This window comes from Perissodus microlepis, chromosome 7, assembly GCF_051167445.1.
Source record: "Perissodus microlepis isolate ML-2025 ecotype Zambia chromosome 7, ASM5116744v1, whole genome shotgun sequence".
Classification (NCBI taxonomy): Eukaryota; Metazoa; Chordata; class Actinopteri; order Cichliformes; family Cichlidae; genus Perissodus; species Perissodus microlepis.
In genome coordinates, this window is record NC_140467.1 from 13,126,717 (window position 1) to 13,198,436 (window position 71,720).

A 71,720-nucleotide genomic window follows, 5' to 3' on the forward strand; every position below is an offset into this window, starting at 1 on the left:
TGGATTCAGCTTTGACAAACAAATATGATCGACTGTTTCTAGTAGAATTCCAAAGTTGTCATCTTGTACCCTCTCAGAGTACCCCGTCTGTATGCTTGCAGAGACCCCTACAGTAGGGAAACATGCAAAACGGTGTCCAAACCTTTGTATTTTAGCTTTATTTATGTCTTACACAGCATCCCAACTCTTTAGCTAACTTAATAACTTTAGCTAAAGTGAATAGTTAGTCTAATTCATTAGTGCAGCATTACTGGATCACCTCTGTTTGAAGTGATATAATATGATATACAACTATCACTGTGTTTAACTACCATAATAATTCTTAGGGTACTGAGGGCATGCTTAATTAGATTTTTTTTCTTAAAGCATACTGCTCCATTACTATGTTTGACAGGCTGAAGTTGTCGGGTCACCTCCTTAATCGACCATCTTTTATAGGTGTTTTGTGCCAGAAATGGAGTGTCCACTGAAGACTGAAGATACTGAATCTCTACGCCTTGCCATTGATCCCTCTTGTGCCTTCATCTAGACAAGAGACATCAACTTAACCACTCTCATATGCTCTGTACCTACATCACCTTCCCTGACAGTCGTAGCTAGCCTCATCTGAGGGTGAAATTATAAGAATGTGTTATTTTGCAAAGTGCTCTCTAGGGTTCCTAAATAAAATATGGCATTGAAGTCATTTCTTTTGAATTAATCCCTTCTTCTGAAATATAAGAACCTCTCCTGGTTTTAATGGCACTTTGGATTTCCTTACTTTCTGTTCCACTTCCAAACCCAAATAGATGCTGACAAGCTGACACAGTAACATGGAAGAGGGAAAGAAGTTGGAAAGGACTACTACAAATAAACCCAATGCCTAACAATGAAAAATGTAAAATAAGAACAATAATAATAATAAAGATAAAAGATGAAGTAACAAGTTTTTAGTTTTTAGTTTATTCCAAATGATCATCCAGATGTCTGTGACATGTGATGACAAACACCATAATGGAAGGCCTTAGTCATCACATGCTTAAACTCATCATATATTTTTGCATATGCTGAACAGGCAGTCAGACATGCTGTAACTGTGGGGTAGAAAACTGCATGAACACCATACGGCAGGGGTCTCAAACTCCAGTCCTCGAGGGCATGGAAAAGTTGCATGACACTGGCCCTTGAGGACTGGAGTTTGAGACCCCTGTCATATGGAATATGACAGGTGTGGTTGAACTGCATGAAGACTCTGAAGTTTCTCTTCTCTTCTGGCAGGACAGGAATGTGGCCTTGTCCTGTGAGCCACTGTAAGGATGTACTTAGAGTAGAACTGGACTGTCACTGGCCTCAGGCTCTTCACCCTTTTCAAAGACAAAGCAGTCATTTAGATAAAAGAATTAGATATTGTTTACCTGTAAATGCACAAAGTAAATTTTGAAATGTAATTATTGTCAAGAGTGAACAAGCACTGATAGTGTAATCTACAGCTGTGGCCAAACGTTTAGAGAATGAGAAGTGTTGTTTGCTTATTTACAAAGTTTGCTGTTTCAGTGATAGTTGTATATCATATTACATCACTTCAAACAGAGGTGATCCAGTAATGCTGCACTAATGAATTAGACTAACTATTCACTTTAGCTAAAGTTATTAAGTTAGCTAAAGAGTTGGGATGCTGTGTAAGACATAAATAAAGCTAAAATACAAAGGTTTGGACACCGTTTTGCATGTTTCTCTACTGTAGGGGTCTCTGCAAGCATACAGACGGGGTACTCTGAGAGGGTACAAGATGACAACTTTGGAATTCTACTAGAAACAGTCGATCATATTTGTTTGTCAAAGCTGAATCCAGGGCAAACTACGCTAAATTAGCGTTTTTAGCTAACAGCTACTATAAGCATAAAAGTTACCTTACGGCTATCATTTGTTAACATGACGCTTGTTCTTATACATGTAATACATTTATTACCAACCTGAGAGTTTATCCGCTGGTCATTCGACATGACGAATGACTTCTGAATTCTTAATTCAGCTCAAGATGCTGTAGATTCCCGTCAGTAACACTTTCGGTCCGCTAGTAAAACGTAGTTCTATTAATCTGCGCTTGAACCGGAACCGGATGTAAGTTCCAAAAAACTGAATTTTGGAACTGAAATTGAATTGTAGAACTGAAACTGAATGGTGAGAAGTGAAACTGAAATTATTCGAGAGCTGAATTTTTAAAGGATAAAATGCAGTTTCAAAGCAAATCAATTCATTTTCAAAATATAAAATTCAATTTCAATTTAGTGATGATCATTTTCAAACCATAAATTCAATTTCAAATTAGACTAATTCAAATTCAGTTTTCAAAAGCACTTATTCAAGTTACAATTCAGATTCAATCTGAGCAATTCAAATTCAAATTTAACTTATTCAAATTCAGTTTCTGATGGCACAGATTTCTGCCCATAGTAGGGACAAATATTTGTGAGTCCATTATGAGGTTACACCTACAGACACGGGCTGAGGAGGCAGTAGGAGTTTGTTTTCATCCTTTTCATCTTCCCTTCACAGCCCCCCCCCCCCCCCCCCCAGCAGAGTTTTTAATATCAAAGTGTGCAGTCTGACAGGGGTAAGTCTCAAACAAGGGCTCTTTTGTTGGGGGCTCCCTCCAACCGGCCAGGAACGACAAGAACTTGTCAACCCTTGTTCAGTACGAAAGGAAGATGAAGAGACGGGGGAAAAGGGGCCGAGACAGAATTGGCTCTTCTGCAACATACAAAAGAGATTATTTAGGTGTCTGGCAGTGGGTATGAAACTAAATAACTTAATTTCAGTTTATGAAGGCACAGACATACTGTAGATATGAAAACACTATTCATTTTTCAGATTCCCCATATATTCAATATCATCATATAACAGGGACAACAGTGTCTCTGTTTCTGTCTGTGGGAGAATGGGAAGACTGTTATGACTTTGCCAGAAAATAGAAACACGACCACAGCCAGGGGAAAAAATAACACACGTACAGTTTGCCTTTTATCTACACTCATTCCATTAAATACATACTGTTACAATGATAGTTGCACATATTAAACATGGCTAAAATGTAAGACAATGAGGTCAGTGGTTTTCTGCTCTTTAATCTTTGTGATGTCAGTGTGAGCTGGTATGCAAATATTATCATTTCATGTGCACAGTGTAGCACAAAAGCTAAATCTGACTGTTCAAATTATCTGTTTGCAAAGGACAGCTAATCAGAAGCAAGCTGAGCTAGAACAACTTATTTTCATATACAGGCTGAATGATAATAAGTATAATATAAGTAAAGGGTAAAATAATTAAGTAATAAGTCAATTAAAATTTTGAATCATGCAAAACTACTCTACTACAGTCCAATATAATCACAAAATATTAATCTTCACTGTATCCCTACAGATGTAATGTTGGCGTGATAAAGTCAGCCACTATCATCATAAATGTTAGGAATTCACTTGAAAACGTCACTGGAAAAAAGAAAACACGTCATGCCCTCATCTCTTGTGACAAACCAAAGTATTTGCCTGCTTACAATTGTACCGTTGATGTGAGATCTGAAATCAGAAAGATTGTCATGCTGATTGGAGACACAATATTCAGTTTGTTTCAGCAGTTTTAAATGGCAGAGATGAAAGGGCAAGCATTAGATCTGGAACTTTAAGAAAAATATCTGTGATGCATTTATGCATTTATGCATCACTGACCTGGAAAATGCCAGGTCAATGATGTCAGCACTGAATTGACTTTTTGTGAGGGACGTGTTCATGTAAGCAGCATGGTAGCTGTGACAGTAGAGACGTGCTGGATATTCTTGCTTTTCTTGCTTAAAGCACACTCCCCCCAAAAAAGACAAACAAAAAACCCCAGCATTTGCCCCGAAGAAAAAAGCTCCAGCATGCTAAACTTTGTTTGACATCAGTCTACAAAGAATGTCCTTATAAGCAGCATTTCAGGCTGCTAGAATGAAAATGTTCGTTTACAGCGAGCTGTAATGTACACATGGGGGAGAGGGAGAAAAGAGAACTCGTGGCTGGCAGCCAGCTCGGGCCCCAGATGTGCAGTTGTTTGGCCTTGTTCTGTGGTGTAATTGTGTAGTGAGGAGCCGGCTACCGGACACACACACACTGAGATCTGGGCAGCAGATGACTGCTCGCTGTTTCCAGTGCAGATAAGCTGTAGGGTATTTAGGGTTTAAAACGAAAACAATATGAAAGAGAAATCTTCAGTTAGTGACACAGAAAGAAGTAACACAGCAACAAGAGTTGGGGAAATTTGTGACAGTCAATACTGCAAATTTTGGCATCAATCCCATACCAAGTAACTACAGGGTCAGTACTGCCAATGCCAATACTGACATCCATAGTTTTAACCTACAAAGGTAGCTCATCTACGGGAGAGAAGTGTGTTTTGATTTACGAGATGAATCATCATCAATTTGCAAGATTTGGACCCATTTTAATGACAGCTAAATTACTGTGATTAGTTAAGACAGCAAAGCACTTGTGTTTCTGGAGACCTGGAAGGTAAATGTGTCTGTCTGTAAAGCACTTTGGGGTCAGCTTCTGTTGTTTAAACATAATATAGGCTTTTAAATAAAATAGACACAACAGTGAACACAAAAAGGTTCATACAAGAACAAACAAGAAAAATATGTAACACAATTCAGTGAGCTACATAATGACCTTTAAGTATATCAATCCTATTGCGTATATTAGTATTGATTTGATACCAGTACCAGCATTATTTGGTTAGCAATATTTCGATATGCCTCATCGGCATTTACATTTAAACATGCTTACATTACCTAATTGTAAAATATGTAGATACTAGTAGAATTTCCTCCAAAAATAACCAGCAACAAGCTTGTTATTCTCCTGGAGTGATAGCTTTAGCAAAAAGCTGGTGACTGCTGCTTCAGAGCTGCAGCATCAAGGTCATTCTCCTCTTCGATGGGCCTCAGTGTGGTGGAGCTTGCCGCGCTTATCTCGCAGGTGTTTGCTTAACATCTGAAGTAGAGCGCACAGACATTTATTATCACCCTGAAAAAACAATAGCTCAACAATGTAACAACTTTCCACTTTTTATGTGGGCACAGACACTGTAATATTATTGGATATGTTCCACCGTGCTGTAAGGAGTTGGGCGATGGGGAAATGCTCTAAAAATGTCAGGGGTTTAAAAAAATTTTGTTACAACAGACGGACCAGGGGAATGAGGAAATATTTCCCATTTGAAAACATAACCAAGTGAAAGTAAATCCAGCGACTTAAAAAAAAGTATGCACTACTTTGCAGAGCATATTTCCTGATATTGTGTTTGTATCAGTTTGTGTAGGTCTTAGCTATTCAGAGTGAAGGATTCTGAGTATGCAACCAACACAGACATGCTTGTCTGCAGTTTTTCCAAATAACCAACAGCGTGTAGACCTTTCACATTCTGTTCTCATCAAAAAGAAATTAATCTCTAATTGTGTAATACGTTTGTAGTCATTGTTATGCTTGTTCTTTTTCTGTATATCCACCCAACTCATTAAGAACGTATTATTATAAAAATCCTCACTGCATCAACTGTGATTGTGGCTGTATAGGTGATATATATATTACACTGAGCCAAAGCCTTTCTGCTTTATATATCTCCTCCTTCATTATTTTCAGGTTGGCGTTTCCCACCACACGGATCTGTGCTCTGGAAGAGTATGTCCTCCTCTTGCCTCAGTTTTCCATGGAGTCACTGAGCTGGCTGCCTGTTCCCACGCTGACTTATGAACAGAAAGTTGAAGCAGCAGAGGTAACATTCGTCTACCCTTCCACCAAAATGTTTGCTTTTGACCGTGCCGCGCACACGGAGAATGACATCTTACTATTTTGAGACGCTTAAGAGGGGAAAATACTCCACCCAGAAGTTATGCAATCTATAAACATTAAAAATGTTCCATATTTATTTCATGGGCTTTTCAAGAACAGCCAGCGCTCCTCAAAGTCCACGTGGGGAGTCTGTTAAAAAGTTTTGCTGGACGGGCACTGCGAATACGCAGCTCAGGAGGAGTGGAAGTGTTCTGTCATGGTTGGACATGGGCGTCTGGAGGTGATTAGAGACCATTTGTTTCTGTCAGGGAACAAGGCTCCAGCCTTCTCTGTGTGTGATTGATGAATTAATGGAAGTGAATTGGACAGGATAAAAGGGGACACACACATACACACACTCTCATCAGTTAAATACTTTGACACTGAGACTTAATGTGATTGCCTGTGTTGGAAACTTTTTTCTACGAAAGGCCAAATCAAGTTTAAGAAAATTCAGCTCGTTTTTCTGACTGTGTGTGTATGCGTGCTCCTCTCATGGACACAATTTTCCATTCCATGTATCCCAACTTCTCCTCCTTTCACTCTACATCCCTTGCTGTTTTCTTTTTCCTGCACACACATGCACACACACTCACGCACATGCATAATAAACATACTAGTTGAGGACCTGGCTAATGCTTGTTCCTTGTCTAAAGAGCAAAGATAAAGACAGAGAGGGAAGTGGCGAGTGGTGCAGTAGACCCCCCCCCCCCACCTCCACCACCACCACCTCCTCCTCCTCTCCCTCCTCCCCTCCTGTCCTCCCCAAGGGGATCGGATGTTCTCAGCCGTTATAAGCAAGCAAAGCTGGTGGCCGGCAGACCGTCTGGCTCCAGCGCAGCCCGGGCACACAGACAATGCCAGACCTTCTGTCATGAGGTTTGCTTTCACTGAGGTCAGCTAAACAAGCCTTAAGGCCCTAAACACAGCCATGTGCACACATACTCCTCCACCCTCAGAAACAAAGCGCATCTGAACACACTCAGACTTACTTTCCCCCCCTACCTTAGGCAAAACTGTCAGTCTCCTGTTTATGTTTTCTGTATCTGTGTTTGCAGTGTCACTCTGTCCTGCAGCTAGTTGACCTCACTCTCCTTCTCAAACTCAGAAGACGGGTAGCCAGCTGACCTACGCTCCGTGCCAACTTTAGCATACTTTGGATTCCATAACTCTTTAACAACAGCATGACTATACATTATTACTCTTGTGTAGTTAACACTGTGTCATCAGAAAGTTGGAATATTTACCAGTTAATCTGTGATGATGTGATGTGATGGTGTGATACTGTGCTGCAACTTTAACTAAACTTGTACACAGGAATGTATCTGTAATAATTCTCCACCGTGTATAGAATATTATATAAAATTATAGAAACTCATCTCTCTAAAATCCCTGTGCAAATTTCATCCTCTGTCTCCTGTTCTTAACCTCATGTGCCGAATGTGAGTTTATAAGGAACAGAGTGTATCTTGAAATATTTCTTTTTCTGGAAGATCAGTTAGGATGAATTTAAATAAAGTAACCAGATCTGTGTTTTAGGAATGTGTGTCTAATCATGTAAATTAAATAGCTGGCATTATGAAGGGCCTTTAAAAGACTGACGCAAATATATATTTAACCGCAACGAAATCATCTGTTTCCATTAGATAATCCTATTCAGAGCCACAAGTTGCTCAATGCACACTGAAATATTAAAATGTCAGCTACTAATCCTTTATGTTTTATCCTACTGTCATATTTCCTAACATAGTTACGTTCCTTTGTTTCCTTTACCTGTAACTGTTATTTTTAATTAGTTTTCTGCAGCTCTTTATTGACATTATACAGTGATTTCATTTTGAGCCACATATTTGAACCCAGGACTCCACAATTTTTATTGGATTTTATCGAACTGACACAATCTACATGCTTTAGACAACAATTTTAACATTCATGTTCTGAAATTCTTGGCTATTGTCTTCATTTTGCTGGAAAAAAAAAAGTTGTGTGTGTTTGTGGCATTTATGCAAGCTGAGTTTTTGTCAGTGCCAGTTAAAAGGGGACAAAAAGGCAAATCTGTTGCAGCTATTTTATGGCAGTCTTAGTCTCCTTTGTGAAGGGATAGACAGAGGTTAGAGGAGGCCCGGTGAGCGACTCTGGTCTCCTGCGTTGGGGATGCACCAACCTGTCTGCGCTCAGGAGAGTAACTTTTTGTGAGTGACTCATTCCAGCTGAGGCTTCCTTGGTAGCCTGCTGCTTTTGATTTCACAGTCTGTTCCGGCTCCTCTCTCCCAGCGAGAATCTCAAAACACCTCCTCCTACCCCTATTGCCACCCCTATACTATACACCTCTACTCACTCATCTCATGGGAAAACAGCAACAAGCACCACAACAGGTGTTTACACTTGCCTGTCTGTCTGCACAGGTTTCACGTTGATTTATGAGGGACAAGAAGAAAATAGGTGTGAAGGATTATATTGTGTTTAAGACACCGGCAAGACCTGCGTGTGTGGTGTCCCTCCCAAGAGACTGTAGGTCTGCAAATGTGGCGTCTCTGATAGACAGCTTTAACAACTATGAAGCATTTTTCACAGATGTATGAACACAGAGAGGCATTCATAAAAAGGAAGTGCAAATTAACACAGAGATATACTTTACCAGCATGTTTTGTTGATTTTTAATATCAAGATTCACACAAAAAAAGGGCTGCGTTTACTTGAGTGGTCTGGATTTGTCAAACTCATTTAGATTTTTTTGGGCTGCCCATCCCTTATCCTTCATTTTCCTCAAAGCAAAAACAGCTGGGGATAATACATGAAGCAACACAGGAGTCTAATAACGTCAATATTAGATACACAAAATACTGCATAGACTGGATGAAGTTAACTCAAAGGATTTGGCTCAGAAGGAAAAAAACACAAGCCTGCCATTTTAAATTGAGAAGCCTACAATGCCGCCTCTAGAGAAGCCAAATAACCGCTACATACTCAAACGTTTCCTTTCATCCTCCCTCCCCTTTGGCCTGCTCCCACTTTGCTTTTTGGTCCATCTTTCCCTCTTATATCTCCTACTCTTCTCCTCACCCCCTCACCCCCTTTTTTTTTTATCACTCCCTCTTTCTCTGAATGAGCTGCCCTCAGATTACTGGGGTTTGTGGAGGTCTATCAGAAACATGTGTGGAGGTTTGGAGGCGGCTGATGGGAAGTCCTTCGTCAAGCTGCTCACCCTCATTCCTCCCAAAGAGCCCGAGCCAGTGGGGAAGAAAAACTCTTAGTGAGTTCAAAGACAGAATCTTATTGGGTTTTTTTGCAGGATATTATTTTCCACTGAACGGATAAACAGGAAAAACTTCCCACCCTAAAGCACTCTCTGTAAAATGCAGGAGCCAGTTGGAAGACTGAAAGCATCACCCCCCACGCCCCACCCCATTACGGCGTTCAGCCACTACTCTTCAAGATTTTAGTCTTTGTGTGATTCTCCTGCCTTCTTGGGCTAAATGACGCATCCCGTATGTGTTTGGTTTATTATACAATGAGAAACATGACATTAATTCAATTTATTAAATTGTATATATTTATTTTAGATGATCAGGTATAATTGCAGATACATACAAATGCTTAAAATGAAATGCAACAACTTGAACTTGCCTCATCATATCAGTGTTTATATGTGACAAAGGTGAAGGCATGACATTATTACTTTAAATGTCCTGTTTGGACAGGCACTTTATCAGTAGCTGCATTGCCCCCTTGTGGACTCTCTTTTTATTGTTTAGAAGGCATTAGATTGTACTTTCAAAATAAAACATTTATAACGCTAAAACTTTGGAACAAGCAAACATACAGTGAAAGGCAAGAGTGCTCTGTGTGTGTACGGCCCTTGTGTGTCTTCTTTATACCTGTGTGGACTCAGAGGTAGCATGTAAAAGTCTCAGTGAAAATCCTACATAAAACACAGATGTGGTTTTAGCAAAGTGCATCAGAGTAAATGAAATATGATGTCTGTAATGACTAGAATCACATATTTTCGTATTAGATTGCTCATGGGTATGCATTAGTGTGCATAAGCAGTATTTTTATGTTGTCTTTAGTATAACAATTACCTCTACTGTTGAGGGAATTGGAAGAAAAGAACGTATTAGGCACCTTGAAATACTTACTAAAGTTGTACCTCAACAGGGTACTTAAGTAAATGGATTTTCTGTCACTTAAGAATGTTCTTGATGGGAGGGAAAAGTAGCTCTGTGGTGTAACAGGAGTACTGGAAGCTATTTGTCTCTTCGCTGTTTTCATAATCTTTCAACAAGTTTGCTGTTAAGGTATTTCAAATTGAACATGTATCTACAGTACTTGTATTCTGGCGTTTCCATGATAACTGATTGTGTGTGAACTTTGAGGCTCATTTACAACAAAGATCAAAGGTCTATGGCATCTACCATAGCTAAATCACTCTGCTGTGGTGTGTGTGTGTGTGTGTGTGTGTGTGTGTGTGTGTGTGTGTGTGTGTGTGTGTGTGTGTGTGTGTGTGTGTGTGTGTGTGTGTGTGTGTGTGTGTGCTAATGAAGAAGCTATCTCTGCAGAGAAATGCTGCTGAAACGGCCACCGACCTGAGTGTGAGCATGAGAACGGGTGAGAAAAAGACTGGAAAAATCCACGGCATTTAGGTAAAGCTATGTCATAAAGGCAACACTAATGAGCCGGAGGTTTTAAGAGGGAGGAAAGGAGGAGGGAAATGGTTTACATATGGATTTGAAAGAGCACAGGCATCACAGCTATGTTGTGTATTCAATGAAGCAAAGTAATCCTGGTGCACACATCTCTCCCCTGCTGCTCTACAGCTCCTCCTCCTCCTCTCAAACTCATGTCAGTTTTATCTAGCATGTTATTTACACAAACAACATTCATCTATTGGGTATTTTACAGTATGAAAATGCACTTTAAAAATGCCTACAAGAAGTAGAAAAGTAACACTATTCTTTCTATTTGATGTTTTATTGATATTTTCTCTTTTTTTAACCCTCTTATGTTTAACTGTGGTCTAACATCTCACTTCTCCTCTGCTACCAGCACTAAAACGAATAATTTGAGATCTACTCGGTCGCTCTCCTCAAGTTCAACAAACACACGAGCTGGCCACAGGCTATGCATAATGATAATGCATAATAGATAAATGCAGACTGTCGCTGAACACTACAACATGCCTGATTGCTTTCTTTTCCTTAAGTCACATTAAATCATCTTCTAAGCCACATTAAACTCTGTTCCCATTACAAACCTAATAGGATTGTAATTTTAATGAGTGATGGGTAGTTCCTGACAGAGGACTTTTCAGGTTCATTCAGCTGCTTCATCTACATGTAAAACAGAGGAAGATTAGGAAAAACAGTATTTATATGGAAGTCAAAGTACTGCTATAATAACAATAGATACAAATATTATTGTAATTAAAAGATTTAAAACAAAAGAAACTGACAGAGAAAATGGGCCGCAAAACAACTTCATCTCCTGATGTTGCAAATAATGCTGTAAAGATGCCTCTCAGGTTTGTAGACATCTTAACTGTGTGCTATAAATTAAAACAGCAAAAAGTGATGTAAAACTTATTTTTATGTGACAGAAAATTAAGGAAAATTTCTCTAGATGAAAACAATTAACCTTGGGAAAGCTCTCTGGATCAGGAAGCAACACAAGGCTTTCCACTGGGAAAACAGCCAACATATCAGTAGACCAACATCACCATACTGGAGAAAGGGAAATACCAACTGAACATGAGGCCACGCTTCCTGATATGATGCACAAAAATTCTTATCTGATATAGGAAACAAATGCAGAATCTGTAGATGAGAAATACTGACAGCGGGAAAAACCCAGTCCTCCCAGAACAAGGGCAGTGCTGTTGTAGTTGTTGTTGTTTTTGTTGTTTGAAATGTACAAAATGATTTCCCAAATATTTTATCTTGTATCTCAGAATAAACTCCCTTTTCGCCTTCAGCACTACAACCCAAAAGTGTTCTATTGGAATGAGATCTGGTTACTGTGGAGGCCATTCGAGAAGGATGAACTCAGGGCTGGACATGGTCAGCAGCAACACTTAGGTAGGCTGCGGCATTCATATGATGCTCAGTTAGTACTAAGGAGTGCAAATATTAAAGAGAAAACATCCCTCACGTCATTATATCAGCAGCAGCTGCCTGAACTTTTAATGCAAGGCAGGATGGATAAATGCTTTCATGTTGTTTACACCAAATCCTGACCCTATCACCCCAATGTTGCAGCAGAAATTGAGAAACTTTCGACCAGGCAACATTTTCCAATCATCTGTTGTCTAATTTTAGTGAGTTCATATCAATAGTAGCTAGTACCAGGTACCACTTCGTGTTTAAAGCCAGAGGTTCCCAAAGTGTGGGGCCAGCCCCCGAGGGGGGGCGCAGAGCCATTGCAGGGGGGGGCGCGGTACGAAAAAAAAAAAAAAAAAAGAACGCTTGGACACTGCTAGCATAATGGACAGGATTTTCACGGGGCTCCCACACAAACACAAAGCAGGAGATGAAGCATCGCCAAATATGTTTCCAAACCAACTTCCTTCCAAGCCAAAGACTAGAAAATATGGTGAAGCCTATCTTCCCTTTGGTTTCACCTGCACAAGTGCCAAGGTAGGTCTCCCCGACAGAATTAGTTTCCCCTGCGTCAGGAGCACGCGCTGGGCTCTCCAAATCATGGACAAAGAGTATCCCACATTCTTGATTTTTAGTTCACGAACACTTCTTGTAATGACTAACTACTCCTGACATTTTGGAGATGTTGGCTCTTTCTACAGTAAAGGTACAGTGGGATACAAATAATATCAGGCTGACCATAATTTGTTCCCCCGGTTCAAATCACAGACAAATGGTTGCACGGTGGTTAGCACTGTTGCCGCACAGCAAGAAGGTCCTGAGTTCAATTCCACCATCAGGCTGGGGTCTTTCTGTGTGGAGTTTGCATGTTCTCCCCGTGTTTGCGTGAGGTTTGAAATAAACCGCAATTGTGTTTGTGTTAAGCTGACAGAAATGGTGTCCGGTGTGGTCTTCTGCTGCTGTAGCCCATCTGCTTCAAGGTATGACGTGTTATGCATTCAGACATGCTTTTCTACATCCGCTTGATTCTAATAAGTTATTATTTGAGTCAGTGTTGCCTTTCAATCAGCTTGACGGAGTCTGGCCATTCTCCTCTGACCCCTGACATCAAGAAAGTATTTTCACCCAGAGAAGTGACGCTTACTGGATATTTTAGACCATTCTCTGCAAACCCGAGAGATGACTGTGAGGGAAAATCCCTGTAGATCAGCAGTTTCTGAAATATCGAGATGAGACTATCTGGCACAAATGACCATGCCACATTCAAAGTCACATAAATCACTTTTCTTCCCCACAGGTGTACCTAACAAAGTGGTCCGTGAGTATATATACTGTTACATTGGGGGAGAATGCTCATAAACATGCTAAAGTTTCAAATAAAAGGCCACTACATGTACAAATTATCCCTGCGAACCAAAATCTCAAACTTCACACTGAGTTTCACACTGATGTCAGTGAGACTAGAATGGTCATGTCAAGCACACTGCTGTTTAAATCTTGCTTGCCAGGGGGAGCCAATCAAAAGAAAACTGAATTAAAGGGAGAGAAACTAAAACGGCTCATTTCAGAAAGTGGACAAAGTGAGGCGCTACACCGAGGCCCAGCATAACCTTTCTAAGGATTAATTTATCATTAAAACAGTGAATCATGCAAAGCTACTCTAGCAGGGTCCAAGAATACAACTACGGATTCAGAAATGAGCATAATAGCTCATAATATTTTTTTTTACTCACTGTAAGATAAAATAGATTTTTTTAAAAGACAACATATGAAGCCATAAGTCTTACACACCAGAGCATTTTTCACACAGATTTACATATCACTTCACAAACAGGCAGGTTTCCAAGAACTACAACTAGAAAGTGCATTTTTAAAAATGTTTTACAAAGCCAACATTTGGTCATATACCGACACTAATGAAAGCCATTTTCAGGATACAGTAAAAAGGGATCCAAAAGTTCACATTTGCTTGCATACTAATACTAATGAGAACACATTACAAGGAAACACCAAAAATAGTGATGAGTCCAATAAGAGCTCTTCACTGCCTGCAGCTCTCTGAAATAAGCAAGTTTTAATGTTCAAGAGTAATGCTTAATTATCCATACATGGCCATTTACAAGCATATTGCCACAGGGCTCCAGCTTCACGACAGTCCCCAGTCTAATAGAAGATGGCATTATTGCATGCAGTCAAAATTATTCACTGCATTACCCACGATTCATAGCATGTATTAACACAAGCAATTTCATGCATATGGATACAGTGGGTCTTAGCAGGGGAGCTCCTGATTGCTCTGAAACTAATTTCACAATCATTAGTTTTGGTGGTGCTGTGAGTGACAGAGTGTATTTACTAGATTTTGGAAAATGACAATTTCCACAAGCTTTGTGTAGGAATCTATAAAGATGAAAGCCTGAGCTACAAGAAGCTCTAAGCTGTTCGGAGACAACAGTGACACTGGACTTGTTGGTTAGAGGAAATTTTCCTTTGCATATGCAAAAAAGGACAAACAAAATAACAGTATTAATTATCTAGCTTTGTCACGTAATGTAATATTTATGAAAGTGTTGTTTTTGCCATCGAGTGAGAGGCCCTTCATAAATATAGGGTATAGAGCTTGAGATTCAGGCCAAACCAAAAGCCATTTTGCCCGAAGGTGAAGTTAATGAATCATGGCCAAGTGCTGCATTCTTTCCATATGTAGGATGAGGAGATATTTTGCAAAGCCTCTGAAACAACCTAATGCTGTTATGGGCCATTGTTCACAATAAACATGTAAATTGTGTTTATGGAATACTGTATAAGTCAATGAGTTAATGGCACTGATTCACAAATAAATTATAATCACAGTGTATCAAAAAAGAAAGAAAAAGGAAAGAAAAAACGACTTCACAAAAGCAGGCATTTTTACTTGAGGTGTTTTCCAGTATCATTCACAGAAACTCTGTTCAGTTACTAATGTCAGAAATCAGCCATCATTCCCCTACCGAAGCAGGGAATGCTGTTTGATCTCGCAGAACAAGAGACATACATAAATTAACAGGCCAATTTTCATGAAACTTTTGGGAGCGGTTGAGCAAATCCAAAAGGAAAACTCGGTAAAATTTGGTTAAAATCCACACCGCTTCCTTTTAAATTGCAGGATGGGGCACTTGCCTTTCAAAGTATCTATACAACACAATATATTCACCTTAAATCCGCAGAAAGCAGCAGTGCTTGGTGGCTTGGGGTGGAAAAGTGTGTTCAACATTAAGTGTTGTAGCACCAAATGTAAGCCACTAGGTGGGGATATGTTATCTGTTTTCTTTGCAGTAAATTTTATTGCAGTTAGCGTCTCAATTTTTCAGTGGATACATCAAAGCTATTTGCCTCAGATGTACTAAGAACTTCAGAAAATTCCATAGAAAATTCTATGACAAGGTATCAATGAATGTAAACAGATGCAGAACTGTTTTATACTTTGTGTGTCATATTAAATGTACAAAATAACATTGTTTTAAATATAAAGACTGACTTTTAATATTTGGATGAAAATCTCTGACAGTCAATGAATGCCCAAAGTCTAGAGGCCATGGACATCACCAAATGCGGTGTTTTCTCACGTGAGATCCTCTGCCAAACCTTTACTGCAGCTTTCAGTTGCTGCTTGTTTGTGGCTCTCTCTCTCACTTCAGTTTTGTCTTCAGTAACTAAAAAGCATGCTCTGTTGGGCTGAGATCAGAAAACTGACATGGTCATTGCCTCCTCAAGAGTTTTCTTGACTCAGATATTGTGAAGACTTACTCTTAACCAAGGAAAGAACTCATCATCCACATTAGCTGTTATTGTCTGTGGTCTTTCGGGTCTTTCTGTCTTACTGAGGTGGCCAGTGTATTCTTTATTTTTAAGAATGTACCAGACCGCTGATATAGGCTTTTCTAATGTTTTGGTAATCTCTGTGATATTTTGGTTTTACAGCCAATAAAAAAACCTAAATCCCTCACTTGACTTGTCCTGACATCTCTTTGGAGCTCACCTGTTTATAAGTTTAACACTTGTCCAGATATTTTATCTCCTTATTCTGTCATCGAATAATGAGAAAACAGTCCTCACCTGTCCATGAAAATGCACTTCAGTAAATTGTCCAGGATTTGAGCTTGTGAAAATGTGAAAATGGGGGAATGTATATAAAAATGGCTGTTGTTCCTAAACAGTTAATGTCATACTTTTGTAAATTAAAGCTGGAACTCTGCACTTTAGTCACATCTTGATTACATTGTGGTGGTGTACAGACACAAAATTACAAAAAAAAAGGTATAAATCTTCAAAACTTTATGGACTAAACTGTATCTGCATGTCAGAAGCATAAGTGATCCCACATGCACCATCTATGACCGTCTATCATTTTAAAGCATTTGAAGCCAGAGGAGGAGGATCTGAGGGTGCATTGGTTCAGGCCAGCGGGAGGGAGAATAGAGGGAGGTCACTCCTGCCCCAGATTTGTAGTTGTCACTGGGGAGAGAATGATGGCTGCGAGCAACAGATAACAGCTTACAGTGTGAAGAGAGATTATAAAAGGAGGCAGAAATTGCAGGGGGAACTGAACCCCACCCATATGGGACTGCGCTGAACAGCCACATCCAGCTCTAACACACTGCAATTAGCTGCCGAGGCAATTACTGGTTTGTGGAGGGTAAATGTGACATGCTCTTATTTTTTTAATCATACAATAAGCATGATGTTCATCGCTCGAGCCACAGAATTTGTGTTTACAGCAGAACTGCGATCACAAGAAAAATGTTAGTCATTTTAAAGTCTTAGTGGTATTTTTAAAACTTTAAATGTCTCTACAGTTGCCCCTCCACACAGACGCACACATACACACACACACACAGACATTACTCTAATTGCTTTCCTTCTGTATAAGTAATGTTATGCCAGCAGCCCAGCTGATTGGGCCCCCAACACACGCTGCTTATTTCCCACATAGCCATGAGTGGCCCATCAGAGTGCCATTGTTATCTATCAGATTGTCAGCAGTCATTACTTATTCAACCAGCTGTCATGTCTTTTGTCCAAAATCATTCTTTACTTTGTCCAGAAGACCTTCTAATGCCAGCTGTGGCCCGTTGACCCCCCATCTGACACATTTTGCCCAAATGCTCTAGTTCTCTCTCTCTCTCTCTCTACCACACACACACACACACTGACAAAAGCTCTCCACGCTGGCTGTCCAGCTTATGCTCCTGTGGCAGTAAAGGGAGGTGGCCCTGCAACAAACAATCCAAGTAGACAAAAAAAGCAGCGCGCATCACTCTCCTGTTGTGCTTATCAGTGGCAGAAATATTTTAAAACATAGAGTAAGACTTTTCCAATTTTCATTTTACTTAAATTGAGTCTTTTAAAGTCAGATCTGTCTGAACCTAGATATCTGTATGGACCAGCCGGGATGCTACACTGTAGACACACTTATAAACATTGTTAAGCCACTTCAGCTGCTTCTTAATTCACCAAGGGATCACCAAACTAAGATCAAATTGTTATTATGAATAAATTATTATTATTAAATTATTTTCTGTCATTCTATAAATGATGGCATTGTTTATAGACAACATGATTTGCAGCTTTTTTCCCCTATAGACTCTACTACTTAAATGTCAAAACCAATTCCTCAGTTATCTTATAATGCACCTTGATGCAGCACTCTAGTTCATCTTTTGTCTGAAACAAGCCCTTTTAGCTCCATTCCCCCTCCCTTTATGGCATCTTTCTTCTGATTGCCTCACCTCTGCAGGTAGAAGGTTTGAATTGCAACTGGATGGGCAGTGTCTGCTCAGGGCCAGAGCTGTGTGCCTGAGATGAGCATGTATGCGTTGCTCTAAAACGAGTGTGTGCAGCAGTTTGAAGCCTGAGCCTTTGGCTCGTAGGGATAACCTGCACACAGCGTCACCATTATTTCAACCCAGTATTGGAACAATATATGAGATAAAATAATGAGGAAGCACGCAATAGGTCCCCCTTTAATGAGTGACATCTGAAGAAAATCTGTAATAATATATAACTGTAATCATACTTCCATTATAAGTCCTTGGGTGTTTTTGAGATAAATGCACTGAACACTGGAATACTTTCAGATACATGCAGCACTCAGCTGACTGGTGAACAGAGAGTCATGAAGGTGTCCTTGTGACATTGCCAAGACAGCTATAATATTTATTTAGGATGAAGGAAGTAAGGAGCTATGCCAAATACTTACTTAAAAATAGACAGGAGTCATTGATAGAAGCTATAAATAAAGAGAGGGAAGAGGGGCTTGTCCTGGATGGGGGTATTTATAGCACAGGCACACAGCTGTTTACGGGAGGCAGTGCACTTATCAATAACACCATAAAACCTGAAATACCACTGAATGCACAGTGACCTCCCTCACACATTTCTGGAAAGATGCATCTGAAGTGAAATTAAATCACTTTTATGAGGGGATCAAAGGGATTACTCCCAAGGGTCTTCTATTCTCGGACACAGTAAATGCAAAAGTTGGATCACTTTTCAGTGCTCATATACTTTTTTGTCCTCCTCCCCCTCCCCCGTTTCTCGTGCAGGTTTTTAGTCGCCAATACTCCTCCTTCACTCCAGCCTAAATAAACACTGAGAAATTATATATTAAAGGTTCATACGTTTAAGATTGAACATCACATACATTTAAGAGAAAATTTGTATTTTAATTAATTTGTTTAGCTTTATATTTTTAATCGTCTAAGAAAGAAGCGTGTATTTTATGTCACTGTTTTTTTTCTATATTACTAAGTAGCATTTAGTGGCCGTTTAATGTGTAAGAAAGTTGTGTGATACAGGTGCAGGAGAGCAGACCAGCTGACTGAGGAGCAGGAGGAGGGGCAGGCAGGCTGGCCGAGGTCCTGCTGCGCGCCGACACTGAGCACACTTGAACGGAGGGAAGCTGCGACGCGCACCGCTGCTGCTGGTTCTGAGCCCCCGGCAGCCATCAGACATTCACCTGTCTAGGAGTTTAGCTAGCAAGCTAAATAGTTGAAAGTCTGAAAAAACAAAGTGTCTACAGTAATAAATTAAAAATAGGAGCTGTAACTAGTTGTTGCAGTTGCAGGTTAAAAATGTCTATCTTACCGTTCACCCCTCCAGTTGTGAAGAGGCTTCTTGGCTGGAAGAAAGGAGAGCAGAACGGACAGGAGGAAAAATGGTGTGAAAAAGCTGTCAAAAGTCTGGTGAAGAAGTTAAAACGGACGGGACAGCTGGACGAGCTGGAGAAGGCCATCACAACACAGAATGTCAACACAAAATGCCTAACTATACCCAGGTAAAGACAAAGACAGAGCGCTGACTGACTGCCTCTGAATAAGTGAGCTAGCAAGCTAATGCTGGTGACAGCTAGCGTTAGCCCAAGCAGCTAGGTAGTTAGCTTGAGTTGATATTAGCAGATGTTTGTATTTAAAGCAGCTCTATTTTATAGAGAGCAAAGTCAAACTGGTGAATTGCCACATCAAAGACAACATAAAGCGTTTGATGTTATGACATGGATTTTGATTGGACCCGCCGCCAGAATAAAACCAATCGTGCATTGTATTTAGAGCTAACATTAGCTCTATCATCTTATCATCTTAACCCGTTTTAAATAGATACAGTTTTGTTCTGCAGATAGGGAGCACACAATTGGTACTCATCGGTCTTAAATATGTATATAAATATATATATATAAATATGTATAATTGCCTGGTAGCGTTAAAGGAATAAGATGGTGTGTTTCAACCCATATATTAGAGTCTGTTGTGTTATTTTCCAGCATTAGTTTGCGCAACGATACGATCTGTAGTAAGACCAGCTGTGCAGCATGTAATTGTGAGGCAATGCTGTAGTAGTGAGTGTTTGTCACATCTCCGAGCTAGCTTCACCTGCTGACATGGTAACTAGTGCTGCATAAATATGTCCACAGTTCACACATGTGATAAACGGAGAGGGAGTGGTTTGGCTAAGCTGGAGCTTGACTCATAGAGGATGTTTAGACTGTGTGTGTCTGTGCTCTGGGAAAGTTATAATAAGAGTCCAGTTTGGGATTCCCCATATGGGATACCCATCTGTATTAGACCTGCACAATTTGTCAGACATATGAGGTGGACTCACTGGGTGTGACACATCACATTGGAGCCACATAGTTGTATTACCGGTGCTTTGAATGAGTGCACAGAAGTAGACTGATTAGGCACAACATAAAAATCCTTAGTGAAATACTTAACTCTGATCATTTTGTCAGACTGCAGTGTTTTGGTGGTTGCTGGGATTCATGTGGACAGCACTTTGACATGTAACACCATCTTAAACATGATTACTTACCTCACTCATCTGGTGGCAGTGGAATCCCTAAGCAGGGACACACTCCACAACATAAAAAAGCAGTTCACAAATGTCTCAACCTGGCATCACACTCCCTGGATTCTTTCCAATCTAATCAAGCATCAGTGGGCAAGAACAGGCCTGATGAAGGAAGACTTTATTCCAGCCTAAAGGGTCTCCTGTCAGTGTCCTGGTGCCAGACAGTCCTGGACATCCCCAGAGGTTTCCCAAAGCTATTTTGTCTGTATACTGGGTCCTACCCAATATTAGGAAGGTGTTTTTAAGCGTTAAGACAACTCAGTGCATGTGTGCAGTTAAATATGTTTACTCATAAGTAAATGTGTTTACTTATTGTATACAGTCTTCAATCAAAGGACACAGAAAGTAGCCCCTTTCCCTTATAAAGATCTCCCCTTAATGACTAGGTTTGACACCTCAGTATATCCAAACGGACCTGGTTTTGTGACTATTGGGTTCTGTAGCTGCATAGGCAGAGACCATCCCCATTAACCTCTGATGCACGCCCAATCATTTTGTTCTATAAGCAGGCCTGAAATATGAAAGAACCACTCAGTTCATAAAAGAGATTAAAGGGTTACTCCTTGTCAGCTTTCTATGGGTAAGGAGTTAACATAATGAATGTTGTTACCATGACCTTGAGACCTGTGACAGTCACAGGAAAAATTTGGACCCCTACTTATTTTATGGTGGCATTTTGCTGGCATGCTTTGGGTCACCTTATCCCTTTAAAGTGAAAGGTTATACAAGTCAATACAAAGTTGGTTTTAATGATCACTTTATCTTATGATAAAACATTTCAAAATGGCAGTATTCAATTCCAGAATGAGTGTTTCGCTGTTGGCATGAGTGATCAGTAAACGGTTTGATGAGTGTCAAAGTGGTGTAACTCATAAGCTATGTCTTTCAAATCAATTCAGGTCTCCAGTGCCACAATCAAAACACCAAAACAAGATGTAGCATTTTAAGAATGGTGTCCCGTCCGTCCAGTAGAGGCCCGGGGACTTAAGGGGTGTCCTCACAGGAAGAGACTGGCATAAATTTAGTGGGGGTCTCTGTGGAATGTCAGTAAAATTCAGACAAATGTAGGAGTGAAAGTTGATCTAAAGGTTAGCAGTACAAAGTGGTTGGTCAGAGTTGAACCTTTTTCAAGTTAGAGGCGAGCCCATTGAAGCAGCTACCAGTAAGAACAAAGGATAATGCTGATTGACAAATTGGGGAGTTGGTAAATACATAAGCGTATTGTCTAACTGGAACATGGTATGTCTCTGTCGACCAACCATAAGCTATGGAGTGATGAACACTGAGTGAAAAACTGCTATATTATGCCAGGTTGTTGCTACAGGTATAGCAATGACAGTAAAGACATTGGTATAACACAAAGCCTGCTATTTAAAAAGATTCTTTGTTTCTTTAGCTTTTGTTCCCACATAAAACAAATAGGGCTGTTCCACACCTTTTTTTCCTCTTAATAATTAGTACAAAAGGAGCTTCAGTGACCTTAACAAGCCTCCAGAAATTTTTTCCAAGCCCTAAAAGGCAGCTTGTAGGCCTGATTGCTAACAAAACTGGGAGTCTCCCATCACAGTAAGTGTGGATGTCAAAGCATGGGTGGTAACCTACATTAAAACCTTTTTCTCAGTTGTTGGGAATGTGCTCTGGGCTCTAGGGAGGGCGTGGGCCACTGTTTGGATTGTGGTTCAAGTTGTCAGTTGGTTCATAGACAGTAGACTTTACAGAATAACAGCTGTGTTGCTATCTGTTGGGGATAGAGTGACTCAGTGATTCTGTATTGCAGCCAGCCTGCATTGTGCTGTACTTTCATCACCTCCTCTAATGTGGCGTGGAGAGAAAGGGGTTGTGAGCATTTAGAGTGGTCAAGTGCTTGCCTGAGGTTCTTGCACCTAGAATGAACTTAACCAGCAGGAAATTATTATGTACCAAAATGTCAAAACTGTGAAACTAAAGGCACCACAATTTTCTGGCATCCATGACTGATTTTACAGCACCCACAGTAAGTAGAGTAAAAAGTATGAGCTTACTGCAAAGGTTTGCCTTTTAACTGGTCATGTTAAAAAAGTTAAGTTCATTGGTATTATAATGTAAACCTCTCTTGTTTACTGTAGATTTCAAATATATTGGTAATGGGTTGTGTTTCTTGCCCTTAGGTAAGCATTTAATTAATGCCACTGTTAAAATAATTCAGTTACAATTGATGAAGTTTTGTTAATGTATAAAAAAATGTTTTTGGCATCATCCAAAAACATTTTGGCCTATTATGAAATTATACTAATACTTACTTTTAACCTTGATAGCATTCACTCAAGCAGAAAATACATTTCTCTTTATCAAATGACCACAAATAAGAGGAAACTGCAAAAACTTAGGTTAAATAAGGCAAAACATCTGGGTTAGCTTAACTACATGTGGCAAAGCCATGCTCGTGAGCATAATGGGAAGCCAGAAACAACCTTGATTATTTAAGATGGTGTGAAACCCGACACTGATAAAAGATATCTTATAAAACCAGACATAGACAGCATATCTGTTCATATTCTTCCATTTGTTAGATTAATATTATTGTTTATTACACTATATTGGCTATAGGATCATTTTGAATTATTGACCCTCAAGTTCCATACTGGTGCATTGTTGTATAAAACTGCATAAATGCAATGAAGGGACTTGCGTTTTGGTTAAAATGAACAGATGTAAATAAAAACTGAGCAGCTGGTGATACTGAAATCCTAGGTCCATATAGTGTGTGTCTTAACTAGTAGGCCACCAGATGTCCTTTAACAAAGACAAATGTTGTTAACATTTCTTTAATGCGCTTCTGCAGATGCAGGCACTTTGTGCTGCACTTGCATTTATTTATGTAGTAGAGTCAGCTGGTTGTGGTTGCTTCTGGAGTTGGAGTCTTTGACAGAAAGTGGTTTGTCTTCTACTCGGGGGGTGATTTGGTTGGTAGTGTGATGCTCTAACTTCCTGGCTGGTGGATGTACTGTTGTTGTATATTCAGCTGAACAGGAAGGTTGCCTCAACTGGCTGTGTGACAGTGGTCATCATGTCAGAGTGGCAAACCAGGGAGACAGAAACTAGCCCAGGCCAGCCTCTCAGCTGAGGCTTGCAAATGCTGACCTAAGCTGACCCAGGAAATAATGCTGGAGGTCATCATAAGGAGGACTGGAGTTCTTCCTATTTTTTAAATACCTGATTGTATTAGGCTAATGAAAAGTAAGCTCTGTTACTTACTGATTATATTAACAATATTGGCAACTGGACCTTGTTTTCACTCATCTTAAAATCAGATTTTGTCACTCATTGCTTTATTTGAAATCTTTAACAATGGGGCTCTTGTTTTTTCATTTTAGCCTTTCCGCAGTTCTTCCAGTCGTTCCACCGTTTGTCATTTGAGCTACTGGAAAAAACAGAAGTGCCATCCTCTGTTCTGGTTGCACATTTTCCTTGAAGACTTTGCCCCCATTGTGAGGCAAAATTGCGTAGTGAACACAAGGCTTATAGAGAACAAAATTAAATGTGGATATTGTCATTATACTAAACCATTAAAATTCTGTGGTCTGTTTTGTTTGACTGAAAGATACAACCACCCTTTTAGGTATTGCATTGCTAACTGGGCCTCACTGGGTCCTTGTGTGTCAGTCTCACTGAGCATCTCTACATGAAGCTACAAAAATGACAAGACTCTACAGTCCTCATTAAAATAGAGGACATTTTTGAGACTCTTGTATAGCTGTTACAAAAACAGTTTTGCAGAATGTGTCCTGCAGATGGTATTGCTTTCAAGGAGCTCTGGTTTTAACATGGAGGGGGTCTGGAATTACATGAACAGACTGAAGACATTGTGGCAGTTTCTCGAAGATGCCTGTCTCTCACCAGGTGGCTTTAAAAAAAACAAAACAACCAAAAACCTTGTCAGAATTGGAGCTGTTATTTATTAGTGTTATGTCTTAGTTCAGAGAGACACGGGTGGAGAGAATCAGCATAGAACCTGATTTTGGTTCTATCCTGGTTTTGGTTGGTTTTGGTTCAAAATAAGATGTATGAGCCACATTGTGTTGTGATTCAAGAGGGACGAGCTGGAGGGACAGTAGGTCATGTGAGTGTTGAAAATGAAAATGAAAATACCACCTTTTTCCATAATGTGAATAACAAAAGAACAAGTAATGTGTGCACAATGTGAGCAGAGTGTCTGTTATTACGTCTCTAAAACAGTGTTATTAGTGCCTGTTATCCCAGGTAGTAAAGAGTACCTTAAAGACACATACGTCTTCTTAGTGTCTTGCAACATCAACAACTAAATCAATGTTCAAGAGACCCAGAAGGTTGGTGGGTTACATTAAATCACAGTGCAAAGGAACATACATGCTGGACTTAAAAAGGGCAACGCCCAAGTAGATTCACTGATTAACTTTGTGTGCTGGATCACTCCAATCAGCAGTGAGTGTAGACAGGAAGCAGAGTGATTGGCACTTAGGTCGTTGGGCCATTCACAGTTGAGGGAGGGACAGCACAGCAGAATCTACGTTGGGTCAAAAAACTCATCATTGAAAAAAAAAAGTTTTTCCTGTTCATTTTAAGAAGTTAATACATAACGAGATTATTTGTGCACCTAAAACTTGGACAAAGAATGAAATCCACTTTTCATGTTGCACAGCTCCACAATAAACTGAAATGTTAAGTCATCAAAAAGTTACCCCACACTGAGATTCCAAGACAATCCTTTCTTTGCATTTTTTTAAATTTCAGTTACATGAGGGTATACATAGGTTTACACTACAAAGGTACCTTAACATCCTAGGACCTGGCGTCCACATATGTGGACATCACATTTTTGGTTATTTAGACCCAAATACTCAATTTTGCTCTACAAGGGCCTGATATCCACTTATGAGGACATTATACTGCTACTGTTCTATTGAAATTTTAAACAAATATCCTCATTTGTGGCTCTCATTTTTCTTAGAAACGAAAATTTGGTAAAAAAAATTTTTTTTAAAAATCTGGTAATTCTTTGTTTTTACATTCATCGGGCCCCAATATGCCCAAATATCAAAGATAAATTAAAAATGCATGCTGTGGAAGAGTTCGGGTCTTAGGAGGTTAAATACTTAAATATTGTTATTAGTTTTAACGAAAACTGCTTCATGGTTGGCCTTTTCCACTTCAAATGTAAAAATAGACATTTACATTCTGTTATTATTGTCAGTAGAATTGTTGCCCTGTTTTGTTCTTGGACATATTTTGTGAGCTGTATTGAAGATGAAAAATATTTTAGAGTAACAATTGAGGGTAAAGCAGCACAGAGTGACTAAATTTAATCTGAATGTTTTATATTTCGACCGTGATGTCTTTCAGGTCTTTGGATGGGCGTCTGCAGGTTTCCCACAGAAAAGGTCTTCCTCATGTGATCTACTGCCGCTTGTGGCGCTGGCCGGATCTGCAGTCCCACCATGAACTCAGAGCTGCCGACCACTGTGAATTTGCCTTTCACACCAAGAAGGATGAAGTATGTGTCAACCCCTATCACTACCAGAGGGTGGAGACACCAAGTGAGTGTTCTTAATTGCTACGTGTTCCACATGATTGTAGTTAAATTAAAGCTTTCTCCAAACTGGGTACAGAACTGATCTGATCCACTGTCTCCAGTTTTGCCTCCCGTTCTAGTGCCACGACATACAGACATCCCTGCCGAGTTCCCACCACTGGATGACTACAGCCCATCCATCCCTGAAAACACCAATTTTCCCGCTGGCATTGAGCCCCAGAACAACTATATTCCTGGTGAGGGAAAAAAAGCAAAAAACACATCCCACTCATTCTTGACTCGGTCTCTAAATTATTTTTCTCAGGGATGATTTAGTTTGTGGCTCATGCCCCAAAAATGTTGTTCCTGAGTGCGATTTTTATATTATATTAAAATATTGTATTTGTGTAGTTGTATCACAGAAGCAGTTTAAACACGCAAAAGAACAACGGTGTGTGCTTAACCCATGTGTTACAGAAACTCCCCCACCAGGGTACCTGAGTGAGGATGGTGAGACAAATGATCACCAGCTTAACCACAGCATGGACACAAGTGAGTCACCTGACTGTACACACACCTGAAGCTTATACTACTCTAATTACAGCTTATAATGGTCATGAACCCACCTTCTATTACCACTCTGTTTCAGGTTCACCCAGCCTGTCACCCAATCCTGTATCCCCTGCAAACAATAATCCTGGTAAGTGACATCAGTCAGTCAAGTTTACTCAGCTTTAGCTCCTGGACATATTTTAAGTTATGTGCGCCAATAGAAATATCAGCCATTCGTTTAAAATCCAGTGTTTAATCTGGATTTGAAGTTTTTTGCTTGTTAGGAAAAAGCTTATTACACCCTCCAAGATACATGTGTATATATAACAAAACCGAGCAGTAACAGAACTGCCCAATAGTGAATGGGAAAAAAATTGATAATAACATATTTATAAAGAAACTTTATAAATGGTTCTCCAGTTATGACCAAAGTCAAACCTGTAGTAATGATATCATTAAAAGTACAAGTGCTGTAATAGAATATTTGCACTTAATTCATGTGTTAGAGCCTGTCATCACTAAAGTGTGCGTCATGCAGCAGAGCCTATAAAACAAATTGAATGGTCAAAGCTATCGTAATGATTTTGAGGTGTGTTGCTTGATTCAAATTTGAGTAGCGCAAGGGATTTAACTGTTTTTTCCTCCATATGTTTGTCTGTATTTGGAATAGTAGAGATGAGAAGTTGGCAAAAGAGCCATTTAGTTTTCAAACCGTTAAAATGGTCAAAGTTCCTTAACTAGCATGGATGACAATAATTTAATTAGTCTTGCTTTTTTCTCTTGAACTCACATGAAAACTGAATTTTTTCAAACACTAAGTGGTCTTTATTTATTTCTACAAGGTAACTACCCTTTTCTGATTTTCTTTATTTGGTTAGTGTAATTGGTCATATTTCAATATTTTTAGTCTGATCTCAACCTCTAAATGTAAAATGAACACTTATTGAATTTACTTCAAGAGGGCAATCGCCCCACATGAAAAAACACAGATGTATAATGACTTTATATAGTCTGAAATGGTCACTGTTGTATGAAAACTTGCCACAACTCTACTGTACACATGCTTGTGCTCAGTCTTTAATACCTAAATAAATGCTGAAAGACACTGGTTGATAGACACTATCATCATGTACACCTGAACTGCAGATTATTAATTTATAATGGTAAAGAAGCATTTGCATCAGCAGTATGTAGTTATGCTCTATTGGCTGCTCCATTAATGGATATAAATGGACACTGGGGCTGGGATCCTGGTGGCTCAGTTGGCTAACACACACAACAGTTTTTGGGGGTTTCTTTGGTCACAAGTGACCATATTTAGACAGCAACACCAACAAATGCGGCTAACAGGATGCTTCAATAAACTGTATGGGTGCAATACAATTCCAGTCACCACAACTGAAGCACAAACTTCGTGGACAGTCTGTACTACCGTGCAGGCCACTTTATCTGTCAGACAGTTCCATTATCATCTTTCAAAAACTACACACACTACAATTACAGTCAAAAGGTACATTTCAGTAACTAAAATTATAAGAGGTAAAGCCTAGCAGTCAGCTATAGTGGCTGTAATTGCTTTTATTGCCCTAGCTCTCACTCAAAGTGGCTAAACACCTAATTTTAAAGTCTCCAAAAAAATTCACTATATAAGATATATTAAGAAAAAACATGTATACAAAATTTTGTCATTAGAACAGTTGTTAAGAAGGTGCAAATTAGCTGTTAAGTGAAACATTTTCACATGGGAGTCCATCTCTCTTGTTGCAGCCATTGAAGCAACTGTATTTTATGACTCTTCTGCATTGGATCAATGCATCACTTGCATTACTATCCTTGATTTTCTTGTTGGTTTGTTTATTTATTTATGGAGAACATTATGTTATTTATTTATTTATTTTCGGGGGGGTTGGTGTGTTTGAATGTCTGTTTATGAGACTGATGAGCACACACATGAGTGAGTGGATCGTGTCTGGCTTAGCTTCAGGGCAGTAAGTATGGTATGAATGGAGTCTTTGTGTTTGCTCTGTTCTTATGTGTGGAAAAACCAGCTACACGCAGCTTTAAGATAATGCAGTAAATGTCTGCGTGGCGGGTTATTCTATGTGGAGACAAACTAGGAGATCCTTGTTTTGCTTTGCTTTTTAAGAAAGGTATTTCATGTCTGGCTGAGGTTATGAAGGTCATGGGAAAGCGCTTTTGGAGAGGAACCAAAGGAAACCTTGTCAGGACTTGGTCATGATGCTGCACCTTCAGCATCAATTTGATGACAAAGCTGTTCAACTATTTAATTCTTTCATCATGGAAATAGATTAAACCTGTAAATGTCTCTTTGTCTTACCAGACTTTCAACCTGTGACATATTGTGAATCTGCCTTCTGGTGCTCCATCTCCTATTATGAGTTGAACCAGCGTGTTGGAGAGACCTTCCACGCTTCACAACCCTCCCTTACAGTGGATGGATTCACAGATCCCTCCAACTCCGAACGCTTCTGTCTGGGCTTGCTGTCAAACGTCAACCGCAACTCAGGAGTAGAACTCACACGCAGACACATAGGTATTAACTGTATTTCGAAGGGACGGCATAAATTTGTTCTGATTATATGTGAAGGTTGTTTTATGCTGAGCTAGCTTTTTGTTTTCTCCTCTTTTTCCAGGTCGGGGTGTGAGGTTATACTACATCGGGGGTGAGGTGTTTGCAGAATGTCTCAGTGATAGCGCCATCTTTGTCCAAAGTCCTAACTGCAACCAGCGCTATGGGTGGCATCCTGCCACTGTGTGCAAAATACCCCCAGGTCAGCACAACGTGCATACAAACACAAACTCATTAAAGGCAATATGACCAGAGTATGACTGTATAACTGTGTTCTTCTGCTCCTGACATTTATTTTATTCTCTGTGCTAGTAAACCTGATAATAAATATTTTGTTGCTAGGCTGCAACCTGAAGATCTTCAACAACCAGGAGTTTGCTGCGCTGCTCTCTCAGTCAGTCAACCAGGGATTTGAGGCAGTCTACCAACTCACCAGGATGTGTACTATTCGGATGAGTTTTGTTAAGGGTTGGGGAGCTGAGTACAGGTAAATATTTTACTATTTTTCTTATATTACTTACAAAGTATAAGATATTGTTACATTTGCTTATTATTTGACTGACAGTAAAGTAATACGTGAGAAGGACTTGTTGTAGTGGCGTAAATGTGTAATATGGTGTTCTGAATTGGTAGAGGTTGTGTAGTGATTAAAATAAATGTCATTTTCTGGTTAGGTCATTTACAGGTAGTTAATAAATGTCAGTGTACTAAATATTTTGGCTGGTAGATGGCCTGCTTAGAGGTCAGAAGACAAGTTAACATTTAACTGACCCAGCTAGTGAGTGGCTCGTATTACTCGTGTTTTTCAAGTCTCTGCAGTGCATTTTTCTTTCCTAAACGTGATGTGGAAACTTAAATTGTACACTGCATATACAATCAAATTGAGGTTCAGTGAGTCAACATTTTGTTTATTAGGCAGTAAAATGTTCCCTCTGTTTGGGAAACATGCGGACAATTGAATCTATTGTAGAACTTATTACACAAATGAATGCACATTATTCCAAAGAGGTTGTTAAACATCTTCATTCATAATTGGAGAAGTGAGAAATAAAAGAAGAAAAACATGACTTTGGGTTGTTGACTGAAGCCGACTTTTAACAGGAAAAGAAGGTGATGGGGGATGGTGTAACTGTGACTCTGTAAGAGAGGAGGAAGAATGCAGCAGGCATGCAGTAGTGAGGGGGGTATGAAGTGGGGTGTGGACATATTTCTAACTGCCTCTGGAAGGGGGATTCCCACTGGACTATGAATGGTGCGTGTTGTATTTCTGGCACCAAACACCTTGGAGAAAAACATCCTCGGAGATACTTGAATGGCTTCAGAAATAGCCCAGAGCTGGCATCACTGTTCGGGAAATTCTTCCAAAAATATGGACTGTATAAGCTATAAGACAACGACTGTTATAATATAGTACAGAAGAAACGGTTCAGCAATGACAGAAATGTGTGCTTTCCTTCTTTGTGTTCTGCAGACGTCAGACAGTGACCAGCACCCCCTGCTGGATAGAGCTACATCTTAATGGTCCCCTTCAATGGTTGGACAAGGTCCTCACACAGATGGGCTCCCCCAGCATCCACTGCTCTAGTGTGTCCTAGGAGCAGCCCTCCTTCCCATCCACACTCAAACACCCCATAGGAATCAATCCACAGAAACAGCATTTCCCCTGCTGTGTTTGACATTTCTCATCACATGTACAGCACTGTCTTTAGTGTCATTTAGTGTCTCAATTTCATGGTCATTGTAGGACATTTTTATGGGTTTTATTATTTTCAGAAGACAGAAATGCATCTTCATGATTATTCTTTTACATATTATGTCCATCCTTCCTGTTAATTAACTTTACATTTCACAAAGGAGACTGAAATGTTTGTTTTCCAAGTTGGAAGATATGCAGTTTCAACTTGGCCATCGACATGTTTTAAAACATTTTTGATTCTATGAATTAATCAATATTATGAATAAGCCTTTAGTGTCCCAGCAATCACTGAATTGGGAAGCTTATTTATTAAACAAATGATAAATTAACATGAGAAATGTTATTTATAGTGACAGAATATATTTCATTAATATTTTAAGTAGAAGGTACTTTGCTTTATTGATTTATGATCAATAAAGAAACCAATTATCTGATCAGTGAATTGGTATTTTGTCTAGTTAAAAAAAAAAAAAAAACAGTATCAGTGTTTCTGATATAGAGCCCTTGTATTAAAAGTATTTTGCTCAATGAAAGAGACATTTTCTAAGTTATTTTTGCATATTGTCCTGCATGAGAATATATTTTTCTTATTGCCTAAATATGATTGTACATAAATATTTATAGCTTGTGTAATCTGCTAGTGATCCATTGCTTGAAAGAGTGGATCAAAGTGAACTCTGGCATGGGTGGATTCACAGTAAGACTACTTAGATGAACCTTTCAGGTGAGTTGGTTCTGAAGTGTGGCACAGGAATACTGTACCAACCATTAGTGTTATTTGATAACAGGCTCGATGAGTCATTATAGTAGACTGACTGAATCTGGACACCATGTGACTTGAAGTATGAAGTGTACAGTGACCAAGGTTGTGTTCATCTGTTGTTGGCAATGTGGAGTGAAAACAACAATGCAGGTCTTCTTATGTATTATCAATTGTTAACCAATGGTACACTATGCTACTTATGGGTAAATGATGCATTTCAAGTTTATTGTGTCACTTTAATGGTTGTGGTAATTTGCTTGTCCACTAAATACTGTATATTACATGTACATTACAATATAAGGCATGTGTAATATGCTCACTGTCCTTGGTCGTTGTCTAAGACGTCACCATGTTAATCCTGCACTCACTCACAGTACATAAGACTGAGTCACCAAGTAATCTATTTAAAGGAGTTACATGGTGCTGAACGGAAACACTGTACTACACAGTACATTAGGTATGTGGTAGGTCTGTATCAGTACTTGAGTTCCTTGTTATTCTTTTAGTGGTTTTATGATCCAAGTCTTATGTTTTTGTTTTTTAATGTAGACTAATATTTGTTCTCAAATGTCTAGAATTATTTGTGAAATTTTAATAAATTGCAAAACAGTAAAAAGAGGGCTGCTTCTCTGTAAAAGGAATTATGTATGAAATATAAATGTAAAAAGAACAGTTGCCTCACAGCAGCTGGTGCATTCATTGTACCACTAAATTGACCCTTTCTGTGTTAGGGTGGCGACCTGTCTGGGGTACACTCTGCCTCTCATACGTGACCCTGCACCAAGGAGTAAAGTTGCTTGTTGAAACATTATTATACACCGTGACAAAAATTTTAAATTGATATACATAAAGCGGATAAGTGTCCTGTAATAAATGATATCATCAGGAAACCTGTAGAGGTGACGCGACACCCTTTTGCTAAACGGCATAGTTTGTGATGGTATGTATGTAAAGTGTAATATATATTTAAATGTGCTTCTCTACTCATTAAGGCTTGATAAAATATTAGAAACTCCCCCACTGCACTACATCTAAATTACTTATTTACTCCAGAGTTAATCGCAAAGCACAATACACATATCCTTTTATTTAAGTTGAATAGAGATTGTGAACCCATGTGAGTGTTCACAACAAATAAACGATACTCACTAAATAATAAAATCACAAGGTTTTGTGTTAATTTATTCCAGTGTGCATTATATGTCTTTTTAGGATAAGGCACATCATTTACCTTTAAAATATATGTATCAATGTACCTAATAACAAATACACAAACCACATACATTTCATGTCTTTCCCCACCTTCAACACCATCACGTGCTGAGGTTCACTTAGGGCTAAAGTATAGTGAGGAACCCAGGGGAGTAGATTGAGGATCAGGGCCACTCATTTGCTTTTCTTGCAATCAGGAAATCCCATCTGTTTTTTCAATACATCATTTCATGTTAAGAATCCACAGTTTCTAAATATACCAATGCCTACAGTGCCATCTGTAAGCATCTCCACTTTCCAAGTGCAAGCAGGATGTCACGGGATGCTGAATCTTGTGGAAGCCCCAAGAAAAACAGGAGGATCAGGTGAAAGGAGTCCAAGTTACAGCCAGCTACTTTTAGCTTTCTTCTCCCGATGATAACCCATCTATCTCATCTTCATCACCACCGATGGCCATCCAAAATGCTTTTGCCACCTAGAAAGCAGATTGTGGGTAAACAGTTCATGTATTGAACTAATTAAGGGTTAAATTAAAACACTCTAAAGAAAAAAAAAAAAGTTACCTTTTCTGCGTGAACTTTTCTCTGCTCGTGGGGTAATGAAGAAGCTTTGTCTGTAGGTTTAAAATAGAGAAGACCAAAATCATCAGTCAGCCAAAATGACATCAGGTGCACTGGCATCCAAATATTTGAGCACTCCTGATTAAAAGTTGATTTGTTGTTTGTTTGTTTCTGAAACCTTGAATGCAAGACTAGAGTTTTTGTGCAATGTAAGTATTCCAAAATCTTAGTAATCTCAGAAATCCTGAAGGTAAGTAGCTTGTCTGTGCTTTGGCTTGTTCATAGTTATTGTTCTGGAAACTTGGGCAATGCACATTTCAAGACTTACATACATATTCTCCTAAAATATTATTCCTACAATAATCAGCCATTGAGTCCTCTACTAAGTAAGAGCGCCTTGTCTTTTGAAGATTAAAAATGTTATGCCCACAATTCAGGATATGGCTTTAAGAAGGCCTTTACTCAGCTGGAACTGGAATTAATGGAACTGATTTACTGTACTTAAAAAGAAAGGAGGGATATCAAAGTGATGTCTGGAAAACAAAGCAAAAAAAACTTTTTAAGAGATCTACTCGTAGGATTGCTAGAATCAAAACCCTGTGATGAAAACAAAGGAACTTCAGGAAAATTGAGCAGACTGTGCTTTAATCTACTTGTACAACCATGACCTTTGTAGAAGAGATAATTAAAAGCATCAGAAGTTTTCAAATGAACATCTAAATAAACCTAATGATCTCTTTAACTGTTAAGCATATGGGTGGATGGCTTGTGTTACAGCCACTGGCACAAGATAGAGGAAGGATGGATTCAATTATACACCACAAATTCTGCACTGCAGTATCTGCAAACAAAAAGCTCAAGATAAAAAAAGATGATGTTGTTTAACAACATTTTAACAATCCGAAAAACACCTCAAAATCCAACAACAACTACTGAGTGACGAACACTGAAGATTTGTCAGTGGTTCTTGAAATTTCCTGAGCTAAACATCTTCAACAGTTGATGGAGTTTAAAGAAGCTGTGCAGGACAGAACAAAGATCTGACAAAACTGAAAGATGTTTGCAAAGAAAGGGTGAAAATCCAACAAACAAGAATGGTAAGATGTGTTGCTTACAAAGTACTGACCATGGGGGCTTAAACTTTTTATCATAATCACTTTCTTTTTATTAGTTAAAGTAATAATCTGAAATGCATCAAACTATTTTGAAAATATAATGAAAAACAAAAGCTAAATACATTAAAGATGCTCACTTAGCTATTCAAAGTGAGACAAATGTCTCTACTCTATAGAAAATATTTAACCTCCACAGGGACAACATACCTTTAAATTAAAAAAAAAATGAAAGAAAAAAGAAAGAAAGAAAAAACAAGATTTGCATATCTTTTTAAAAATTCCCCCATTTACCTTTCATCTCCTTTAATTTGGTAAAAAGCCGTTCAAAGTTATCAACATCTACATCTCCAGTTGTGAGGTTAGCGAGCTCCTGAATGTCCAAATCAGTCATTGCATCTGAGGGAGATCAAAAAATGTGCTGTATGTTTATACACATAACTAACAGTGCCAGCAGCAGTATTTTGAGGAATCTGAGAAAAATTGATTCACGACTTAGTAAAGAAAATTCTATCACAAGGCATTCGCTTACCAACTACTGCCTCTTCCTGTGTGTCTGTATTTGTAGTACTTTCTGTATGGTTAGGCTCCTCATTGTTAATGGTGCCCTCTACTGGTAAGCTGGAAGACTACCAAAAAGAATAAAACAGCTTGGATCAGCACGCCTCCACAAAAAGGACTTTAAAAAAACATAAATTGAAATTGTATTGATTCAAGCAAGCAAGCAAGAAAACGCATAAAAAAAGACTATTAAAACCCAAATAAATCGATCAATATCAAAAAAGGAAAACTCCACTGACTGGTGGATCTTGGCAGGTGCGTGGGTTGTTATGTCTGGAAGCCACCAAACTGCTCATCAGACCAAAGCCCTGATTGTGCCCTGTTAGAGATGTAAACTGTCACATGCCATACATGCATACACAGAGTATGTAGTAGTTAAATAAAAGGTTATGTCATCTTACCATCCTTCATTTCCACGCTGGACCACACATTTGCATTGAGAGCCTGAACAATTCTCTTTACACCTGTGGATTCTGGAAAGTCGTCTGATAGAGAAAACAGAATAGTGTGAATGCGGGTGAAAATATTATCAAAACACAAAGAATTGAGATATAAATCTGGGTGATGTCACTGCTCATTGCTCCCATTTGAGAAACTCACCATCCTCATCTGGGAGCTCCTGAGGATTGAGTTCTACGAGCTCAAATGCATGAGCCAAACACCACTGCTGCGCTTCATGTCTGGTGACTCCTACAACATAAATTAGAAGTTGTATACCCCACAACTTGTATGCAAGACAGTGTTTTCTGCAAGCCACATGCAGAGCAGAAAAAACTGACCATTTTCACAGACTCTGTCACAGACCAGGATGAGCACCTCTGGCGCAAGATCTTCCACTACCGGGATCCAAGGTTGTAGCTTTTGCAGCCCATCTTTCTGCAAACATAATGGATGATATAAAGGCATGAAGAAACGTGCTGTTTAGACTTATAAATATAACTTCTTATGTCACATACCGCTTTGCTGTCAAAATAAGCGATGAAAGCTTGCATGGACTGGGCAATCTCTGACGACATGTGAAAAGTGCTTGATACAACACAGAGACTGACATCTGCCGTATAATACTTGTTGTTGATGGTCCAAGGGTACCAGACCACTGTTTCCTCTCGCTTTGTCGGCTCGGGTAAAGTCTTCGTACTGAGGATTTCTGAGACAAAAACAAATCTGTTGATCTACACGAACAAAGACGTCAAGCTAAGCTTCTCACGGTGAAAGCTCAAGCTACAGGAATAGCATTAACCTTAATTAGCATTACCATATCGCTTGTATATCAGCCTGGCGAAAGTAAAGGACATAAAATGGCTTTGACGCCTTGAAGAAATTCGCTATTAACCCGAGAAAAAGACATAAAAGGGCTTCCAGATGCTATCGCTTAGTTAGCTCTGTTTAACGTTAGCTTCCTTACTATTATGTTATTTTCACCTTAACTTACGTTTGACTAGTTCTTCTTCTTTAAACTCGCTGTCACAGCTAGTGACAAGCACACACGGGGTGGCTATTTCTGTGTTTTCTTCTGAAGCTGACATTTTAATTATAAATTGGAGAGAAAGCTTCTTCAGCTATTAGCTTAGCGTTACGATGGAAAACTTGGGAGACCTTTCAACTCTGACCGGCCTCTTCCGGTGCACGTTAAACAGTCTGGTGACGTTTAATTGTAAAAATATTTTTCGATCCATCTATTGTCATTGAAACTAAGTAATAATATTAATAACAATAAGGATGATGATAATGATAATTATTTAAAAAGCAAAATCAAAAAATTGCAGTCTGCGTTTATGTGAAGTGGAGGGACACTGAACAAATCTAACATCAGGTGATATGTTTTAGAAGGTGGTTAAAGTAAAGGCCATGGTTATGTGGCAATGGGATAGGAGCATTGGGATAAACAATTATTTACTTAGACGTGACCCTTATATGCCTGACTGTCAAACTCCAGGAAGAAATGAGCTGCGTGGTGTCTCGTCGTCAAGGTTACGTGTACCGAATCAGAAACTTTCACTGGTGACAAGCTAATTGTTTCGCTAACAGTGGGTAACTCAATGACTGTAGAAAAGTCATTGGGGTAACTAGTACAGTTTGCCATTGTGCTATATATATTTCAGTTACAAACCCATAAATAATGATGAAAAAAATGTCCGAAGTGGTTAAAAAGGAAGACAAGTCGGGAGCTGTTTCGATTCGGGTAAAGTTTCCTTGACTTATCTTGCCTTTAGCTAAATCATCAAACTCGTGTATGCTGTTTTTAGGTCATTTTCTGGAGTATTTACATTTTATGACTGTATTGCAGGTTGAAGACGATTTAAGACAACTCAAACCTAGTCTTGAGAAAGTGACTGTCAGTGAGGGGAGGACAACACTGAACACTCAGGCCCTGAACATCAGGGTGAGAAATCTTCACGCACAGTAGCATTTATATTAAATAAAGAGACTTAAGTGATACATAGTACACGTAAGAACCGACAGTTAATAAGTTCTTGACTGTCTGTAGAAACATGCAGAGGATTGTTTGAAAACAGTGAATAAGCAGCAGCTGGTTCTTCCTCCCATTGAAGATTTACAAAAAAAGACTATTTCTAAATGGTAAGTAGTATTTTTAGTGGGAATATTTTGCTCAACCATTACCTTTTTGCAAATTTGATTAAATATGTTTAGAATTGTTATGAATTTACACAGGACTCCTTGTCTGGAGAAAATCTCAGATGTGAAGAAACAGAGAGAAAACCTTCCAGGAGCTCCAGCAGGGGAACAGGTAGATTATTATGCGCATTCAGAAACTTTAAAAAAGGATAATAAATGACCTTTTTTCAATTAATGAGGGTGTGTACAAGCTAAACACGTGCAATACGATAGACAAGGTAAAAGTGGGCAAGGATTGATACCTTTTTTGTTTAGCAAAAATCCTAACTATTTACACGCTCATTGGAAAAATTATTAGGTACACCTGTTTGCATTAACAGCATGTAATGCAAATATCAATAGGCCAATCACATGGCAGCAACTTGGTGCATTTAGGAATGTACAAAATCACCTGCTGAAATTCAAACTGAGTGTCAGAATGGGCAAGATGATTTTAGTAACTCTGGACGTAGCATTGTTGGTGCCAGGCGGTCAGTTCTGAGTATTTCACAAATTGCTAGTTTACTGGGATTTTCCTGCAGAACCATCTCTATAAGGTATACAGAGGATTGTCTGAAAGAGAGAAAATATACAGTGAGCGACAGTTCTCTGGATCAGAGGAGAATAGCCAGACTCCTTTGAGTTGATCCATCGCTTTACGGTTACAGTGTAACCATCTTCAGATGGCTGCTTCCAGCAGGATTATGCACCATGTCACAAAGATCGTTCACCTCAAAGTGGTTTCTTGAACATGACAATGAGTTCACTGTACTCGAATGGTCTCAACAGTCACATGATCTTAAACAGAGTACCTCTGGGATGCAACAGATCTGTATTAGTGGCGTGATACTGTCATGTCAATGTGTACCAAAGTCTCTGAGGAATGTTTGCAGCCCCTTGATGAAACTTATGCCATGATGAATTAAGGCAGCTATGATTTAAAAGGGGGTTCAACCTGGTACTGATGAGGTATACCTAATGAATAGACTAATGAGAGTGCATCTTCAATTACAATTTCTGATTTTTTTCCTTTCTCTGTTTCAGGACAAGTTAGCATTGAACATGTGTTTGCCAAACAAAAGATCCATTAGGCTTCAGAAATCTGGGAAATCGCTTACTGATACTCACAGGAAGAGAGCAAATGAGGTAAGTAATATTCCATAAATGTAGAATAACCTGTAGTTGTAGTTTGCTATCATGCATGATTTCTGTAGAAACTACACCTTACAGAAAGCCATAGTTTCTTTCAAATGAAGTATAAACATGGTATTACATTTACTGATCATATACATAATGTTATAACATAAACAACTCTTAATCCAGTTATTCTTATTGTGATGTATTATTTACCACAGGTGGGTCTAAAATTTAGACCCACCTGTTTACCTTTAGTCAGCTTTTCTCTGGAGCCTTTGAATCTGTTTATGATGTCGATAGTTGTTTTTTTCTCCAAAAATTATGTGCTACAGTTTGTCGGATTGAATACTCTACACAAAGTAGCTGACAGATAATTTGCAGTGGCTTTGTAAAACGGAACCACAAAAGAGAATTTAGACTTTTCATTTGTTGCAGACATCAGGCTCAATGTTTTCTAATTATATTTTAAATGTTTTCATGGGGCATTTCAGTCTTACCGCTGGAAAGGACACCATTCACTGCATGAAGTCTCGGCTATAATCATAGTTTTGTCAGAGTTTAATCATGAAATAATAATTATTTCCTCCGGGTATTTGCTTTGTACAGTGAGAAAAGTTTCTGCTGCACCTGTGGTGAATTAGATATCATTGTTCTTTTCCCTGATACTTACTCTCTAATCCTTCCAATAGACAGTGTGTGCTGGAGTGAAGAGTGATGGTAGTGTTCTGTATTAATAGATGCCTCAAGTCTCATGTTCAGACAGTCTGTGACGTAAAGGTCACTTGGCTTAGGGATGACATCCAGCACTTGTCACAGCAAACAAATTAATCTTTGCAAAGGTCGGCATTAGTTTTAGATCTATTTTACACACTTTTCTGATATGTTTTTGGGAATCTCTACCTGACACGAGAAACATAGGCCAAGACTGTCACTCTGATATAGGAGAGATGGAATTGCTGGCTGCAGAAAGCGGAAAGCAGCAGATTGCAGCACATCAGCATTCTTCTAAAGTAACAGGCGCCTGATTGCTGTGCTATGGGCTACTGGTTTACAGCTGTCTCAAGACAGAAGTGGATACCTGGTCCAGCATGCCAATAAGACAGCCGTAGCTTCTCCAACTGCTAACCACTGGCTTTCTGCCTGCTACCATCTCCTGCAACTCAGGCCAGCTCTTCTTCTCTCCATACCCATGCCAGGCAATGAGCGTTTGCATTTTAGCAATATTACAAAGGGTGCCACCTTTTTCCCAACCTCATCTGAAACAGATGTGTGCCTTTGAGGGGAGAATCTCACTGCACCTGGCTGCTACCTGTGGTCTGTCAAAGAGCTCAGTGGTCTGAGAAGAACAAAAGAAAGGACATTAGGTGACAAATCTGGAGGAGCACAAACTTTCTGTTTTATGAGTTGTGAAATGTTTAAATGTAGTCACAACAAATTCATACTGAAATTAGGCCAATAAATCTTGTTTTATTTTTATTGTGATCCAGTGTTATGAATTAAAATGTTTAAGGTTAACAGATTTGAATAACTATGATTGACAGTGAGTTACAGCGAAGGTCCTATTGCCAGTGGCACTTTTCTAAATTCTTAATGAATGCAGCAAACCTGTTGTTTCTGATAAAGCATGCTATCCTGAACCGCTTGTTTATACTTATTCCCCTAGAAAATGTTTTCATGTCTAATGGGACAGATGGGTTTTAATGTGGACAGTAGCAGGTAATGTCAGGCAGCGTTTTGTTGGTTGTGTTTACATCTGATGTGCAGTCACTGATGTTGCGAAAATCTTCTGTTCAGGCAAAAGGTGACAGGATAATCTCTGGCTCTGTGGTGAATCTTCAAGGAGCTGAATCAAAGGGCCATCACATCCTGGTAGTTCCCAAAGAAGACTTTGGGACAGGTTAGCAGCATTTCACCACCCCTACACCATCGCCTCATCTTTTATACTCCAGACAAACATCTTTTGACATTCTGTGTTTGCTTAATGTTTGTGGAAACTTTGATCAAGTCAGTAATTCCACAATACTCTATAGTGTCAAACTCCAAATCATATAAATTGTTATATTAAGTTAGTAGTATTAAGTTTAGATACTATTATATATTTTTTTAATCCTGGGAGAGGATGAACGAGGACAAGCGCAATGTCATTATCTGCTTTTAATTTGGTGATGTATTTTCTCAGTGCCACATCCAAATTTGTGTTCTGTGTTGATCGAGTACAAGGCTGCATCTCTTTATCACAGAGAAGATTGATATTTTTCCAAGATGGGGCAGCACTCTACAGAGTCTGTAGCAGTTTTTCCTGTTTCTGTCTGCTTTTTACATTAACCTTGAATTTATTTAGGGAATATTAAAAAAGGTATTTTATGGAAAATGTAATTTATCTTTGCTAAAAGTTCTACTTTTTAGAATACCAAACTTTTAAGAATCTGGATAAAAGTCCATCAGCTTTGCCAAAGCTATTATGTTTTTTGTCTCATCCTTCTAGCCTTTTTAGTTTTTCTTTCATGGTTTTAGGTTAAATATCTCAATGACTCTGTTCTTGAAGAGATAGCTGATGCTTGATTTGACTTCTGATCACTTTTAAAATATATCTGGGTCTTTCTGTGAATTTTGCCCTGATAGATTCAAAGTCCAGGTGCCACGAACAGCCAGTATGTAAAACAAAAGCTGAATCCACTTATTTAAGAGCAGACAAAGACTGCACACCCACTGAGACACCAGCTTCCGCCACAACTTCCAAGAGCATGGTTCCTAGAAGTCCTCAGGTACACTAATTCAAAAATAGTAGGTGCTAAAAACCAACATTTTCATGAATCGTAACACTGTTATTAATAACTAAGCTGGGTGTCTCTTACTTGTTTCCTCTTTAGAGCCTGCCTGTAGATATCCCCAGGTACCTTTTTACAATCAGAAATGGACAGGTCGACCCAATGGCTGCAGACTTCTGTCATTTCAAGCAGTGTTTTGTTTTGTGCTGGAGCAGTGTGGTTGATGTTCTAGAGGCCCTGCAAAAACTGCTCAGGGAGTTTGCTGTGCCTTTAGCCAAAGTGAGTGGAGAGCGCCTGGTGGAGCTGAGCCATGTTTGGGATAGTGGTTGGAGTAAGGCTCCTTCAGCAATGCCTGTCCTCTCAGTGCTAGAAAACTGGGAGGAGGTTTCAGAACACATCTCGCACCCAGGTCAGCGCTACAAGGGAGAGGGAGGCATCGAGGCCGCTGCCATCCACATCCAGTCCTCCTGGAGGCGCTACTTAGCCCGGACAGCCTACTTGTGCCACTGTCGCCGCAAGTGGGCGGCGGGCACCATTGCCATCTCATGGTTGATGCACGCTCAGCTGTGCCGTGTCAGGAAGGCCCTGCAGGCTCGGCGTTTCAGTCAGCTGGAAAGCAGTCGCAGCAGAGCACAGGTGATGCTACTTTCTCGCTTCCATCTCTCTTTTACCTAATAATGCTCTGGTACCTGTTTTCTTGACTATTCTCTCAATTTCTCCAAATCCAATGAATCCATTGCTATTTATCCTTTGACTGTAAATGGATTCCTTTTCATTAAAATAAGGTTGCACCTTTTGATTCTGTTTAGTATAAATGTTCTGTCTTTTACAAGGTCCAATTTGGTTTAAGGCACATGGTCATTTCTAGAACACCAAGACAATTTTAGAAATTAGGACAGAAGCCATGTAATGCTATGCCAAGATGCAGTGTTATAGACAATTGTTTACAGTGGTAAAAAATGCATTTCTCTAGTACTTACAGTGTGAGATTTAAAGAAACAAACCCAGATATACACATTTTAGTAAAGTTTAAAGAGAAAACAAAAAGACAATGGAAAAGTGGACGGGATGAAGACAATAAATATAAGTATAGCCACACAGTAAAAGAAGACAGAAGCAGAAACAGTGGTAATGAAGGCTACAAAGCCTAGGGACAATCAGCTGATTGTCTGTTACAGTTCAAGTAATAATTACTACACATATGATGAAATGTTATAAAAATGAAATACGTGTTTTGGCATTTGTTAGTTATTTGATCTCTAAAAGGGAAAGGTTTCCCCTCTCTCTCTTCTGATACTCAACATCTGATTTAATGAAAAAAAATTGATTATGTATTTTCTCAGTGCCACATCATCATTTGTGTTCTTTGTCGATCAAGCACAAGGATACTTCTCTTTACCCTAGAGAGTGCAGTTAAAAACAAGTTCGTTTTTTGATTTGTTAGACTGAAAAGACTGATTTTCTTCATTGAAGACTTCCAGGCTTCCCAAAGTTTATGCTCAGTATCTCCAAATATTTTAACATCTCCTAAACATGGCAGAATGCACGACGTATACTTAACTACGTTAACTTGTAATCTTAGACATGGGAAATAAAACAGTGTTTCTATTTAAAAGACTGCTGTGACAGTTCAATTGCTCTACATACGTAATATTCTGTAATCCTTTTCCCTTTTCTTGTAGATGTCATGTCTCTGTGTCATCTGGCTGAACATCTTCTAGAGCGCTGACATAATATTAATTAGTGCCTACAACTTCATTTAGTTTTACCATTACTGTGTGTGTATACATGCACTAAATGTATGTTCTCACTCTTATAGCATTCATACCCTGGTAATTAAGCCTGCTAATCTTCCCCTGGCAGTAGCATCATGTACCTTGCTGATTGAATTAATTGTGAGAAGATGTTCCTAAAGTAAACGCTTAATTTAATTACGGTGGTATTTTATGCTTGGTTTGCTTCTGTGAGCCCAGAGAGAGATTGGCTTGATGTGTTTTAGCTATGCAGTGATATGATGATTTGTGTGTGTATGTGTGTGTGCATACGCTCTGGCGATCCCATCTCTGATCGCTCCTTTTTTCCGTCCCCAGCATCTGGCAGCCAACTGGAAACGCATCCAGTCCTTCAAGAGGACCATTATCCACATCCCTTCATTAGGTAGCTTTCTTTGCCTGCTGCACACACACACACAAGCACATCTGATCTAGCAGCAGTCACCCCCGGTCTCACCACTCTGCTGCCCCAGTCTGTGGCCCTGGTGCAGGCACTCTGTCTCGTTCAAATGACTCTCTGCAGGAAAGCACTCACAGGATGATGACAGTCCCCATGCCAGGGAACTGAACAATTTAGTCTCAATCGCCATTTAATTTGTAGATTAAGCAAATGAAAAGCCATTATGGTGAATATTTACAAGCGGCACAAAGGTCTTATTTTATTGCTGCGCAAAAAAAAGGCAGAAAAAAAGACACAAAAGAGGAATCGCTGCTATGTTTTTTACGCTAAACACAGAGTGCAATCTAGGATCGGTCCTTGTTCTAATTTCACCACAGCATCCACATTTAGACTGTAATCAGGCATGTGCATTGTAAATCATTGAGCGATTGTCTAAAATTATTAAGCCTAATTACTAGCAGATGGAATGCTTTATTTGCACTTGGGGTGACTACAGAGAGTGCTGTGTGAGCAAGGATAATTAGAAAGTTGAACCCCATTGTTGTTAATTAGCATGAATCCAATCATTTAATTACCTTGATTCAGTTGAGGATTCTCTCTCAGGCAGAAATCCAGACATACATGGGCTAAAATCCTGGCGGTATCACTGAATGTAGTTCAGTGGTGGCTGGACATGGTGCAGCAGGACTCCCAGCACGCGACAGGCACAGCACCTGCTAGTTATTAAGCTAAATTAATCATCGGATTGCACTACAGTGTGATTAGACTTAAGTCCCTCACCCCCAAGTCTAGTAACACGCGCATTATCAGTAGTTGTACAGAGCTACAGATTTTTAAACTGTTAGATAACATATAACATTTTTCTGACAGGATACTCTCAGAGGAAACGACTGAACTTGAGAGGCTTTGACATCCTACAGAACATCCAAATGAGCAGGCTGTGTGATATTAGAGGTAAGCTGCACAGCTTACGTTTTTTTATTGTTCATATCTGTAAACATGCCATTTGTAAAACACTCTTTGTGTAATTGTAGATGAAAATGTGGAGGTGATCTACATATGTCCCCAGCATCTGGGAAACGACATCTTGGACTATTACACCAGCCTCCTGAAGTGTGATGGAGCCACAGATGGGGCTGATACCACGACCGCTCGAGCCTCATCCTCCATGAGACGCTACATCATCCTCACACCTGAGGCTGTAGATTATTTCCCAGTAAGGATGACAGTATTCACTAATTTATTTGCAACTTTTAAGTATTAACATGATAACAATGTGCCTTTTGAGCACAGAAATCTGCTTACTATATATTTATAGATGCCACAAGCGTTTGTAGTTTATAAATTATCCTCTAGAGGGTACCAAAGGAGGTTGTTGTTATAGCGCTACACTCTGTCTAACATTTTTTTATCTTTCTTTCTACTTGTCAAACCAAAACTCTACATATTTTGCAAGTTTTACTGAATTTAACTGAGGGTGTTTTCAGATGTTGTTCAGCAGATGATTAAATTCCATAGTGGGTGGTTTAATTAACTCATCATTACATTTAAAGGCTGTATTTTTAATAGTTCTGAGTATCTCACTGCTATAAAAGTGAAGCTGTTGCTATATTTATCTTTGCACATCCAGCCATTCTATTCATCTTATTCCATCGTTTTGCGCTAGATTGAATGTGCAACATGACATGGTCTTCTTCATTCTTTTTATTGATTTTCCTGCTGTTTTGTTGTTAAACTGTGCCAGACGTGTTGCTGAGATGAATCACTGCTACCCATGGCTGGCAGCGCATTCTGCCAGTGACAGAAGGGATAATTCCATGTGGATCAAATAAATACAGATGTGAAGTAATTAGTTGTATTCCCAAGGAGCTCATTGGGAGCACACATTAAAGATGTGAAGGATAGGGGAGGCCTCCCACAGGCAGCTTTTATCAATTCAACCTGCTAGAATACAGGAGAGGTCAAAACCCTGCTGGCTATTTCAATAATAGATCTATTTTGTGTACACAGTGATAAATCAGGTCAAGAAACAACCCTTGGAAGACACAGTGAAAACGCTCCGCTTCAGGAATAATCGTCCTCCCCTCTTCTCTTCCAGACCCATAACATGTGCCTGTCTACACTTCTGAAGTACAGTCCACAAACCCTGAAGCACATCAGAAACCTGATCCAGGGGAAGCATGCCTATATTGTGGGTGGAATTGCCCACGTGGATGACCTGGCGGTAGCTGATGAGTTAGGGCTACCAATCCTGGGTCCAGAACCTGCTATTGCTCAACACTACAGCACCAAATCTGGAGGGAGGAGAATTTTTGTGGGGGCAGAGATCGATGTACCACCTGGTCAAGGAGACATCTACTCGCTAAACCAGGTCAGACACCAAATACTGCATAACGCAAAGTCCTTCATCACTGCTCAGTAACAGATGAAAACATAATACATTTTCCCTCCTAATGTTTGTGTTAATTTAGTTTGCACTTCACATTTTTCAATCTTGGTCAAGCTTCATGAAACACTGGCAGAACTTATGACTCAAAACACTGATGTGCAGCGCTGGCTCTTCAAGATTGACTCAGAGGATGGCGGCCGCGGTACAGCATATTGTGATACATGCCATCTTAGTTGCTATAAGTGGGCTCTGCAGGAGTATCGTCGTTACGGTCCGGAGCTGTGGAACCCAAAATGCATTCAGGTAAAGATGTGACTCAGAGCATTATGTCAATCTTCCTGTGACTTAAAATTTTTGAGCATAATTTTACACTCAATTTTATGCAATGTTTTATTAAACATTGAATTTGGAGTTTCTGTTTTTCTTTTTTGTTTAGTTTTCCTTATTACATCTCACCAAATTGATGTTTTTTTACTATTATATCCTGTTTTTATGGCTCTCTCCAAAGCAGTGGTTTTGCAAAAACACAATACAAATAAAGTTTATTGCGATTATTATTACAGCACCCATGAGGAGTCTCCCACTTTAAGTTAACATGGTAACAATTAAATAGTTAACAGATAACACTACAGTAGCGACTGGATATTAAAGTCCAGACTGTACCCAGGTGTTCAGAAGAGAGAGCCCCAAAAAAGGGTTCGATTCACTTCTGTCACTGAAGGAACAAAAGTCACATTAGGGTCAAAGAGATGTCATTTTTCACCTTGGGGTCAGTGGCAATGCTGATTCCCTTAGTACAGTATTTTAAACGTCATCCCAGGAGCCTCAGAACAGTAAATCAATAGATGACATTTTTTAATTTTATGCATATTTTATACATATAGATATTTCCTGAAACACACACATAACCTAGAGTGCTTTAACTCATCCAACAGTAACAAATCACAGTACACATAGTGTATTTAACATACTGTTGCCTATCTGTATAGTACTGTGCAAAACTCTTGAGTCATCCCTCATTTTTATATTTTGCTAAGAAAACAAGTGCAGTGACTTATTGAAATGTCTACATACATACAAGTAAATACAGTATATAAGGCATAAACAGAGTTTGTACCATTCTAACAACATTGAAAGTCAACATTTGGTATCACCACCTTTAGGCAGACTTTGTTGCAATAGGCTTCTTGGATGTTGCAAATCAGCATTTACAGATGGTGGATCCTGACCTCCTCCGTCCATACTAACAGCGATTTAAACCAAAATCTTCAAATTTGGTTCACTGCTTTTTAAGACCTGTTGCCACTGATTTTCAGTCTAGTACTTGTGTAATTTTTCTTTCTTAAGAATCGCTTCTTGGCAGCAACCTTTCCACTGGGATCATTTCTGATGGGACTTCAGTAAACAGCAAATAGATCAACTAAAGTGTCAAATGTATCTCTCAGTCCCTGGCTCAGGTCTTTATTGGATTTTCTCATATTTCTTAAGGACATTACTTTCATCTGCTGTTCATGTGCTGCAGATAGTTTTTTTAATTTTATGTCATTTTTTGTAGATTCGGTTAAAGAATTGGAAACAAATTGTGTTTATGTGACAGCTAGTAACAAAGTTCCTAAAGATACAATTTACAATTGATTCTTTGCTGAGTTGCTTGTTATGTGGCTCAACAAAAAAAAGAAAGAAAAAAAATATTCTTCTGAAGATGGCCAGTTGCAAGGACTGGACTGAAAATAAGGGAAGAAGCAACCAAAGAAAAACTTCAAAAAGTCTAGAGAAATATTGCTCAAGATCACTTAGGAAATTAGGAGAAAATACATCCTTTAAAACGAAATTAAAAGAAATGGGGGGGAGATTCAAGACTTTCCCAAAGTAATGTGTATTTTGATACTTTTACTCTGCAGCTTGAGTGAGGTTTTCGCCTTAGTTGTTACCTTAGCATGTAAAGTTCTTTGTGATGGCTGCTGTGAATTGTTACTGTATCAGTAACTTTGTATAGAACAGAACTGAATAGTTTAAATACAAATTACATTAATAGTAGCTAGGGCTGGGCTATATCATACCGTTCACGGTAATACCGGTGTAATTTTGGGCAACGATAGGAAAATGAAATATCGCGATAGAATATGGGTAAAACGCGCATGCGCAGTGCCTTTGTTTACATACGCACATGGCGGCGATGCAGAATGAGAAGAGCGAAAGTGGATCGTTGAATGAAACGGATGAACCAGAATTGGTTTGTAAAAATGCTGCAACTTCAGTGGTGTGGAACTGGTTTAGCTTTCGTCCGTCAGATACACAACAAAGCACTATTTTTGGTAGCGCATGCTAGCGGGCCGTCGTTATTACCGTGTTGTTTGAAAAATACGGCACACTTAAAATCAATCCTTTGATTTTTCTGAAAATCGACAGTGCCCCTTATAATCCCGTGTGCCTTATGTATGAATTCTGGTTGTGTTTACTGACCTCGAAACTATTTTATGTGGTACACGGCGCTCGAAAATCTGTCAAATATTTTAGTACGACTTTGCTAAGCTACGAACCCGCACCGCTTGATGGATTGTCGGAGCATTACGGCTATATTAGGCAGGCGCCTCGCGGAGTGATACGTACTGTGCTTCAACATAATATTACCGTATTGTGTGTGTATATAACCTCTTTTTAAGTTTTGTGGATATTATACATGGTTATGCTGAGGATATGTCGGCCAATTTCCACTGAAAATGCCTTTTGGTTAAACTGTCAGCAAGGAATTTGCATTTGCACTGTTACATTTTTATATAACTTTAATGCACATAAAAAACAGCTGCTTGTTTAAGTGAAAATACATTGATGGGTTTTTTTGCACTAATAAAGTTGTGGAGTTGTAAAGCATGTTGTCTAGTGTCAATTATATCGTCAGTCATATCGCTATCGCAAATTTTCAAATGTATATCGTGATAAATATTTTTGGTCATATCGCCCTGCTCTAATAGTAGCTAATGTTTGCTATACTGAGCTTTTTACATCTGTTACACTCATTAGATGGATCTGAGCTCTCTGTAAAATAAAGTCTAAATTGCAAATACGATGTTGCAAGAATTAATTTGTTTTTCCTGAAAATATAAATCCTGGTTTCATCTTGGATCTATTTAGAACAAATAAAATGTATTTAATCAATGGTAAACCATTCATTTACAACAAATGCAATCTGTACACAGCGCCTGAGCCCCTGGCTCTTATTTCTCATATGCTTACAAAGTAGCCTTTGATTTTCTGTCATGTGTTAATTACCGTATTTTGCCATTTAACTGGGAGCACTGTGTAAACTAATTACAGGCTAATGATTGTGGGCTTGGAGCACAACAATTTTACTTTTTATTCCATTCGGAAGAATAGCAGTCATCTCAAGGTTCTTGTGGCTCCCTCTGTTTTTGTTCCTATTAGCTCATTCTTTAATTCAGAGTGTATGTGTGGTGCGGGGCTGTAATTGTTGTGGCTTTGGTGCTGTTAATTATGGCAGAGAGTGGCTGAGCCACAGCCAAGGTCCATAATGGTGGCTGAAGCAGCACAGGGAAGTAAATGGGGTTTCTTTCACCAGCTGGGGTCCCATGGAGAGGGAAGAGTGCCGAGGCCCCCAGTGTAGGCCGACAGCCTCGGGGCTTCTGGGCCATATGGACACAACACTTTAACTGGCCTTTATTCTACACCTTGCTCTTTTAATCAAAGCAAAGCCCACATCCTGTGCTCTTCACTGCATGATGTTTTTCTTACGATATTGTTTTCTCCTAAAATCTGTTAGCCACTTGGATGTGAATCATACTGACCTTCTGTTGAAATGCTTTATACAGAAGAGTGCAATCTGGCTCTTTGTGCTGAAAGATCATAAAACAGTATTGTTGAGTCGATCCGAGCATATTAATATGTTATATTAATGTATCTAATCGTTATCTTCTTCTCACAGCAAAAACTATCATGAATGTTTAACCTTCTTCATACATTTTGAGAAATGACGCTCATTAATAGAGCACTTTGCTGAAAAACAATAGATCTAACTGCACTCGTAATGACAGCTAGTGAATACACTCCAGAATATTTTGCAAGCTTTACGAAAACAGTCGATTTAATAAATTATTAATCAAATACAAATGATCAAATTAGGCATTATAATACTAATCCATAATTTATCAGCTTTCACCAATAATTGTTTACCAATAAATATCAAAGGGATTATTAAAGTGTATATTATCTTATGTGTCATAGTTTAGTTAAAGTCCCATTATATTCACTATAAAAGTAGATGGGGGATAAATGAGTGTGACTGGCCCTTTTTTCTTAATTATTGCTTGCTCTGACGGGCTCCATATGAGAAAGCTTGAGTCAGATAATACCATGTGCTCGTTCAAAATAATATTAACATTCAGAACCCTTCTGGCTATGCAAAAGGATAGCCTAAAAGGATACAAAAAGGAGAATTGATGGGTGGTGTGTGTGTGTGTGTGTGGGGGGGGGGGTTCATCCTTACTATAGGAGCTTTTGCACAGGTCTTAGAAAACGTGTGTTTCTCAAAATATTGTGAGGCCCACAGCTTCCAGCACAATGTTTTAGCCTGCAGAAAGCCCCCAGGCCTCTTTTAGCATTTACACAGAGAGAGGTTAAAGACATGTAGATCTGCAGCCTTGCAATGCCCGAAGGGGGCCATACACACACTTAAGCGCTCACACAGCTTGCATATGGATCATTAGGCACAAGAGGGTAAAAATTACACCTAATAGCGTCAACAGATGGAGTATTTCTTTTTGTCATGCTGTGTACAAACAGATCTTGAGCAACACCTTATTTAGGTTAAGTTTGTCAGCGAAATGGGTCATTTGATAATCACTACCACTGAAGAGGTAGAGGGACATTTAATACAGATGTTCTATGTCTAAATATTGTGCAGTCTGTACTTGCATGGACGAGTTTAAATATGTAATGTTTTGGCTTAATATAATTAACCTGAATTTAGGAATTTAAAATCTTTCCTTTAGTCTATACATATATATATATATATATATATATATATATATATATATATATATATATTTGTTTTGTTTTGTTTTGTTTTTTTCATTGCAAAGACAATCATAAGTATTTATTTGCAATGTTTACGCAAAGAAATTTTGCCTCAGTTTGTACAAGAAATTCAAGGATGAGGTTGAAGTAAAGCAAATATTCATGCGAAATATATAAGTAGCCTGATTATATCTTCTTGTTCCCGAGACCTTTTCACTGTAGTATCTCAGTTGTTGTGCTATGTAGTGGAGAGATGAAATGGCAATCAAAGAGCCAGGGCAACATCTATTTTATTTATGACCAGATTGCTTGGCTTTATGTGGACACCAAGCAAAGGCTGAATCCTATCACAGGGTACTATACGTAGTTTAAGTCCAAATAATTTATTGCAAAATACCTCTCTTTCTTTTCTTACTGTCCTGCTGTTTCTGTGAACTGCATAGGCAAAGTCCCGGGGTGAGTTTGCTCTTCCATTGAGAATGACAACCGTTCCCTTACACTTTTTGCCGCACCATTGTGTGCTTTATGGTTTGTATAGGGGGAATCACTGTGTAGCATTTGACCTCGCCTCTTACAGTACTTGAATATGATGATGGCTGTTACATGACTGGAATATCAACAGTATAATCTCTGGTCCTGTCTCCAGTGAAGCCCAACAGCGTGCACTCAAAACAAAGTAATGATCTTGATGTATGAGGACAGAAGAAAGATATTATTTCTACTTATAATTTAGTCATCTCTTAAAAAGATTTTTCATGTTTTATTGTGTATGAAAAAAAAATTAAATTCTTCTCTGTTGGCGCCACACGTACAGCATTGTTGTTGTTGTCATACTGGCTACAGAGGGTTTAGTCAGGGCATCATAGTTTAAATATAGCCATCATAGCCTTATAAGAAGAGAGTTGTACTTGTTGTTGTCAAACTGTTTCACGGAAACCTAAAACAAAAGTTAGAAATTAACGGCATAATTAAGTGGTGTAACCATTATGGCATTTCCTAGTTACAGAAACAAGAGTGATATCGATCTCAGTCAAGCCCTGATTGATCCCCAGATAGATGGGGTTAGCTTACGTATTCATCAACTGCCCAGCGGAGAGAGTTGTTATTGAGGGCAGCTGCTTGGAGGCTGTGAGTTAAAGCCATTAGACTCCTGAGGCCTTCTGATAATAGGCTGTCACTCACAGATGGACCCTCCCGCAATATCCATCAGACACTTGCACAGAAATTGAAGCAGCCACCCAAGGTCTGGAGGACAACAAGCAGTCACTGGACTCATCCGGATAACACAATGTGCTTCCAATAATATGGTCAACACATACAAAGCTTTAATAATAATGAAGTAACTGAAACTTATTATTTTGCATTGAATTGATACAAAAATTTGCATAATATTAAGTAGATGCTTAATGTATGCACTTTCTTTCTGTAGGAGACTGTGCTGCTCAGATATTTAGATGAGATCCCAGAATGGCTGACCCATTATGCCCAGCCTGCTAAAACCTCCTGCTATCCCAACTGGGCCTGCTTCCTGAAGACCTTCCTCAGGCAAGGTTAGATATCTATTGTCAGGCACTGAATGCTTTTCACTTGCAAATATAGCAGCATGTAATATGGATTTCCTATGTCGTTCCTGCTTCACAGGGGTTGCCTTTGTGAAATGCGAAATTCAATAATTTTCATGTAACTTTCTGTGATTGCTAAACAGCTGCTAGGAGAGTTCAGGTCCTGTATTACTGTTAGGCTGTGTTTTGTTGAGGGTACTAGAGCCATTTATCCACTCTGCTATGTTCCCAGGAGGTGTGGTGGAGGCCTACCCCCCTTCAAACAGTGTCACCTGTCTGACAGTAGATCTGCTGCTGGAGCCAGGGGGTGAAGTGACCATGTTCTCTTGTGGAGACCAACTCCATGGTGGTTGTAAACTTGAAGCTATAGGCTCCATTGTTCCTCAGAGCTCTGTACACCCAGAAACTTTGCACTCCATCTGCACCCGTGTGGGCCAGGCCTGCCTGCAGCGGCGTATCGTAGGTTATGTCTCTGTGGATCTCGTTACCTTTCTGGACCATAACACCATGGAGAAGAAGGTGAGACACAAACAGAGAAGATCTTAGCTTATCTATCATAATAGATATGATCTAAGGTGTTACAACACATTCTGCAGATGCTTTTATTTCAACATATTGGTGGAAAAGATCAATTTTTAGGCTGGATCCATAGGAGCAGTTAGGTGCCTCCCATATTAGTCCCCTGGGATCTAAAAAAAAGATAAGGCAAACTGTGGGCACTGGGAGCAAATGTGTCACAAGGCCATCTAATAAACTGTCAAGTCTTATTGTGTCGATACACTGATTCCACCATTTAAGGCTTGCCCTTTAACCTTACAATACTGAGAAATTCAGAGGCACCTATCTTTCAGACAATAGGTCATTCCAAAGTGATTTGGCAGCTTCGGGGGGGATACCCTGTCAGTGTTTAACCCCTACCTGCAGCAGTCGGCTGAAATGTATCTCCCTATTATAGCCAGGCAGCATGGAAGTCTTATTTCATTTGTCAGGATTAAGTTTTGCTGAAAGCACTTTGATTTATGATATTTGAAATGGACTGGTTTATGATGCTTTAACCTCTGCTCCTAACATGTGGCTTGACTGACTGCCTATTGATTTGGAGCTGTATGATGAAATGCTTTGTATGTAATGTAGTCTATAAAATACTGTGGAATTTTACAGGTTTTACAAAAGCACAAAGAAGAAAGAAGGACACTATCTTCTTTCCCCTTCTTTCATTAAAAAATCATGAAAGAACACCAGTAGCAGAATACAATTTGTCCTCTAGTTATTTATGATGGATTTTTATTCAGAACAGTTCAAAAAATATCGTCCCTGCACTTTTCCGACTTTCCTTCTTTTGTTTATATTCATAATAGACATGCCGGAGTTGGAGAAAGAGCACACTTGCCACTAGAGGGTAGTATCTTCTGGATTAGATGTAATGTACAATGTAAGCAAAGCAGTGTTGCAATTTGCATCCTATAACCTCAAATGTCAGATTTTGTTTTAGATTATCAGCATTTTTTCTTTCTTTGAAGATTTAGAAATCCAGCCAGGAATGTTTTTGTCAGTAGTCTTTGCACAGACTGTGGACTCTACCATGCTGTATTTATTTTAGGGTAAAAAACCAACTTGCAGTACTTTCTTACATCCTGTGATTTTATTTAGTCAAATTAAACTGTCATTTCAGTGACAAAATGGTGACACTAAAAGCAGAAATTTCTTAAACGTATCCGGGACAGAATCAGGCCCTTTTTCCTTTACCTGTTTAGAATGAAATAATGACAGGCTTAAAATTAATTTTCATCTTCAATGTTGACCTGAAATTGAAAGGGACTCACTGACAGCATAATTAAGAATAGACTATAAAACAGCGTGTGCTTCAATAGAGGCAGGAACATTAATGACAGATTCTTAACCATCTCCCCACACACACAAAGCTTAGATGGAACAGAGCCACATGGGCAAACCTGTCTGGGTTTAAACATCAATTTAGATTCAAACCTGTTGCTAAAAGCTGCCTACTTTATTTGATGGGAAGAAGTGGGTCACATATGTTTGCCCTTGCAGTCTTTCCTCACATTGTGGAACGGTGGGGCCCCAGCTGCAGCATCGGGGCTTTTAATGAAAATGCAAGGCAATAGAAAACAGGTACAATCCAGGCTTACATTTCCCACAGCTTTGTTAAGAGCAACAATGGGACAGGGGTGTATGAGTTTTAGTGAGTTGAGTGAATGGCTTGGTGAAGTGTGTCCATCACTCAGGCCCGGGTATCAACCTGATATATAGAGACGTGAATCTGCCCACAGGTAGCTAAAGTACCACCTACAGAAAAGCTCACTCAGTTCTGCTAAAGTGTTTCCCACCTTGAATTTTTCTTAACTTTGTATCCACATACTGTACTTTTTCTTTTTGACGTTTTTATGTACCTCGTGAAATTTTCATACTTGTTTCTGCAGTTTATAAATCATAAGTTTGGGCATTTTCTTATTGGGAAGAAAAGGTTACTAACCAAAACTGCGTAACTTCTGCCCTATAAATCAGATTATGTCAAATCAGGAAAAAGCTATTTTTGTCTCTATAACGTTTTAAAAACAAATTTTTCAGATAAACATGTCACACATTTTCCAGTTTTCCCGCTTGTGCCAATCTTTTCAAGTTTTCCAAACATCTCACATTTTCAGGTATTTCTCCAAAATAGTTTTTTACACGCTGTCGCACTAATCGGTCCCAAAAACGATTGTTATAGAAGCAGACTGTGCAATATGCTTTACAATATATTCAAATTTCATATAAAACACAGTGAAGCATTTAAGATAATTACTGCGTATGGTCAGATGTCCATGTGCTGGTGGAGATAAAGTACTCGGGTTACCGAGACTGCGGGTTCAGACAGGCAGCAATTTGCATTCGGTGGCAGGAGCGTTTACTTTGACAAATAGGAACGGCTAAAGGAGGCAGCCAACTGCCACTTAGTTATTAACAACTCCTTCACTGGTGATTTATTTGTCACTTTTGAAGAAAGGGCAGAGCTATTAGGTTATTATTGGGAAAATTAGCCCTGTTTAAGCGGAGGGCTACGACCATACCTGACCCCTTAATATACTTATAATGATGCCATTTACCATACATAACTGAACTTTACTTCTCATCAGACCTGAGCCAAACATGCCCAGGGCTGCCGGAATTCAAATACACAGGGAAGGATCTACTTTGTGCACATGTCAGAACTGAATTACCTAAATCAGTCAAACACACACCATGCCTGTGTTTTCCTTATGTTTGCCTCTTAACATGAGTAACACTGTAAGGATTAAGAGGTGCTAACTCTTCGCTTTGTAAGGTCCGCGGGGGTGAAATACTTTGATGTTCCATTTTTTTTGTGATTAAATTGAAATTATTAAGTCTATAGAGTTTTGTCTTCACTCCGTGACACAGAGTTCACGATGTCTTGTTTGCAGGTGTGGGCTGTTGATCTGGACATCACATACAGTAACCAGCTGGCCATGACCCAGATGCTTCTGATGATGACTGGAGGAACGCTGAATTGCCACACAGGCTGTTTAGAAGCGCCAATGCCAATCACAGAGAAATGCTGTGAACACCAGATCGTGCCCAAAGTACCGTCTTATATTTGCTTATATTTGCAGTTTAAATTATGTCTTTACTCACCTATCAGTGTGTTGAGTTTAGATGCTATAATTTAAATTCACACTTTTTTCTTTTTCTTCTTAAATCAAATGATGCCGTCACGTTGTTTCTGCAACAAAAAAGCAGACTGAGACTATGGAGGCTATTCGTAGCCTTTCAGTAATCACAAAGATAGATCAACGTTTTGCTCTTCATTATTGTTAAATACAACTAAATACTGTAATTATGCACCGAGCTCAATTGGTGTTTAGGTGCTGAATTCATTATCATTTTGATAGATGAGCCTAAATAATCAACACATTAATAATTCATACCATTTTCATTATGCATGTGTATGCATGCTTGAACACCTCATCAACCTGGTGCCAGGCCTTAAACAATAGAGTTCTTTTATTAGCAGTATGCCCGAGTTTACGCTTGTTGATCTGCGACTTGTATTATTTTATCAAACATTCATTTAGTTGGTGGCCTGGTGCTTCAGTACAGCAGTTGAGCCACTGCAGTGGTTAATGGCTTCGGCGCTGGCCGTCATTAAGGCCCTGCATATTACAAACACAATTAAATCCCAGTTGGACGCTTTTATTGTTGTGTGAGGGCCCTGCATCTGACAACTGCAAACACACACCCTTCACAGCAAGTTATGGGCTATCTCCTGAGCTCGCAGGGGCTTAGGCCTACTCTTTAAGTCTCCCAAAGGTGGCTGAGAAGCAGGAACATTTTTATCCTCCTAAGCCCTGCCACTTTTAAGTAATCAACCTCTCTGGTGTTACTTATGACACATGCAAACAGAATCCCTCTATTACGGTGATACAGAATGCTGTGTGCAGTGAGTATTCCTTTTGTGGATTCACTAATGCTTTGATCTTAGATTGAATGAAAAAAATCTGCAGTCCCCAACCTGTAGTTTCTTTGATTGGTGTTGTACAATTAAGCTCATCTTGTGTTTGGCATGTCTTCTAAGCATTAATTGTTCCTCCCTGCAGTTAATTAAGAAAGGCCCAACAGTTTACCACATGTGCCCCGTACTCATCACGTTCACTAATCACACACACAAATTCAGCAGTGACCCTAAGGACATGTCTGGGGTTTAGCCATGTCTGCTCTATCTATTTCACACACCACCACCATACTTAGCTGCCAAATATAATCAAACTTTAAATTATTGGATTCAATGAATTAATTGACAAACAGTCATCACTCACATCTTCTGCTGTTTTCTTTTTTCTTTCTTTCTCTCTGTCTATTTTTTTTTTGTCCAGGCTCCAGTTGGAAATCTTTGTGCAGTTATTGGGAACCACTTATTTCACTCTGACCTTTCCATGTTATACAATAAGGTGTTCCTTATGATGTGCAAGGCCCATGGCATAAGATTTAACAAAAAGGTAACAATTCAGAATTGATCTGCACGCTTTTCTATCATCATTTCCACTGTTCCTGTTACATGGTTAATACAAAGGGAAACTGCACAGATTTTACACATCAGAGTCTGTTTTAATGAGTACAACAGCATATGGAGGGAGGGCAACATACAGAAAAGGTGTGAATTTAAAGAGCTTAGATTTAAAGCAGGGTTGAAATGCACTATTAGTTAGTACTCTTTGCTATACAATGATGAAGCTTTATTTTTCTCTGTTTTTTGTTGCTTGCGTTTCAGACAAAGCAAGGCACGGTTTTCGCTTTTTTTGACAGCATTAAGCGAAGCAGTATTGGAATGATGTAAGTATGTCTTACTACACCAGATCCATACAAGAAAACATGAGTTATGAACTTTCTTTCTTTATAGACAAACCATAAGCTGATCTGTTATTATTTTAAGTCAGAAATATAGACAAACACAGTGTGGAAGAGAATAAGATGTTTGTTTTTTGCTGCATATATGTGTATAAAATTTGAGGCTCATCCCCGGGAGATGGAGCTTTACTCTCCTCTGTTCAAAAAGGCGATCACTTTCCAAAGAAGACAATAGGCGATTAGGTGAAAGACTTCACATGGCTAAGAGTAAAATCAATTCTTTCAGAGGATTAAGATGCCACCTCTAGCTTTGGTAATGCTACAAACTCTAAAAGTTGTTAAGCAGAGGGTTATTTAACATATTTATCACACAAATCCTTTCGCTTCCACAGTGCTGTAACAGTTAAATCAAGCTGTGCTCATCCCCCTAAAGAGCGAAGATGTTGTCTGCTGAAAGTTTCATTTAACCACCACTATCAGATGAACAAGGTGATTGTTTCTTAGCTGGCGACTTGGGGATCATTAGTAAACTCGTTTGTTTGTGGTGTCGTTAATAGAACAGTCTCAGAGGATCTCCAGAGAGCTCTCGCGACCTTTGCTCGGCATCTGTCAGTCATTCATCAGGAAATATCAGTCCCTAAAAGCCAAGGAGAAACCAATTTCATGGTACCATGTTAATGAGTTAATGATCTCCTCATCTATTTGTCATGAAACTTGTGTATCAGTGAAACTGAAAGCATGATCACTACTCATAAATATCCTAATAAGAATATATTTTCAAGTTAATGTTGATGATTTTATGGAATAATAATAGCCAATACTCTAAGTTTGCTTCCTTTTCTGTCTGCTTTACTTGAAGGAGGTGATTAAGGAAATAGAAGATATACTGCAGATGACTCAGAACAAGCTTCAAGGGGAGGCTAAACCTGCATCTTAGATAGTTCCATTATCAGTGTTGCTGACTTGCTTTTCCAAAATCACTAAATATAACTAAATATGTCTACTCTGAAGATGACTGAAGGACTTTCCAAATAAATTCCTGAAAAAAAGCCTAAATATGTCACAAATCTGTAAAATCACTGGCTTTGTAAAAAGTTTCAAAAGTCTGAATATACTTTATTATAAACAAAAATTACACCGCCAGAAATCTATGCAGAAGGAATTTGCATGTGTAAATCAAAAAGTGTGTACATAAAAAGAAGTCAAAGGTGTGTATATAGCAATGTATGCTTCTTTTGCCAAGAAGAAGCATACATGCGTCTGGTACATATATATATGTATGTATATATATATGTATATGTCTATATATATATATATATATGTATTTATATGTATATATATACAGGGAGTGCAGAATTATTAGGCAAATGAGTATTTTGTCCACACCATCCTCTGCATGCATGTTGTCTTACTCCAAGCTGTATAGGCTCGAAAGCCTACTACCAATTAAGCATATTAGGTGATGTGCATCTCTGTAATGAGAAGGGGTGTGGTCTAATGACATCAACACCGTATATCAGGTGTGCATAATTATTAGGCAATGTCCTTTCCTTTGGCAAAATGGGTCAAAAGAAGGCCTTGACAGGCTCAGAAAAGTCAAAAATAGTGAGATATCTTGCAGAGGGATGCAGCAATCTCAAAATTGCAAAGCTTCTGAAGCGTGATCATCGAACAATCAAGCGTTTCATTCAAAATAGTCAACAGGGTCGCAAGAAGCATGTGGAAAAACCAAGGCGCAAAATAACTGCCCATGAACTGAGAAAAGTCAAGCGTGCAGTTGCCAAGATGCAACTTGCCACCAGTTTGGCCATATTTCAGAGCTGCAACATCACTGGAGTGCCCAAAAGCACAAGGTGTGCAATACTCAGAGACATGGCCAAGGTAAGAAAGGCTGAAAGACGACCACCACTGAACAAGACACACAAGCTGAAACGTCAAGACTGGGCCAAGAAATATCTCAAGACTGATTTTTCTAAGGTTTTATGGACTGATGAAATGAGAATGAGTCTTGATGGGCCAGATGGATGGGCCCGTGGCTGGATTGGTAAAGGGCAGAGAGCTCCAGTCCGACTCAGACGCCAGCAAGGTGGAGGTGGAGTACTGGTTTGGGCTGGTATCATCAAAGATGAGCTTGTGGGGCCTTTTCGGGTTGAGGATGGAGTCAAGCTCAACTCCCAGTCCTACTGCCAGTTTCTGGAAGACACCTTCTTCAAGCAGTGGTACAGGAAGAAGTCTGCATCCTTCAAGAAAAACATGATTTTCATGCAGGACAATGCTCCATCACACACGTCCAAGTACTCCACAGCGTGGCTGGCAAGAAAGGGTATAAAAGAAGAAAAACTAATGACATGGCCTCCTTGTTCACCTGATCTGAACCCCATTGAGAACCTGTGGTCCATCATCAAATGTGAGATTTACAAGGAGGGAAAACAGTACACCTCTCTGAACAGTGTCTGGGAGGATGTGGTTACTGCTGCACGCAATGTTGATGGTGAACAGATCAAAACACTGACAGAATCCATGGATGGCAGGCTTTTGAGTGTCTTTGCAAAGAAAAGTGGCTATATTGGTCGCTGATTTGTTTTTGTTTTGTTTTTGAATGTCAGAAATGTATATTTGTGAATGTGGAGATGTTATATTTGTTTCATAGGTAAAAATAAATCATTGAAATGGGTATATATTTGTTTTTTGTTAAGTTGCCTAATAATTGTGCACAGTAATAGTCACCTGCACACACAGATATCCCCCTAAAATAGCTAAAACTAAAAACAAACTAAAAACTACTTCCAAAAACATTCAGCTTTGATATTAATGAGTTTTGTGGGTTCATTGAGAACATGGTCGTTGTTCAATAATAAAATTATTCCTCAAAAATACAACTTGCCTAATAATTCTGCACTCCCTGTATATGTATATATGTATATGTGTGTATATATATATATATATATATATATATATATATATATATATATATATATATAACCACTACGCTATATATATATATATATATATATAGCGTAGTGGTTAGACGACGTCGCCCGGATCAACAAGGTCCGCGTCAGGTGTTGAGGAACCAGGGCACCCTGACGACAAGTGGGCTACTGGAACAAGAAGGCATCGGTGGGCAAGAGACGAAAACAGGGCGTTGTTGGAATGCTACTACACAAGTAACCCTGGCGGAAGGGGCTACATGAATAGGATGAGGGACCTATGGATTCTTCGATACCCAACATCCACAATGACGGCGAAACAACTAGTAGCTCAGTGTTCCAACATTCGAAAGAAGGGACTGCTATCACAGCTAGAGATTGACGAGGTACAACATAAATGCTACGGCAAGGAGGAGTCAGGACGCCAGGTCAGGGGGGAGATATCATCACCCCCACCCGAGATTGGGTACATAGCCCCAAGTGCGATAGGAGAAGGATCGTTGAGTGCGAGAGGAACTGACCTGAGAAATAGGATCATGGCCAAGCTTGAAACCTGGATCCCCCGTAGCCGGTTACCAAGATTACGTGAAGTACCCTCAGAAGGTCTGCTAGATGATGTTAATGCAGCACTACGGACGATACCTACAACCACGATTACCGACACTAACAAACTGATCTACAATACGGCAGCAGTGATCAGTGAGATGCTTGGCTACAAGTTGAACAGCCACAAGGGGCAGTACCCTCCATGGAGAAGGAGGCTAGAGAGCAAGATCAAAGCAGCACGGAGGGAGGTTAGCCAACTAACGGAGTTGCAGAAAGGTGCGGCAAAGAAGGTGCATAAGAAATACAGCAAACTGTCCATACCTGAGGCCTTGGAAACTGCCAAGCAAAGACTCACAGCCTTGGCCAGCCGCTTGAGGAGGTACACCAGAGAGATAGAAGGCAGGAGAATAAACCAGCTGTTCTCCACAGAACCAGCAAAGGTGTACTCTCAGTGGCAAGGGAACAATAAGAGAACAGCACCACCAAGGCTGGAGACGGAGCAATACTGGAAGAGCATATGGGAGAAGGACGCAACCCATAACGGCAATGCTCAGTGGCTAGTGGATCTGAGGGCAGACCATAGCGACCTCCCTGAACAGGGACCAGTAACCATCACAGTGGCAGATATCCAAGAAAGGGTCTCCAGTATGAAGAGTTGGACAGCACCAGGGCCCGACATGGTTCACGCCTACTGGCTGAAGAAGCTGACTGCACTCCACGAGCGTCTGGCAGCACAAATGAACCAGCTGCTAGTTAACGAGAGACACCCGGAATGGCTAACCGAAGGTCGAACGGTCCTGATCCCCAAGGACCCCAAGAAGGGACCGGTCCCATCCAACTACCGACCAATAACCTGCCTCAGTACTACATGGAAGCTCCTGTCAGGCATCATATCGGCTAAGATGAACAGGCACATGGGTCAATACATGAGTGGGGCACAGAAAGGGATTGGCAAGAATACCAGAGGTGCAAAACACCAGCTACTGGTAGACAGAACAGTCAGCCGAGACTGCAAGACCAGACTGACCAACCTGTGCACTGCCTGGATTGATTACAAGAAGGCCTATGACTCAATGCCCCACAGCTGGATCCTGGAATGCTTAGAATTGTACAAGATCAACAGGACCCTAAGAGCCTTCATCAGGAACTCAATGGGGATGTGGCGTACAACACTAGAGGCCAACTCCAAGCCCATAGCACAAGTCACCATCAAGTGCGGGATCTACCAAGGAGATGCTCTGTCCCCACTGCTGTTCTGCATAGGCCTGAACCCCCTCAGTGAGATCATTAACAAGACTGGCTACGGATACCGACTACGGAACGGAGCAGTTGTCAGCCACCTCCTGTACATGGATGACATCAAGCTGTATGCCAAGAGTGAACGAGACATCAATTCACTGATCCACACTACCAGGCTATACAGCAATGACATTGGAATGTCGTTCGGACTGGAGAAGTGTAGTCGAATGGTAACGAAGAGAGGGAAGGTAGTCAGAACTGAGGGGATTGAACTACCAGAAGGCAACATTGCAGACATAGAGGACAGTTACAAGTACCTGGGGATCCCGCAGGCGAATGGGAACCATGAAGAGGCCGCTAGAAAGGCTGCAACCACCAAGTACCTGCAGAGGGTCAGGCAAGTCCTGAGGAGTCAGCTGAACGGTAAGAACAAGATCCGGGCCATCAACACCTACGCCCTGCCCGTGATCAGGTACCCTGCTGGGGTAATAGGCTGGCCAAAGGAGGAGATAGAAGCCACTGACATAAAGACAAGAAAGCTCCTTACCATGCATGGAGGGTTTCACCCCAAGTCCAGCACCCTGAGGCTGTACGCTAAGCGGAAGGAAGGGGGCCGGGGACTGGTGAGTGTCAGCACCACAGTCCAGGATGAGACAACGAACATCCAAGAATACATTGGGAAGATGGCTCCAACTGACCGAGTGCTCAGTGAATACCTCAGGCAGCAGAAACCCAAGAAAGAGGAGGGAGACGAGGAACCATCATGGAAGGACAGGGCCCTGCACGGTATGTACCACCGGCAGATAGAGGAGGTGGCTGATATCCAGAAATCCTACCAGTGGCTGGACAAAGCTGGACTGAAAGACAGCACAGAGGCACTAATCATGGCAGCACAAGAACAAGCTCTGAGTACAAGATCCATAGAGGCTGGGGTCTATCACACCAGGCAAGACCCCAGGTGCAGGCTGTGTAAAGATGCTCCAGAGACAATCCAGCACATAACAGCAGGGTGCAAGATGCTAGCAGGCAAGGCATACATGGAACGCCATAACCAAGTGGCCGGCATAGTGTACAGGAACATCTGTGCCGAGTATAACCTGGAAGTCCCGAGGTCAAAATGGGAGATGCCCCCAAGGGTGGTGGAGAATGACCGAGCTAAGATCCTGTGGGACTTCCAGATACAGACGGACAAAATGGTGGTGGCTAACCAACCGGACATAGTGGTGGTAGACAAACAGAAGAAGACGGCCGTAGTGATCGATGTAGCGGTTCCGAATGACAGCAATATCAGGAAGAAGGAACACGAGAAGCTGGAGAAATACCAAGGGCTCAGAGAAGAGCTCGAGAGGATGTGGAGGGTGAAGGTGACGGTGGTCCCCGTGGTAATCGGAGCACTAGGTGCGGTGACTCCCAAGCTAGGCGAGTGGCTCCAGCAGATCCCGGGAACAACATCGGAGATCTCTGTCCAGAAGAGCGCAGTCCTAGGAACAGCTAAGATACTGCGCAGGACCCTCAAGCTCCCAGGCCTCTGGTAGAGGACCCGAGCTTGAAGGATAAACCGCCCGCAGGGGCGAGATGGGTGGTTTTTTTTTCATATATATGTATATATATATATATGTATATATGTATATATATGTATATGTATATATGTATATATATATATATGTATATATGTATATATATGTATATATATACATATATATATTCTGTTACAGAAGTCTATTTGCATTTGGTGCCACAATACACACTAGGATCTCCCAGAATACCTTTCTTCTGTACAAATTGGGCCATGCACTACTGTGGTTGATTTTTATTAAATTAGATTAGAGTCAACTAGTTTGATTGTCAAAGTCCTCATCTGGAAGCTGATAATTTCAAACAACTCGCCTCATATGGTGACATGACAGTGTTTCTAGTCCTCACTGGACTGTGAATGTTGACTTTCTAAGCTTTCTAAGTAGAGACGATGCGTGTATTCGTGGATTTGAGATTGCAAAAAAACATTTAAATCTTACTTAATTTTTATTTTGTAATTTGTATCAAGGATTTATATATGTTAATTTTATCCAAGAGCCTTACTTGATGTACATTTTTTAAAGCACATAAAATTTTAGATTTCCAGGAAAAAGCACTCATAGTCATGCTTTACCCCCCTCTGTTCAAATAGACAGTTGTATTGCAAAAAAGACAACATGTGATAATGGAAAAACTTCACAGGACTAATTCTTATGGAGGATTGAGCACCCCAGTGGCTCTGTTACACCTTTAAATCCAGAGACTAGAATTACATTTGAATGTGTGCATTATTTTCACATATATTTGACTTCAGAATTTTAAGACACTGAAAACATCTGGGACAAATACATCTGTAATTTATTTTCACATCACTTAATTATTATCTATTTGCATTTCACACAGAATTGGACCTAAATTATTTAGCAAATCATTTATAAATCATGCAGATGGGATTCCGGTTGGTTTGTGAAGTTGTTAAGGCATTACCAATCACCCTGACAAATTACGGTCAATCAATGAATCAATCAAGCTTTATTATATGGCCCCTTTCCTGCAGGTAAGTGCTGCACAAACGACTGAAATGCTAAAAGGAAGACAGGCAAAGATAAACGCAAATTTAAAAAAAAACATGTTTATTTTTTTTTTGAGGGGGGGGTTGTATTTTATTACATGTAACAAAAATCACATCACATACGACAAAATTTATAGCCAAAGATAAATTGAAATGCCTATTCTTAAAGAGGTTTTTAAAAACATTTTCAAAATATGAGTTAATAATAAAAGAAACAAAAATGATGTGCGCATGTATTAAATATAGCATATGTATATATGTATATATTATGGCTTATTTGCGGTGTTTAATTACCACGTAGTTTATAGACTGCTGTCCATGGTCCTGATCTACAGCAGTTCACTGAACCGTGGAAATGCTTCAGCAGTTGCTGTGGTGGTTTTAAGTGGATTTTAAAGGAGTAGGTGGTGTGGTCATGGAACCAACAAAAACACTTATTAGCCTATTGGCACTGGGGTCAGTGGTGGTTAATTTTGAAGAGGTCTTTTGGTAGCTACAACATACATTTGTCGTTTTCATGCTTATATTTTTGTGGTAAATAACGGTAGAAGTATAAAGAACAAAAAAACTTTACGTTTAGTCGTTTTACAGGGTTGTTGAACACGTGGCAGTCTATAAATTCTTATAAAGGATATAAGTCCTATATTGAATGAACCGGCGAGTACATGATATAAATAAATACCAGACTGAAGTTAATTCTGTTAAAGAGGAACGGGTTCGGAGAGACGCGTTTCCAGCCGGATGAGTTAAGCCGCTGTACGCGGTCAGACGCAAGAAGCACAACAGAAACAGAAAACCAACCAGAGGAAAGCTGCTCTTCTTCTCACAGGTGGTTTAGATACATGTGTGCGAATTCAGCATTTCTACAGAGACACGTAAGGTGTATAGGTCAGTGTTGGAACATCTCAGACATGGTCTGAGGATTTAAGCTCGCAAATCGTACGGGAGTTTGCTTGCTAGCTTTAGCATATCTCATGTCAGCTGCTGCTTTGATGTGTTACAACTTGGTATTTTCACTCTTAAAACGTTGGTATATTCCAAGTGTGGCTAGTTATAGGTGTGTCCTTCTGCAGTCCGGATGCTAAAATACGAATCTTTAAAACCATGAAGGAGTTTTTGAAGAGGACCCACAGCCTCTTTCTGAAGATCGCCCTGTTTCCTAGCACATTAGGCAGGACAGGTCCGCGGCCAGCTGCTTCGGAGGTGTTAACCTGCCACCTGCAGCAGCGCAGACTTCCTCCGTGGACTTCATACTGTGTCCGCTACAGCTCCGTCCACAATGACCAGTTTGGAATGTCAAACTTTAATTGGAGAGTTCAGGGATCCAACTACCACATTCTGAGAACGGGATGTTTCCCCTTTATTAAATATCACTGCACTAAAGCGCCTCCTCAGAATTTGGATTTTGAAGACAGATTTTTCACCATGTTAAAAGTTATTAATCTGGGTCAGTATGTCTTCCACGTTGCTGTCATTGTTACATGTTTGTATTTTATTTCCAATACAACAGAGTCCATATATTCAGTGTCCATTTAAACTGCAGGTATCCCTTGTTTGGCCTATGGCATTGGCTGCTGGATGGTGGTGGGAGCATCAGAAACAGTACAGACGAGTGTCGGACCTGTCACAGTCTATTTTGCCTACAAAGAGGAGGAAGGTGCACAGTACTGAAGTGAAGAGGAAACAAAGTAACTTGAATGTGTTTTCAGGAGGATATTATCTACCAAGCCGCTGTATTTTTGAAACTATTAAAGAGGAGCCTTTGTGTTTTTTTTCTTTACTTTTGGTCCTATATGCTATTTTAATGATGGACGCTCCTGTTATACAGAGTTTAATAGTGAGGTCATCTTACATTCAAGCAATCCCTGTGAATGAATGTTTTGAAGTCAGACTGCTCTGAACACTCAGTTGCATTTTTGCTACTGTTGGCTTAGTTTGATCTCAGGCACATACCTGTGAGTGTGAGCAAAGAAGCCCTACTCACTGATCAGATCTGAGCAACCAATCAGAAGGGGAACCAGAGACAAAAACTGCTTATTTCAGATAGTAAAAAAAGTGTCCCAAGGCAGAGCATAAGAAAAATATGGATTTTTTTAAATCAATTTTTCAAAATCCTGTCCTGTCAGGGAGCTTTGCAATCAGATTGTGATATGGATTGTTTTTAAGCATGAGTCAAGCAAAGCTGCTTAAGTAGAGTCCAAGAATAAAAACATGGAGCTGGAAGTGAACATAACAGGTCCCCTTTACCGTGATGTCAGTAGTGCTCTAGCTGAGTGGCACATCATATTGACTGGATGAGCAACCAACTTTGACATGGGGTCATTCTGCTCAAGTTTGCTTTTTTTTCCAAGGAAAAAAAGCTATGCACAATTATAACCAGACAAATATGGTACACTAACAGAGAAATGTAGCTGCACTTATAAATGTGCAAAAATATCTGTCAAAGATTGCAGAAGCAAAACAGGAGACAATCAGTTACAGAAGCGGATCAGCAATCTCACCACGGTCTAGAACAGTTGACTGTGGGCGCACAAGATCTTCAACATTTTCCCATTTGTTTTGTCATTTCCAAGTAGACTCATGCTTTAAAACTATCTGGTTTGGGTACTTCCCAAAGTCTGACCTGCATAGGCTCACCTGTTCGGTGTCGTCCTCAGTCATGCTGGGTACCACAAATGCTGGAGAAAGACTAAACTACCATGAATGAATGATTATACTGAGTTTGCACCGCTATAACTTATCAGTGAGAGACAGGTGTTTACCAAATTGTATGACCTAGTTCAACTTATGGTTGAAGAGTAAGTGTATCGCTAGAATTCAACTTAAGGGACACCGAGTTTCCAGGGTAGGCCTGGACCCCTGAGATGCTCTTCTTGGACTGCATAGATTCAGTTGTGTTTAAATACTATTAAATATTTAAAGTTGAAGTTCAGTTCTTGTACTATATTATTCTTTAGCAGAAAGCTTAAGAATACCTCAAGAATAGACTGAAGTATGGAGCGATGGAGGTTTTTCATCTTGGTTTTATTGTGAAAGGAGAGGAGACATTTTTGAATCAAATTATTGAGAATGGCAGAAAGGAGATGATATAATGTTTGGTTTTTATGGCACTTGTACTTACACGCGTTGGAAACGAGAAGCTTCTCAATGTCGCCTGTTGAAAAAACATAGCTTAAGTTTGGCAGATGTTTCCTTCAAGACTTGATGTAAGTGATATGAAGTGACATAATTTATTTGATGTCTTTTGCTTAATTTTGTGTGACAGGTACAGGAATCTAAATGACCACAGCTCATTTATTTAAAGTTAAATTAGTGATCACCCTCCACTCAACAGATAGTCAATAGTGTTAGAGAAAAACCAGTGACACAACAGGTCTGAGAAAATAGGTTTTAATTACCAAAGTGTGGCCTTTGTAGAGAGACATCTACATCCCTTCCTTCGGGCCTTCTCTGGCCTTTGATTTCTGGTAATGTGCTTTGCTGACAGGGCACACTTACCCCAGCTGCAGAGTTCTCCTCCCTCTGAGAGGCAGGTTGACAAACTGCCATATTGATTTCTCCTCTCAGCATCTCCTACTAATAGCGTTTATCAGCGACCTCAATTTTCAGGCCTTGGCCTCTTCAATTTTTAGCAACAATGAAACTCGAGGAATAATTTCTTGTCGTACACGGGAATCAATGCACCTTGTGACCTTCGCTGGAGTTGAAGGCTACGATTACTTGCCTGCGTATTGTTACAAATGTTCTGCATCCTCATGATCATCTTATGCGAGAAGATTTAACTAGACATTTACATGCCGCCTGACCACATTTTTACTTTAACACCCACGTCACAAAAAAAGTAATAAATGATCATTTCTGTTGCTGAATCTGTCTTGAAATGTACAGTAATTTAGACGGTGCCTCGGCAACACTTTAAAAATACGACTAGCTTAAAGGTTTTTATTGTACGCAATGCAGCATTTGCTTTGTTGAAAACCTCATGCAGAATTCATGTGCAAAATCCTCTTAAACAGCGTGATGACCCCTCGCTATCTCTTTAATCATACTAATTGCCTTGAACAAGGAACATTTAGACACACTTATGGAAATCTGATCCTTCGTATCAGGCTGCACTTAAATCCCCCTCCTTTCATTGCCAACCTTTCATCAGGACTGAAAGTGTGCATGGGGAATGCTCAGGCAACCATGTCTTAATTACTCATTGACCCTTTGACCCACGAGCTGCATTGATACTGCCGTACAGCCAGACACAATTGCACGGGGTTGGAAGTGACTGCAGCTTTGTGCGCTGCTAATACGGGCCGATGTGCGTCAGTGAAATGTAAACTGCGGAGCATCTGAGTACGATGTATTTGTTTTCAGGGCTTCACCTTTGAGTCACTCTAAACTGCGGGGGAGCGACCCCTTCCAGCTCGGGCTGAGGATTAGCATTACATATCAAACCCACCACAGTGGGTGCAGGATGCCGGGACTGCAGATGGACTTGTGTAAATTAACAAAATGCGCCTGCCTTTGGTACGAAAGTGATGCCTTTTAATAGCCGTAATCGTGCAGTCTTGTATTGAAGTGTCAAATTACCCTACATGCATTTAATGTGGTAATGAACAAAGAATTAATGCCTGTTCGGCAAGTTTAATTGCACGCTGGAGCTGGTAATAAGTTTTGCCAAGGTGAAATCTTTAAATACTTATACTATTTAGAATTTAGGTAAGTAAGGCAAAACAAGTGCTGAAATTGAGTGCGGTCTTTCTGTAAGTTGTTAATGTTCAGCAGTGAAATTGCTAATCAACTTGCAGAGACTTGTAATTATCTTCTAATTAGCTAATAAGTTCACAGTTTCTTCAGAGGAAAAAGGAAAAAAAGAACAAACAATCTCTGAAATAGTTGAGGCAGCCGCTCCGTAAATCAGTTATTTAGCAGGAGAGTCACACCAGCTTTTCCTCTGTCACATAGATATATGGCTTGGCAGAAACAATTATTGTGTGAACAACCCCTGCAGCTAATACTGGCGAGGTTATCATTATTAAGCCTCCGGATCGGCCACCAGCACCGTCTCCATGCTTGCTCCACGAACAGCGGGGTACCTGAGCCATCACTCAGATCACTTTAAGGATCATGCTGGAATTACATGTTTATGCAGCAGAGTCAAGACAACATTGTCACAGTGTTTACTGTCAAACGGCACTTTCTGAATTATAATGTGACGTGAGAATCATTGCATTCCATCTGGAGACATCTCATGTTGTAAACATGCGCACGCTTTGATCAACTTTGAAAAAGAAATGCTACGGAAAAGTTTGCTTTATTTTTTACCTGCACTTTGTAATTGCTGACCTCCCATCACTGACATTCAAAACACAACCTTTCCTTTTTCTTTCGGTGAGCAGATAGCCATTAAAAATCTATTATGGTGTTTTTCTTACCCAGGGGATGACAAGGGGCACCATAATTCTTTTTTTTTTCTTCACTTCCCCCACTTGTGTATCTGTGCATGTGTTTGTGTGCGTGTGTGTAGGGGGGAGGAAGAGGAGCCACTGAAAGAGTATGCCTGCTGTGCCAGTGTTGCCAAAGCTACTGTCAGTGGGTGGCTGAAACGTCAGTCATCTATTCTTTCTTTTTCTGCTTCCAGCTGACATTAAGACTAAGCTGCAACTTATAAATAAATAAGACAATTTCATCAAGATCAATTGCACTTCACATTTTAAACACAATAAAAAAAAGAAAAAACGGCGATGCTTTGTCTTCATAGAGTGAATCTGAATTTCTAGTTATAGTTGAATACATCATTGTCTTTGCGTGCACTGTGTTTAGTTGATGCCCTTAAGCTCGTGCACTTATCTTCGTGCCCAAACCTCTTGTTTCTTCCAGTTCAAGTTGATTATTATTTTGCGTTTTCTTTCTTGTCGGTGACAGTGGTATGACATTCACTTCATTCATACTTAATGCTTACTCTGTTGACATTAAGAGAGAAATGGTTTTTAATAGTTTTTTCCGCGACTTATCCGGAGAGTGAAATGAACTATCCATTTTTAGGAGTATTATATATTATGCAGTATTTAAAGTTTCAGCTCATTAAAAAACAGACGCCCTCCACACCCCCCCCAGGCTGTCTTTTACCCCCCACCAGCATGCAGTCAGGCTCCTCTAGCCACAGGCTCTGCTTGATCTGTTTTTCCTAAGTCAAAATTGAAATACTCAGAAATATTTATTTATTTGTTTATGCGTTTTTATCTTGCTAAGGAATAGCGTAATGTCTTTGTAGCTTAAACAAGCAGCATCAGTGGATTGGAAAAAGGAAACGATGAATGAATGCTTTTTGTTTGATTGATATAATCTGCTACATCGCATATGTGCTTTTATCATTTACTCCCAGACAAAATCATATACTGTGTAAAGACATACCGCGTGCACCTTTATCTTACAGCAGAACAGGTGCCCGTGTGTTGTATGATCACCCTGCTTCTTACTTGCACAATAAGC

At 39.7% G+C, this 71,720-nt stretch overlaps 4 protein-coding genes across 4 annotated transcripts; 3 read left to right on the top strand and 1 right to left on the bottom strand.

The window, feature by feature from the left end:
- The first annotated feature begins 18,806 nt into the window (after positions 1-18,806).
- smad3b (SMAD family member 3b) lies at positions 18,807-32,514 on the top strand. The gene is made up of 9 exons (XM_084933533.1): positions 18,807-19,253; positions 25,682-25,875; positions 25,973-26,107; positions 26,328-26,402; positions 26,500-26,550; positions 28,744-28,956; positions 29,057-29,194; positions 29,335-29,479; positions 30,464-32,514. Exons 1-9 carry the CDS (start codon positions 19,051-19,053, stop codon positions 30,585-30,587), a joined length of 1,278 nt encoding a protein of 425 aa, XP_084789659.1. The 5' UTR covers positions 18,807-19,050; the 3' UTR covers positions 30,588-32,514.
- A 93-nt stretch (positions 32,515-32,607) lies between these two features.
- aagab (alpha and gamma adaptin binding protein) lies at positions 32,608-36,518 on the bottom strand. The gene is made up of 10 exons (XM_084933535.1): positions 36,329-36,518; positions 35,853-36,043; positions 35,676-35,772; positions 35,497-35,586; positions 35,298-35,381; positions 35,136-35,215; positions 34,868-34,964; positions 34,630-34,734; positions 33,227-33,276; positions 32,608-33,138 (listed from the first exon to the last, which is right to left on the bottom strand). Exons 1-10 carry the CDS (start codon positions 36,420-36,422, stop codon positions 33,061-33,063), a joined length of 966 nt encoding a protein of 321 aa, XP_084789661.1. The 5' UTR covers positions 36,423-36,518; the 3' UTR covers positions 32,608-33,060.
- Positions 36,519-36,564: 46 nt separating this feature from the next.
- iqch (IQ motif containing H) lies at positions 36,565-59,091 on the top strand. Its single transcript, XM_084933532.1, has 20 exons — positions 36,565-37,078; positions 37,184-37,279; positions 37,385-37,476; positions 37,570-37,645; positions 38,557-38,658; positions 40,444-40,546; positions 41,272-41,414; positions 41,520-42,053; positions 43,508-43,574; positions 44,460-44,543; positions 44,624-44,805; positions 45,688-45,960; positions 46,093-46,281; positions 52,439-52,559; positions 52,804-53,090; positions 56,015-56,173; positions 57,464-57,586; positions 57,859-57,920; positions 58,493-58,601; positions 58,795-59,091. Exons 1-20 carry the CDS (start codon positions 37,016-37,018, stop codon positions 58,870-58,872), a joined length of 2,943 nt encoding a protein of 980 aa, XP_084789658.1. The 5' UTR covers positions 36,565-37,015; the 3' UTR covers positions 58,873-59,091.
- A 7,063-nt stretch (positions 59,092-66,154) lies between these two features.
- c7h15orf61 (chromosome 7 C15orf61 homolog) lies at positions 66,155-67,017 on the top strand. Its single transcript, XM_084933536.1, has 2 exons — positions 66,155-66,684; positions 66,781-67,017. The coding sequence occupies exons 1-2, from the start codon at positions 66,342-66,344 to the stop codon at positions 66,906-66,908; spliced, it is 471 nt and encodes a 156-aa protein (XP_084789662.1). The 5' UTR covers positions 66,155-66,341; the 3' UTR covers positions 66,909-67,017.
- Positions 67,018-71,720: the final 4,703 nt, after the last annotated feature.

What these genes read in the sequence shown, in the direction of transcription:
- smad3b (XM_084933533.1), top strand. Translation starts at nt 19,051, where the DNA reads ATGTCTATCTTACCGTTCACCCCTCCAGTTGTGAAGAGGCTTCTTGGC. An exon ending in AAATGCCTAACTATACCCAG is followed by an intron (nt 19,254 to 25,681) that starts GTAAAGACAAAG and finishes GATGTCTTTCAG; the next exon opens with GTCTTTGGATGGGCGTCTGC. An exon ending in GGTTGGGGAGCTGAGTACAG is followed by an intron (nt 29,480 to 30,463) that starts GTAAATATTTTA and finishes TGTGTTCTGCAG; the next exon opens with ACGTCAGACAGTGACCAGCA.
- aagab (XM_084933535.1), bottom strand. Translation starts at nt 36,422, where the DNA reads ATGTCAGCTTCAGAAGAAAACACAGAAATAGCCACCCCGTGTGTGCTT. An exon ending in GCACCTGCCAAGATCCACCA is followed by an intron (nt 34,965 to 35,135) that starts GTCAGTGGAGTT and finishes TCTTTTTGGTAG; the next exon opens with TCTTCCAGCTTACCAGTAGA. An exon ending in CAAATTAAAGGAGATGAAAG is followed by an intron (nt 33,277 to 34,629) that starts GTAAATGGGGGA and finishes TTAAACCTACAG; the next exon opens with ACAAAGCTTCTTCATTACCC.
- iqch (XM_084933532.1), top strand. Translation starts at nt 37,016, where the DNA reads ATGATGAAAAAAATGTCCGAAGTGGTTAAAAAGGAAGACAAGTCGGGA. An exon ending in ACAGGAAGAGAGCAAATGAG is followed by an intron (nt 38,659 to 40,443) that starts GTAAGTAATATT and finishes TCTTCTGTTCAG; the next exon opens with GCAAAAGGTGACAGGATAAT. An exon ending in AAGGAGAAACCAATTTCATG is followed by an intron (nt 58,602 to 58,794) that starts GTACCATGTTAA and finishes CTTTACTTGAAG; the next exon opens with GAGGTGATTAAGGAAATAGA.
- c7h15orf61 (XM_084933536.1), top strand. Translation starts at nt 66,342, where the DNA reads ATGAAGGAGTTTTTGAAGAGGACCCACAGCCTCTTTCTGAAGATCGCC. An exon ending in GTTAAAAGTTATTAATCTGG is followed by an intron (nt 66,685 to 66,780) that starts GTCAGTATGTCT and finishes TTTAAACTGCAG; the next exon opens with GTATCCCTTGTTTGGCCTAT.